The sequence below is a fragment of the Echeneis naucrates genome, chromosome 11 (assembly GCF_900963305.1).
Source record: "Echeneis naucrates chromosome 11, fEcheNa1.1, whole genome shotgun sequence".
In the NCBI taxonomy this organism is placed as follows: domain Eukaryota; kingdom Metazoa; phylum Chordata; class Actinopteri; order Carangiformes; family Echeneidae; genus Echeneis; species Echeneis naucrates.
In genome coordinates, this window is record NC_042521.1 from 16,983,804 (window position 1) to 17,055,892 (window position 72,089).

At 41.1% G+C, this 72,089-nt stretch overlaps 3 protein-coding genes across 5 annotated transcripts; all 3 read right to left on the reverse strand.

Annotated features, from left to right (window-relative positions):
- Nucleotides 1-260: 260 nt before the first annotated feature.
- Nucleotides 261-3,194, reverse strand: edn2 (endothelin 2). Its single transcript, XM_029514567.1, has 5 exons — nt 3,020-3,194; nt 2,624-2,777; nt 2,382-2,495; nt 1,674-1,751; nt 261-1,552 (listed from the first exon to the last, which is right to left on the reverse strand). The coding sequence occupies exons 1-5, from the start codon at nt 3,084-3,086 to the stop codon at nt 1,453-1,455; spliced, it is 513 nt and encodes a 170-aa protein (XP_029370427.1). The 5' UTR covers nt 3,087-3,194; the 3' UTR covers nt 261-1,452.
- Nucleotides 3,195-10,511: 7,317 nt separating this feature from the next.
- Nucleotides 10,512-50,514, reverse strand: hivep3a (HIVEP zinc finger 3a). Of its 3 annotated transcripts, none has more exons than XM_029514608.1 (7): nt 50,410-50,514; nt 20,826-25,065; nt 20,194-20,381; nt 17,001-17,170; nt 16,839-16,913; nt 14,543-15,156; nt 10,512-11,803 (listed from the first exon to the last, which is right to left on the reverse strand). In XM_029514608.1, the coding sequence occupies exons 2-7, from the start codon at nt 24,681-24,683 to the stop codon at nt 11,285-11,287; spliced, it is 5,424 nt and encodes a 1,807-aa protein (XP_029370468.1). In that variant the 5' UTR covers nt 24,684-25,065; nt 50,410-50,514; the 3' UTR covers nt 10,512-11,284. The 3 variants fall into 3 exon arrangements, with proteins under 3 accessions (XP_029370468.1, XP_029370469.1, XP_029370471.1); XM_029514609.1 differs by having other exon boundaries at nt 50,405-50,486; XM_029514611.1 differs by lacking the exon at nt 50,410-50,514 and adding an exon at nt 29,269-29,299.
- Nucleotides 50,515-52,913: 2,399 nt separating this feature from the next.
- On the reverse strand, nt 52,914-59,690 carry serinc2 (serine incorporator 2). Its single transcript, XM_029513791.1, has 10 exons — nt 59,570-59,690; nt 58,023-58,184; nt 57,580-57,767; nt 57,321-57,400; nt 56,421-56,558; nt 55,879-56,048; nt 55,084-55,174; nt 54,736-54,898; nt 53,712-53,924; nt 52,914-53,609 (listed from the first exon to the last, which is right to left on the reverse strand). The coding sequence occupies exons 1-10, from the start codon at nt 59,606-59,608 to the stop codon at nt 53,471-53,473; spliced, it is 1,383 nt and encodes a 460-aa protein (XP_029369651.1). The 5' UTR covers nt 59,609-59,690; the 3' UTR covers nt 52,914-53,470.
- Nucleotides 59,691-72,089: the final 12,399 nt, after the last annotated feature.

Genomic DNA, 72,089 nt, shown 5'->3' on the forward strand with positions numbered 1-72,089 from the left:
TTTTTATATTTCTGTCACACTCATAATTGAAAACTGTGGATATCACACTCAGTGGTTTGTATGTGTGTCAGTCTATTAATGTGCAATTGTGTCTTAAAGTGCCAACCTACAGTTCACTGCTAAGAAATGCAAATGCATTTGCTGTGCCCTTGGTATTGAAAAGTGTGCAAGGTATGTAGTGCTAAAATAATTGCCCGTCTGCGGTGCCTGCATAAGTACATACACGAGCAAGTTTTGAAATCACCATTTGAACAGACTGCTCTTTTTTTTTTGCACTTTTATTTTCCCACACAGTCCATTTTATTCGTAAAAAATATAAATACATCTCTGAATAAGTTAGAGAATAAATTAACTCAATCATTCAGCATTCGACAGTAAACAGGTACATTCTCCATCATATACAGCACTGAGGATGAGTGTTTTCTGTTGCTTCCTGGTGACTGGACTTAAGCAGGGCATTGAGGAAGATGGATCCATGGCACAATGTGGGCTACAGGTAAATAGTTTTTGAAGTGCATAAGACAAGCCAAGAGTGAAACCTGTAGCTGTAGCTAATGCAGAGAAATTAGGTAGACATTTGTCAGGGGAGAAAAGCAATTGTTGCCAGTTTTTGGCAAGCTGCTCATTATTGAAACCCCCTGGCTTATCTTTTATCAAAACATTAAACTGGAGCTATGCAGTAAACACTCGAGCCAACACAATAGGCCAACTATAGATGTTTTGCTGCAAAGTATACTGCATGTGTATGTGCAGAGCAGCAGCTGACAATAGACTTTGTATAAACCTAATTGTTTTTCAGATGAATCCTCAAGTGATGGCCTTCATTTCATCATGTGTTTAAACTGTTATTTTCAAGTAAGCTTCCTAATTAAAAAGCTATTTGCTAATTTGCCATAAACATTAGGCAGGACAGTAGATTCCAGCTCTGATACAGAGGAATATTAAACCAAACCAATGGTCAGCGGTGACAGGAAAGTCTCAAGGATATTAGAGAAAACGTGGGTAAATAAATCCAAACTAAATACAGAGTTTATATGACTTGATCACATAATCCTAAATGTGGAGGAGCTGCGTGTGTGAAACTCATTATAGATGAGTCAAGCCAGAGCTTTTTCCATGAAACCAAACAACTGGTTATTGTAAAATCTCTTGACCTGGTTACACACCAGTCTCAAAGCCCCCATATTCTTCCTTTGAATGATCCATCCTTTGCAATCAGGCTGTTTTTAAGTTCAAGGAGAGTTCAACAATCAACTCTTGACGTCTCTACCCAACGTTGCTACTGCCTCAGGGGTTCTAGCTTGGGTAGTTGCCAGTCTTCCAAAGCTCTGTGTTGTTATTCAGTTGCCTGATTCGTTGCTTCCACTGCCTGACTGGACGATGGTGGAGCCTCCTGCACATGGTGGCTGGACACATCGCTGATGAACCCACTTGTGCTTCTTGTTCAGTCTTCTACCTTCTTGTTCTGCTCCTGAGCCTTTTGACTCGAGCCACATTCTTGTTTCTTGATGGTACCTTCTTTGCAATGACCATGTTGGAGCTCACCACAGATCTGCAGAAAACAAAAATAAAGGAACACAAGTCAGAAATGCTCAAGGCGTCTTACAAAATGACCATCACACCACAGCACAATATGGATGTAAATACTGATATCCTCATTCTTTTAAATTTACCTGAAAGATGCAAGCATTTTGTTCACATTTTCTGATTTTCTCAATGGGTCCACGCTATCGCTCCTTGGATTCTGAAAGCTGTGAGGAAATGCAACAACAGCATTACAACAAGATACAATAACCCTGCCAGATCCTAATCAAGCCTGACAAATTTGTCTTCCATTATTATGCTACTTGACTTAGTTCGGGGTTGACAAAGCAATTTTCATAGAAATTAAGAGTATATTTTTAGACGCCTTATAGGCAGAATTGCAGGGCGTGCCTTATAAAATACCACCAAGGATAAGATCTAAAGATGATGACTAATCTTTTCTGGCAGCCTCAGGACTGTAATAACACGAAGACACAACAAACATTCCCTTGAGTAAAAGCAAAATTCTTAACTTTCCAAAAATAGCACCACTAATAACACTTTGTTATTTCTGTCAAGGTTTCCAAAGATATGCAGGCCATTTAGTCCATTACGATTACTGCCCTCATACTGTTTCACCATTATCTCAGGCTGAATCATATAGTCTTTTGACTGACTCGTCTTCCATAATTAACATACTGTTCAGGCTTGTCACACCTGATAAACTTTGAAAAGAGACAAAAACGCTGCTTTGATACAATCTAGCATCTTGACGAAGGTGCGTGATGGATTGGATTTTCTTTGCAGCAAGTTGTGGCTGATGTTAAAATGAAAAGTGGGGAGGGCAGAGTGCTCACCTTTTATGACAGAAGCTGTAACACATGTTATCAGCTGAGCTGAGGCATTTACAACGGTCGGCTGAACGACGGCGACGAGACAAGGGACTTCCCAGACCATACGGAAGGAGTTTACTGTAAGGAGGAAATGAAACCATTTAAAGCCACAGTAATTAAAGAATGCAGAGATCAACTGTCGGTCAGGGTTCGGCTGGGGATAAAGGTTAGGGGAGGGACTAGTGTCAAGTTTTCTGCAACCTCACCTTGGTGTGTTGACCCAGATAATATCCAGGTGACAGAAGTAGATGCATTCTTTATCATCCCAGCTGCTGCAGGAGCACCGTTTGGTCCTGACATGTAGTGACTGTGGAGCCTTAGCTGGCAGCTCTGCCCGCTCTGATAACGGGTGTCCGCAACCTAGAAAAACACAAAAGGTATCTGAGATTATGACTTTGCAGTTGACAAATCCAGTGAGCAGGCTAACACCCACTAGTGTTAGGAGTGATTACAGTGGAGCCCATTTTTCATGTAAGAAGTCAAGGAACTTAAACCAAGTCAAACAATTCTGCCAGCTGTTGTGTGCAAGTAAAAATTTCTCTGAGACGTTTTCACCAAAAGCATGCTTATAAACAGTTAGAAATAAAAGAAAAGTTGCTCACCTTCACGCAGAGCCATGCAGATGATGAGTAAAATCAGGGTCTTGCATGTGAAAGAAACCATCATCATCCTCAAGTGAGTTCTGTGAAGTTCTGATGTGCAAAAGCAGCTGCAGTCAGTTCACACACTCCAAGAGCGGTAGACAACCTTAAAGGGCTTGATTGTTCAGCCTAAAGTGCAGCAACAGGTGCTTTGTCTTCATGTTCCTGTGTGGACTTCTACTTATACCCCTCTCCGTGGGTGATATGACTATGGCCCCTCCCACCACTGTGTATTCATCCGTCTATGCAGAACAGCGTTGTTACACAACTCACATACTCCACCTGCCCTCCTCACATTCCAGCACTGACCTCAACACATGGCACAATGAGTGCCCCCCACCGGCCAAGAAAATTGGATAGAACTTGACAACCGCACCTCAAGTGGATTTTCCATGCCATGAAATTATTATTTACGCCATAGTTTTTTCCTAAAATAAAGAAAAAATAAATAAATAAACGAGAAAAATGGTGGGAGAGAAAACCTGAAGTGATGTGTCAGATTCACAATATTGGGCAAAAGGAATTCAGTTGGGTTTTGCGCATGCTGGGCGTGTGCATTTTCTGCTGGAGTCTGTGTGGACATGTCTGAGGGTGACTTTAGAAAACGAAAGAGAGGCAAAAAAAAAAAAACACAGAAAAAAGCTAGGAAGTCATTGAAAAAAAATGCTCACGGCCATTCCACCACATACAAATTACTTCTCTGCTGAAATAAAAAGATAAAAAAAGTAAAGTTTGTAGTTGTCTGGCAGCAAGAGGTGGAAACACCTTACTTTATGTATAAATCAGCAGACTATTTAATAAAAGTTTGATAACATATTATAATTGGATTGCACATTTAATTTCAACTGTTACTATAAATTAAATGCAGTAATTAGATATAATAATCTATGAAGAGACACCTGAAATATTCCAACAGCGAAAAAAGCATATTTATCAGTTAATGTACACGAACTTTCTACAACTTAAATTTGGGTTGTTCTTCTTGAAAAGTCCTTATTAGAGACAAATGCATTCCATTCATATGAGCTAGTTACATCATCCTGGTATCAGACAAGCTGACTCACTTTAATTCTGTATTGTAATGTAACAATAGTTTTAGTTTCACCTGAGCTGCTCCTTCCATGACAATTCAAAATATTAGGTGTCTGTTGCCAGGCGGGTTTAAAACTGGGTGGTTTAAATGCAAAACAACCCAAAATATTCAGCTGTCCTGCAAAAAAATGAGACTTCAAGATATCTTTATCAACCGCTCAAAAGTGATACAAAGTTATGTGAGGTCATGCCACCCCCACCCTCCCTTTTTCCAGAGGTACTGGACATGAATGTGGTTGGAGGCGGCGGAGGGAAGAGATCACAGAAACAGGCAGAAGGTTCACATGTGCCACACTGATAATATGAGGATGATGAAGTCAAGGAGAGCTGTCAGCACACAAGAAGGTGATATCATAGCACATCCCTCGAAAACATCCCTACACTAACACACAAACAACATGTGCGACATAATCTGACCTTCCAAAAAAGATATGCAGCTGCCTGCCACATCTCTGCTACACACACACACACACACACACTATCTCTTTCCAGTGACAAAACCAGCCACCATGGGTTCGACCACAGCCTGGCTGCCCACGCTGTCTGCACAGCCATGGCATGATGCACCCTCAGGTACTCCCTCCTCTCCATTTCTAAAGAATAGATCATGCAAATCCACAGGCATTTTAAAGCATCAGAAACTAAGATTATATGTATATCTGATAACAGTGAAGAATGTGGGGATGAGGGAAAGAGTTGGAATGACACTCAAAGTAAAGGACAAGACTGACGTGATTTCCATTGTCACATAATTCAGCAAGACGTGCTTTGTTTCCGCTGACCTTCAAGGCTTCTTTTCAAAGCTATTAGACTATTTTAACACAGAAAAGTGTCCTGTTTGCACATCATGCACCAAATTACAGATATTGTATTGTAAACTGTGTTCATTTCTTTTAAAGGAATTTTATAATTTCAACACATTTAACAAAAACAAAGACTACAATCGCGTAATATTTGATATGATCATTCCTGATGTGTTAGCTATTGCTGTGAGTACCGTATTTTTCGCACTATAAGGCGCACTTAAAATCTTAAAATTTTCTCAAAAATCGGCAATGCGTCTTATGTGTGAATACTTGTTGTGCTCGCTGACCTTGAACCAATGTTATGTGGTACACTGCGCTCAAAAATCTGTCAGAATGTTTTAGTGCGACTTTGGTAAGCGAGGAAGCCGCTCTGCTTGATGGAGCGTTCCCAGCTGATGCAGGGACGTTGTGTTAACATTGGTCCTTTGTTGGATATGGGCTGCAACATCAAACAACGTTAGATAACTAATTATGTATAATGCGGTGCGCCTTATGGTCTGCAAAATACGGTATATAAAATTCATCATAAATCTTTTTAATAGCATTTGTATCTAAACCTTCAGTTTATTTAATCCATTAATTCCTTCATGAATATATATAATTTTCTGAAAAAAAAAAAAAAAAAAAAAAAAATTGGTGATATTCAATAATATATCAGCAAATCAAATCATATTCATATTTAGTAGTTGACAAGTGTGACATAGCAAAGTTTAGTTTAATGAGTGAGCAATGGTTTCATGGTGAGCAAAAGGAGTTTGTGAAATTTCAGTCAGGAATTTTTCATGCGACAATGCAGATTATTTTCATTCAATCTTTACCATACATGGTTTTCTAATTTAAGGAGGACGCTGCAAAACGCTGCAGTGAATAAACAGGAAGAAATACAATCACTGAAGAGCGTCAATGAAGTATGGAAAGTCTTACAAATGCCGCGGCAACCCAGGAGATAAAAGGTGACAGTGACAGGAAGAAGAAAAAAACACAGCTGAAACATGCATCATGTGCGTGTTTGTAAGGTTGAAGGGGAAATGCCAAGGAGATGTCACAATGAGGAAAGACAGACATTCCACCAACTATTAACAGAGAAAAAAAAAAGAAAAGCAAAAACTCATCTAGAGCAAATATTTGTTAACTGGCGCAGTCTGGAGAAATGGATCCCAGCTATGGGTTATGTCCCCCCACCCACCCTCTAATTTCCCCGCCCCTCTTTCTTTTCTCCAGACAAGGCAGTGGCAGTGTAAAATATGTGGCCTTATCCATTTCCCACTTCTGGCGGCTGCTGCAGAGGAATGTGAGATTGCGCAATGACAATGAATAATAGAACCATGAAGAGGTATAAAAATTCCTCTCAAATGATGCTGAGCATATGGACTGTGACACAGTGACACACAAACAAGCAGCTACATTCAGGCCCAGGTGGAGAAGATAAATGGATCTATCAAGTCTTTACGCGCCTAGTAACTGCATCACATTTCTAGCTAACCATCATATTAACTTCAGCAGTAATCATAAAAAGGCTAATAATTAACTAACCCTAACCCATCGTGATGAGATCCCCTGTGTCCCTGTGTCTTTACCCAGACACTAATTCTTTGGCATCTGTCAAACAAATCAAATGTGTCCCCCAAGGACCAGTTTTATCTGAGAAGCACACAAATATGGCAGTAAAAGACACAAACAAAGTTTTTATATATACAAAAACTAAAGTATAAATAGAAGGTATCCTTGTAAGAATGCATAGAAACAGGGACATAGTAATCTTCATGGTAACACAGTTTTGTTTTTTCTAAAATGACTGTCTGACAGCTGTCGGTCATCATACGCAACTCATTTATAAAAAGTTCCCCGGGTTGAACATGTAAGTTGGCGGTAACAGGAAACGCTCTCTGTATTTACAAAACTGGAATTGAACTTTACAGTTAATTCAGTCCATTGAGAACCATTTGTTAATAGTCCACTGAAAATACATTGCAAAAGCGGCTGAGTTTCCAAGCTGTTTTTTTCGCGGGCTGGCCTTCTAATTACTGTTGCCCGTATTGTTCTTTACTTTATGCCCACATTTTATGATGGAAGCACAGGGCAGGACACGGTCTGCTAACATCAACACACTTTCAACATGTGAGATTAATATCACAGTCATTGAGAACAGCCATTACTCACACTCACACACCTTTTGCCCCGATGTGAGTAAAGTGAGGGTGGGCCTTTCAGAGTAGATGGGAGTTTTGATAGCAGCAGCACTGTAGACTGAATGAAAGGCAACAACTTAGTCCACCGAGACAGTTTCAGTAGGAGGAGATGAGAGTATCTGCTACCTCCATCTGTGGGCAAGTGTTATGCATTATGGAAACTCTAAGTCATAAGACACGATACAGCCATTAGGAAATATGTTGTGCAATATATATAATTATAATCCAACAGTAACAGGTGTGAGAAAATGATATCGGACAAACATTGGACAATAGTTGTTGCATCCGTATGAATCCTAAAGCTCTTAAATACTAGTCTCATGACATCCCATAATTCTCGTAAAATCTCGTCCTGCAAAACTCCATTTTGAGGAAGATGGATGAAAGCATTTTGCGACGCTAATTTCAATTGGCGCTGTTGCCATAGGGACCCTCTGTAAATGTGAAGAAAAAAAAACAGCTTTAACATTAAACATTAAACTTTTGTGATATGCATTTAATTTCATGAAAGTGAGAAAACTTTTTTCAATATTTGAGAGACTTTTCTAAATCTATGTGTTTGCGTTACCATTTCTTTTTTTCTTTTTTTTTTTTGCTATTTAGATTTTGCTCATTTAAATTGTTTGGAAACGCACTGTTGTTGAGGTCATGAACTAAGCGCTACATTTCCTGAAGGATGTAAGGTATGGCCAAAAGATTTGGAAAAATGACAAGCAATCAACCCTCATTAAAACAAAACATTTCAAATCAATTACAGAAAAACTTTAAGGATCTACTCATAGGTTTTGAAAATGCTGTACGGTCAACGTTCGCATTACCAGCTAAGTTAGGAGTTTAGAAGAATGGTTGTTGTTCTGTTCACTTTTTTTCTGCTGTCAGAGACCAAAAAAAATTCTTGGTTTAGACAACTTTTCTTATACAAAAGTTGGCATGCTAACCACTTAGCTCCTTCCTGGCTCTGGTTGCTAATGTTGGCTACATAGCTTCTTTTAGTGGTCAGCAAATGTGGACCTAAATAAAAAATGTAATTATTTTTAAATAGAATTTATTGCTTTTCTCTTGTCTGAAGGCAACCATTTATTTAAGCAAAAGTGTTTTATATCTAATTCACTTGTAATCTGTAGGCCTATGAATTACTTTTGTTTCTTTGCTTCTTTCTTTTTCAAACAAAGATGCTATCTGTAAAATTTGCTTTGTATAATGTCTAAAGGGAAACTGCTATAAATAAAAAAGTTGGCTGTGCATAAAACATACTTAAAGCTTCTTTAATTTGTTTGTAATGCCGTAGTGACGCTCAGTCAAGGCAGTGTTAACACACAAAGAGCATGGAGAAACAGTGAATCCTCTCCTGGAAGCTGGAATCTCAGAGTGGTCAGGGTTTTCAGTGGAAGCACCTGGTTTGACTGGTTTAAATTAAATAAAAATGATTAATTTCATGTCAGCAGACAAGAATGATTTTATCCCCTTTCAAATGAAACAATTCAATAAAGACATTTCTTTAAAAAAATCACAAGTGCTTGAATAAATTAAAAGTTCAATTATAAGTGTCCTCTATGACGACACTGTGTCTGCATTTAATGTTATTACAAGAGCGTAAATTCCCTGTGAACTTAAAATTATTTAATATAAAAAGGAACATGCTGGACAAAATGAAAATGATTTATCATTTAGTTTAACATTTTGGAAGAAAGCTCAGGTGAAATGTCAATCAAACCTTGGTTTAAAAAAAATCTTAAAACAGCCTGAATTCAGAGAGATATTGGCACATTTATGAGAAAGACAACACAAGCACAAGCAAAATGAAGAGGTTTGCACTTTAATGTAAAAGTGTTGCCAAAATGCTGTCAAGGATATTTGTTCATTGTTATCAGGTGCTGTGATGACAGTTGGGTCACTTTGTTCTCTTGCATTTACATTGCCCCTCTATGTTTCATCGGGCATCCTGGAAAGTCAAGAAATGTTTTAATGCCTTCTAAAGAACCTTATTCTTTGGAAATATATAAATGTCTGGTAAATGTCTCAGTTTTTGTGATTTTATCAATACGTATATTTTGACGGGAATTGGAAAGGAGCTTTGTAGTTAGAGTTTTGTTATATCTGACACTGTGGAATACAACCATCTGGCTAACTCAAACAGATGGTATAAACAGTCTTTCTTTCCAATTTTTATTAGATTGCCCTTTGAGTCTTGCAGATTTTATTATTTTAAAGCATGTCTGTGTGGAGTGAAAGTTGCTGTGCTGTTCCCAACAGTCACCTCAAGATTATGAGAAAGCAAGAAATACAGTGATGATCACCATATATGTGGGAGTAAACACAGTCTTTACTTTTTCCTCATCTGTCTGTGGCTTCTAGTAGCAGCCCTTCACAATAAAATGGTAAAAAAATGTCTTCGCCGCGTGTGATGTCATCATTTTCAATTGCCCTCTGTTCACACTTAAATAGTTTTCTCCTGCCACCCAGTGGTGATGTGAGTCCTCTTCAGCGTTGTGGAACAAAGCCTTGTTAGTTCAGAGGAGGAACAGGATGATCTCAGAAGACACTAATCATTTGCACGAAAACAGTCATATATATATATATATAAAAAGAAAAAGAAAAAGTGAAATGGGTTTCGAGTTCAAAAACACTGTTTAGGACTAAAAACAAGTGAATTAACCACAGCCACAGGGTGGTGCTACATTCATTAACACAGTTTCTGCAGCTTTTAGGAGATTACATGTTCTTCCTCTTAACTAACACTTGCTCCAAAGACATCTTGACAGAAAGCACAGCACGAGAAAGGCGATAGATAGAAATATAGCAAACTAGTTAAGTGAGCTAGCAGAAGTGACCCCATAATCCCCTGCTGGTGAGGTGGAATTACACTGAAAAGATTTTGGGTCAAACCTGCTGTGGTTGAACGGTGTGTCAAGGCAACGGCTTTGTTGTGACATCACAATGTTCCAGAGGTATTGACAGCTGGTTTTAGACGCTAGACCTGATTTATTCATTCAAGAAGACAATGAAGTCCTGATAATATGGGCTCTTTAAATGTGGCTGGTTACCCTCCTCTTTAGCTGTGTTGTGTGTTTCCATGTAATGAAATTTTGTCTGGCGATTTGAAGTACTGCTTTGCTCTGATGAGTTCTGAAATCTTTGTGTTGGGTTCCCTGTTTGGATTTGAACTCATCTTTCCTTTTTTTTGGCTCTATAAGCCTCATTCGACTCGTATCTTGGAGGAGTGCATTAGTAAATAAACTACTAAGTTACACCTTCAACACTCATCAGTTGGAGTAACTGACTCAAAAAGCAGACACTTACCACAGGTTTAATATAAATCTGTAAAAATGAGAAGTTTAATGGTAAACATGAAAATGACAGTGATTGTATCATTTATAAAAGCAAAAACACAAAAATACATGTATCTGTTTATGAAAGAAAACAACAAAACAAAAACAAAAAGAAACGTACTGTAGCTACCATGTACGTAAAACAGGTTTCCTCTAGTTATCAAATCATTTGTCAGTGCACTCTGAACGCCTTGATCCCAAACTTCTTTTCATAATGATCTTAGAAAAGGAAGTTGATGGTAACCCTGCTTCTTTGAAACACAAAGGCGACAATGACAACAAAACAAAAAAGAAAAAAACTGACAAACAATATTAAGAATAATCACAGCCTTTAAGAATGACAGGTCAACCACAATCTTGACGTAAAATTGCACTTTAAAATACTGGTCAGGGTGAATAAATATTTGTAGTACCTTTCTATATCCATTTTGGTAATACAGTACATTAACACAGCAATAGTATATTAGAGCTGTCAAAGAGTTAATAGGGAAACTGATTAAAACTTTGTCTATTTTCATTCCAGCTGTTTTTGCATATAGTACAGAATTTGCATAATAGCACATAAATAAATTAACACCAATGACATCAAACAAGAAGGTAAAAAAAGATTTACAAAACATACTGCATATCTAACGTAGTGTCTATATATATTATTCATATAATTACATAATAGCGTCATTCAAAAGCGGTGCTCAAGTGCTCTTGGCATTTGTCTTCAGAGTCTAAACCAGTGTGTTGCAGGATTTTCACACGCAGACTCTTCTTTTCAGTCTTTTGCACTGTCCCTTCAGACTCTCCCTCCTCTCAGAGTTATGTCTGGGAGGAAGGAGTCTCCTTTTGGCCTTGGGCGATGTCGTAATCACACCTCTCTGTAACATGTTCGGCTGTGCTCTTCTCTGGGTGCCTCGTCTCTGTCCTGGGACAGCATCCTTGACTCTTCTTGTGTGACAGAGCGTCTGAATGGCTGCTCCCAGGTGTTTCCCCTAAAGCCTCGGTGCTCACGGGGCTGGCTCTGGTGCTGGACGACATCTCTATGAGAGTATCTTGTCGCTGTTGTTTAGAAAACCTGCCTTTCAAAGTGTCTCTCAGTCTGCAGGACATCCCTGCACCTGTGGGGCTGACCGTGGCTGCTGCAGGGCTGGTTACCAGGCTGTAAAGAGGGAGGGGGGACCTGGGCTGAATCATGTGAATCCCGCCGATGGGTATCAGGAGACTTGGGGCCCTGCTCGGCTGCTGGGAGTGCAGGGGGAGGTGACTCAGGAGATTGTGAGGTCCTCGAAGCCGTGTGGAATGTGGGGTGGTGTGAGTCAGACTGGCCTCATCCCCAGACTACAACAAAACACGAGACAGTAAAAGTTCAATATTTCAATAGTTTTGGTCGCTACAGCAGTAAGAGTAGAGACAGACAGTTTAAATTCAAGTGTTGATGAAAATATTGATTTTTTTTATGTTGTGTATAATTGAGGCTTTTTTTAACCTCCACACAGGAAAAAGCTTTGTTTTGATGTTAACGTTTGATACATTTCATTTCTTCATTTTTTTACTTGATCTGTTTTTAAAGTAAAATGCTGTAACTTTCTGAATTTTCACAAAAATCTCGGTTTTTGCTGACTGGTATACTGGTGTGCTCCAAAACCCTGTCACATCATCATGAGTGGTTTCTCCGGGTGACTTGAATGAAACTTCATAATTGAGATGACTCATCATTTGTATAATCCCTATCTATTCACAAAATGAAAAGCAGCAGAGACACTCACTGCAATCGGAAGGGAAACAATCAGACAAACAGTTTTTTGCGTCACACACCCCTGGAAAGGGGATTTACAGGATCACACACCCCTTTTCCAGAGAGGTGTGTGACGCTGTAAATCCTTTTAAACTAGCTGGCCACGTTAGACATCTGTGCAGTGGCTATGTTATGTGCCTAGAACAGTGTTTCTCAAACCTCTTCAGACCAAGGACTCCAAACATCCCCAAGACCTACAGGGCTGGAAACGGAAACAATTGAATAGGTGGGTAATAAAACAGGAAATGTGAGATCAAAAAAAGCAAAGCAGCAAAGAATCCAGCTGCCTGGAAATTCATCCAGAGTCTCAAAAATAATGACACAAACAATAACCCTAACTCTTACCCTAATAGTAATTTACTCATTTACTGATTGACCATCTGGGTTTCTGCTGGGCCACCCCTGGAGAATGACTGCCCTAAAGTCTTGTGCATTTAAGTACTTAGTTTGTGTTCTACTCTTAAATATTAAACGCTTTTAATAATTCATCAGGATAGAGGAGAAATTTACAGCAATCAGCCCTCTAAGGACCTCATTCACATCAAAACAAGAAAGAAATGTCACCGGCATTCCCCTGAATCAATTGGGATCTTCTGAGTAGGAACTGAACACCCAACACTGCCGTGATGCCAACTGTGGTCAGTGCATTTCACTGTTGCTGTGTTACTCTTTAATATTATGAGGAAAACTGCCTCAGAGCGAGAAGAAAGTGACCGCGGACAGGAAATAACAAAACACGTCTCCTGGAGAGAAAATGTGGTTGAAAACAAATGTCTGCATTTTCCCACGCTCACAGATTCATTGAGGTAATGGGCAAATTCCCTGGAAGTCTGTGAGCGCAGAGGAGTGCCCAGATCCAAGATTCATCAAGTCCACATGGGGACTTCCAGGGAGTCCACAGGATTTTCCTTAAGGAGACCATAAAAAAAAAGGGGGACCACCCACAATTATTAATACCCAAATAAGTTTGATTAACAACCTTTATACGCTTTTCATGTATTGCATTGTATGTGAAGGACCAGCATCAAATGTGTTAAGGACCATTCAGCCATATCAGCCATAAAAACAGTTGAAGATGCCCTGTTAAATTACGTTTTTCCTCTTTGGTCCCAGTGTCTCAAGCAGACAAAAAACATTCTTTTATTATACATATGCTGTTAATGCATCCTTCTAATTTTTAATTGACAATTATTATTCATGAAGTGAAGTGAAGCTGAAGCTCTTGAATTAATCAAAAGTGCCTTTTAATGCCTGTGAGGTGACGTTAAAAATGTATTTTCCCACTTTTATTTAGTTTCACTCTAAAAGTAACAGATAAAAATACCATATCATTAATTATGGGGACGATGTGAAAATGATAACCTTATAGTGTTTGATAAGAAGTCCCTCATTCTTGGTTTCTACAGTTACAGCAGGAATATGTTTAAATTAGAAGAATTTAAATTACAGTATCATAATCATGTGAAAAATGTAAAATAAAATAAAAAAAAAAGTTTTTTTTTAGTTCATTGAGAAAAATTATGAAAAAACAAAGTCAAATTTTCATGAAGAGAGAAGGTTTGTTTCGTTTTTTTTGTTGCTGTTTTTTTCTGCCTACATGAGGAAACAGAATGTGAATAGGACTCAGCTCCTATGGGTTAGGGTTAGGGAGCTCTATCGGTGTGAAGGGAAAGTGGTGAGGTGACACCATAACAACCAATTTGGAGGATACATGTTTTTTTTTTTTTTTAAGGCTGAACTGAGATATCCGGCACTGTTGACATGTACATGTGGTTCCAATCTTTGGTATTTAACAATCGGCCCCTGGTCTCGTTTTATCAGTGGCTGCCCAGAGAAAACATGTTGTGTCTATTTGGGAGCTCTCCTGCATTATTTTAAGGCTGAGAGCTGCAGGCTTGGTCTGAGCGATATAAAACACGAGAGTTGGCTTTCCTTCCTCTTCCAATAAATGTGCACCTTTGAAATAACCTCATATGTACCAGCCTATCTATATTTGCTCTAAATGTTGACTTACTGGGATTTAACTGAGCCACACAAGATTATGTTTGTGAGCCAAAAGCTGATTTATTTTAAACTGTCGGCCAAACTAACAGAATTGGATCAAGTCACAGGTACGTGAAGATGGTGGTTGGAATAAAAGCCACATGTTGACCAGTGTTAATTATACACAAACAACAAAAACACTGCCTATAACAGTGGCAAACAAAACCAAAAATGTATTATTATATATCAAAACACTGTAAAGGGATGATATGTCACCAGGTGTAGCTGGAGGCACTCACCAGTCTTACTGTAGACACTCGCTCCCTCGGGTGAAGACACTGAGTGGCGGTGTCTGCAAGGGAGCCTGGAGGCCCAAAGGTCTCCAATCCATGGGGCTGGACTATTATTGGAGATAGGGCTCTAACTGGGGAGTCTGACCTGAGTGCTGAGGGAGAGACATGACAAAAAGACGGGGAGAGGGAAGGAGGTGGAGCAGGAGTCAGGTGAGGCCTGGACGACGGGCTGTGAGGTGGGGATGTCTCCCTGTGAGGATCCATGGCCTGAGTGCTGGGAAGATGGGAGCCTCTGGAGAACATCGAGGCTGAAGTGTCAAGGTGCTTGCGGGCAAACAGGGCCCTCCTGGTCCTGGCCGAGGCCCTTGTGGAGGAATCGTTGGGATTGAGCTCGAGCAGTTGGTTGGGTTCAGGCTCTGGTGGCTGGCCCCCTGAATGGGCTTTTTCACTATGAGACGATGCAGCGTAGTAGCAGCGTTCAGCCACGCTGGACCAGCTGTCTTCCCTTCCACCATCCTTGTCCTTTGCTTTGTCATCCCCAACATGTCTACACTGTCCTAGACCAGAGGACTGCTGATCTTGTAGTTTGTCTGGGTGAACTGATGGGTCCTTGGAGATGCCTAGGACAAAAAAAAACACATACTACCAAGGCTGTAAGCAATTAAATTCTGGGACAATCGCTTAAAATTTCAGGATGTGTTATGACACATCCTCACTGCACCAATGTGTATAAGCATCAAGTAAATAAAACCAAAAGGCTTGGGCATTATTGAGGTGTGTTATGGCTAGTTATAACCAGCCAAGTACATTCTTTCCCTGGGTGTAACACAAGAGAGCCTCTCCCATGTTTCCATGTATCTTCCCTCTCATAACTTGTACGCCCATGATGTTGATAACCTCTGTGGATATTTACTCTTCAAACAGACGCAAGATGTTCAAATTTAAACAAATTGGGTTATTTAGACAGAATTAGTCTCCAGACGAGAATCCATGTGGTCCAGGTTACAGCAGTGGGGTCAAATGTGAAGTCACCAAAAATTAACCAATGATCTTTTAACCGATCAATTAAATCAATTAAATGCCTCCATATAAATGTAACTCGTGTTTGAAAGACAGCTTGAAAACAAAATCACTCGAACAGTCCAAACATCTGAGCAGAATTTAAATTTTCATGCATTCATTCATCTTGCAGGGTGTGCTGGAACCAATCGCAGCTCACATTGGACGAGAGAACGCTAATTTGAAATTTACTATTTTTTATAGCAGACCAAAAGAAGAAGAAAAATAGTCTCCTTCAGCCTTGACTGGCTCTGCCAGCGTCTTTTTGATTGGCAGCTGCAACTTAAAGGGCCCTGAGGCACAATGCAAACCTCTGGCTGCATTAAGAGAGTTAGATTTGATGCAGCCATTCAGTGTTACAGGTGGGGAGGGCAGGATGGCTGCACCCCAGCTGTGTGACTGCTGCGTCACAGCCAGCTCTGTCTATGTAGAGTTTGTCTTGGATAATGTCCATTAGCAGGATACCTGATTGTTGGATTTATTTTCATTATAAATAAATTTCTGATTTGTTTTTGACCTAAAACATGACTAAAAAAAGTCTCTGTCTCCCTGTGTAGCTGCCAAAAAAGGATAAATTTAATTTAATATTTATATTTTTTCAGTGGTTAGTACTGTCACCTCAAGCTAGTCTAGCGATACACAGGTTAAGATTTATTGGTGACTCTAAATTGTCTGTGCGTGTGTGTGTGAGTGTGAGTGAGCATTTGTATATCTGTGTATGTCGACCCTGTGATGGAGTAGCGACCTGTGTTAGCTGGGATTAGCTGAAACAGATAAGCGCTATAGGTAATGGATAAATGGATGGATGGATTGGTATCTGCCATCTACAGGTTTGGCCTAGAAATAAAAAACGAAAGTGGTACTTTTATCGTAACGTTGGTGGTATTAAATGAACAGGTATTTTCTCATTCTTTTTTGGGAAGTTGAAAAATAGGTGAGATGCAGTCAGTTCACGCCAAAACTACACCGAGATGGATTTTGGTCTTTAAAAACAAAACTATATCTCCTTATAGCAATTAAACATTTCATTAAAGAAATTAATGAATGCTCTAAAATATAGAACCTTTAACATTCTTATTAACAACTAATCATGAACAACCTTAACTGCTATGTAAAAAAAAACGTCTGATCATTAAAACTGTGAAGTGAACAACCGCATCCACAGCTGGAAACAACATCCAGTTTTGGTGTAGACAGGATGTTGTGAATTCAATGGCAATGGTAGACATTCAACATAGTCTACCTCCATCTGTGTGGTCTGGGTAACAGCAGGGATGTTTTCCCCGGGGCTCAGGCCTCAGGTGGTCGCTGAGGCTCCCTGTAATTATCAACAAGAGAAACTGAGAAACTGACAGAAGAGAAGCGTCGTGATCCTGCCTCAGTATTTCTCATCATCTGTTCATACCTTCATCTTTCAGGGCAACCTTGCACTGACTGCAATCACACCGGGGGGATTCTGTAGGGTGGCCTGTGCACTTTCGTAGCAAACTAGTGGTCTTAAGGTGGAATCCACAGTCTGCACACTGGCACTTCCCTCCACTTCGACAGTGCAGAGCTCCGGACTTCCCATCAGATCTGAAGGTGCGAGGAGAATAGAGGTTTTCAGTGTGTCTGTCAGTTGTCCACCAATGCTGGTGCTCTCAGGATGATAGCGACAATCAATATGAGTGTAACAGGAGCTGACGGACGTGTTCGCACCTGCAAGCAGCTTTTTAATGCCTGTATTTATCCTGTGGAAGTCTCTATCTGTTTGGCCTCGACTACACAATGAGCTCACACTGTGGCGGCTGGGTCTGGGGTTTAGCCCTCCATGTACACTGAGGGTCTCTCAGCAAGGCACCCACTTCGGCTTCAACAGAGCTGCTTTCATAAGCCAAAACCCGAGCCCCCCCTCCCCTTCTCCCATCACCACCACCACCCTCCTTCCCTCCCACTGCCTTATAACCCCCATCAGAGCTCACACCACCACTGAGTCCAAACACGGGCGAGGGGCGCCTACGATGTGGCCCAAGGTCCAGGGATTTGTTGCGTCCAGCCAATAAAAACATCTGGGAGAGGGAGGGAAACCCTGGCCCAGACCAGCTGCTGCCCCAAATAAGCATGAAAAAACACTGAAAATGAAAACACGCTCCTCTGACAAACAATCGTTCTGATTATAATCAGCTGTTTTTTCTTCTATTTCAACTGCAGGCTTCACGGCTGGATAAACTCTGCAGGTATCGTAAACGGAGGGTTTTTACAGTCTCAAAAAACTTTCAGTTTAATGAAAGAGAAAACCTTTTCCGCCATGCCTGGACATTTTACTCCTACACTGTAAAGAGGCTATATTCATAGGCTTGGAGTGAACCGACCCCTGCCTTCTCCCCCCACCTCAGCAATAAAAACAAGCACCTTTCTGCCTCAGTTTTGTCTTTTTGGCTCAGACCAAGCAGACGCTGAAGAAGAAAGTGAGCAGGCAAGAGAATGACTCACTCTTTTAGGAAAGGCTGTGATGAGCGTCAACATGAGTCACAACAGGGATTTGTTCACAGACACACTCCCAACCCAAAAAAAGAGACACACAGATGGCACCTCTCTGCCCCCACCCCTGCATCACTGTGCTGCAGTGCTGTGTTTATTTCTGATGGATATCAGAAAAGCCTAAGTGTGTGTGCTTTAACCTCACTGAGGATGAATTTGAGAAGACTTAAGTGTTTGTGTGCATGTGTTTTAGTTAAGACAAAACAATTTCAAAACTTGCATGTTATGTGTGTGTATGTGTGATGTGTGTGAATCACATTGTTGTGACTTTAATGGATTCATGGCCCCTTTCTGATTACTGATGTTTACCTATTCATGATTAAATAAAATAGAAATGGAAAGAAATCAGTCCATTTGTCCATCCTTCTCCCTTTTGATCAGACCCACTCACCTGATCGATGTCCACCTTCATATGTTTAGTCCTGGTGGCCTGAGGTGCGCAGTGATGACAATGGTGCGATTCTCCATGAACACAAAAACACGTCTCGCACATTATTATTATTATTATATACTAAACTGATGCTGTCGTTCACAACGATTGTGCTTTGCAAATATGGCCGCACCTAGTCAAAGAGAGCTGCAGCTATGTAATCTGAACAGACTGAACCTGAAGTGTGGGAGGACAGAAACAGAGAGCAAAACTCTGCAGATTGGAAATGATTAAAAACAGCAGGACAGCAGGAAAGCAAAAGCCTCCTGGAGATCTCCGTGAAAGGTGCAGTGACACCTAGACATCGCTGCTTTGTTTACTTTCCGTCTCTAACTGAGCTTATGAATACTTACTGCAAAAGCAAGCATTACATCATGGGTTATCTAATCGGCCATTGTACAGTTCCTGTTCCCTTTAACTGCCACAAGTGAACAAATGGGTAAAACTAACATGAATTTCTGTTGTAACAATCTTAAAAATCCTCTTTGATGAAATATATCCACGTCAAAGGTAGATTAGGTTTTACCTCAAGTAGTTAACTTCAGGTTAACTGAAGTATAAGTGCTATATGAGGCAAACTGAATGAAATAATCGTAATTCATATAAATAAGGTGGAGAAAATATTAGGAACGCCTCTCAGTATGACCTGATGCAGTTACAAAACTCCAGAAATGACATTTGATCCACACGAAGAAGGATTTATTGCCTGCTGCTTGTTGTATTTTAGTGCATTAGTACTATATAGGTATACTTAATAAATTGGCATGTGTGCATACTATAAGTCACAGCAATCCTTTTGAATCTGTGAGTAAGTATTTTCTGATGAGGAATCTGATAAATAGGGTTGATTACAACCATCATAAGAAAACACTTTAAGTACTTTTGGCTTATGGGGATTTATATATTATGGTCAGAAAGTGTTATGTTACATTGGTAGTAATAATAATACTGGGAGTTTAAATTTACTACCTGGAACCAGCAACAGTTTTTCAATCAGCCTGGCCTGTCAAGGGAGTCAGGCTCAACTAAGGGTTAAAATCCAAATATCATACATTGTTCTGATTGAAATATTAACTTTGCAATACAGGTGCGACTGTTCGTTGATTTATGAATTTAACTTTTGACTATTATGAATAGCCGGTCTGTGAATTGACCCAGGACAATGTAGTTACTGTTTTTTGCTGTTTTAAAGACTGGACATCATCATGAGCTAATCCAATTGGATTTCTTTTTACAGTTTTTTGGTTTTCCTACTCCTTTCCATATGGCTCCGCTTTATGACTAATGCCACTTGTACATGCCCATATGTCGATGTTCGACTCATTCCACTGGCGTCAGAGAAAGAACGAAGAATGTTCCTCTATATGAATGGCCGTAATGGTTTATATAAATGAATCTCAGCAGGAGCAGAGGAAGCTGGATTGTTTCCTGGCTCAGCCCCTCAACAGACGGGCTCTGCTGGTGCAGACAGCCGACCCATGGCCTCTCCCAACATGGTGGACAGACAAACAGTTTCCAAAACACACCGCACTATGTGACGCAAGACTTCAATCCTGGCAGTGATTAGGCTTGTATAGAAATAGACAGCACGTCACCTGTAATACCAATTTGATCAAGTCATTTTGTCATATATCGCGCTCACACTTACCGCCCCTCAGAGATCCAAACTTCCGGAGGTTCTTCATTTCCAGTGCATGGCTGGACCTCCTCCTCCTCCTCCACTGTCTTCTTCGCTTCATTCTTCCCCTCTTCTCTGATCGATCCGTTGTCATCAGCTGACATCCATCCTTTCCTTGCTCCCTCGTGCTCACTAAAGTATGACTGGCTGTTGTAGACCTACACTCGAAAGAGACATGGGCAAATTCACCAATTCTGCTCCAGCATGCCCAGGGAGACAAAAATTGGGAATTCTCATTGAACATTGTGGTTTTGGACAATTTATTTATTTATCTATTTAAGCAGTTTTTTTCTCTTTGCGGGACTTGATCAATATTACTCATCTTGTCTCTGGGATATTGCAAAGATACGACCTTGCAATGCCCGCCCACCCTTTTGTTTAACTCTTAAAGCTTTAGTGCACAGCATGATACATCCTAACCTAAAAAGGCTGTAAAAAAAAAAAACACCCACAACACTAACTTCATTCAGGACGAATTCAGGGCTGCAGGATTATTTAACTTTATTCTAATAATGTCACTCTCTTTGTCCTCCATTTTTAGCAGTTAAATGACATATTATAATATATATTTAACTCTAATCCACACTTGGTGGTGTAATTACCTCAGCCGAGCATGGTCTTCTGTTGTCCTCTTGCTCCATTGACTCAGTTGCCTGGACTGATATGGAAGATATAGTGTAGATAGAGGGACTGAGCCTCTGCTTGCAGTGCAGCAGAGAGAGAGCCATCTTGCTGGAGAGGCCGGGTGGGTTGGGGTCATAGCCGCTGGTGGACCATGACGAATACACTGAGGGCTTCTGTTCATCCAGAGTAGAAGGGTTTGGTTTAATGTAGTTCAGATAGCACCAGCTGTTACAGGTGCTGGACAGGAGACTGGGGAAGGAAGGTCTAACATGGGCGATGGGGGAACAAACATCTGAGAGACACGACTGACTGTCCTGTTTGACGTCCCTGTCGCATGGGTCCAACGGTGCCTTACCACCACTTCCCACTTCCCTCTCTTCTTCTTCTTTTACTCGTTTCTGCTGCTGTTGTGACTCTGGGGGGAGTTCTATACTGTTGGAGGGGGAAAGCATGCGCTTGTTTCCCCCTGAGCCAGATAACCTCAGGCCATCGTCAGACCACACCTGAAAGTCCGGACTTGCATTCCGGCAGTTGCTCTGTTCAGCTGTTGGGACATTTACGTTGTGTAAAATTGCATCAACTGCCTCCTGGGGCCGTGGAGAGGTGGACTGAGACAGTGTGGTGTATATGGCACATGCTGGGGTGAGTGTGTCTGTTTGGAGACGCACCGCCACTGAAGGAGATGTGACTGGCCGAAGTAACTCCAGACTGGACGTAATGTGAGGAACCGAGTGTTGAATATGGGAGTGACTTCCTCGAATGTCTGAATAATCTTCGTGTTGTGAGGGAATCTCCAGTTTCAGCCCCCCTGACATGGGGAGGTAGCAAGCTCTGGCTGCCCCTGACGGTCCATGGGTAGGATAGGACTGAGGTGCTTGGGGAGCAGGGGGTTGTACTGTATGAATGGATGAGGCCTCTTCTTTTACTGAATCTACTGATGGACCGTGACCATGGGAAAGTTCTGTGCTGCCTGCTAATTGAATATTTTGACTAAGTTTCCACTGAGAGAAGATCTCTTTACATTGGGATCTAACTGGTTTACATAAGACGGCATCACTGGATAAAGGAGATGAAGGGGACCGACTGCAGCCCACAGAAGCTGGAACTGCTTGTGCAGAGGTGCTGGTTGTGGCATGTTCAGGGCTGTGGCACTGGTCCTCCTCCTCCTCATCTGGATCTCTGATAGCAGTGTGTCTCATAAGGAGACATTTTCTTCTTTCCCTCCAGCCAACTGCAGAGCGCTCTGGAGAAAGACAGCTGTAGTCAAACGACTTACTGCGTGTCTCCGCCATAAGGACTGTTGGTTGTGGGTCATGAGGTGCTTGTTCAGATGCTGAGCGTCGCATCTCTCTGTGCTGATGCACCCCAGGCACCGTTAGCATGTGAAGAGCTCTTGACCTCCTCAGTGGCGATGATGTCCCTATCTCCATGTCGGGTCTATTTGACTCCTCAAAAGATGTGGAACGGCTGGATGCATAGGATGCACTACTGTCTTGACTTGGGCTATGGGGCAGAGATATTGAGTCAAAACTGGATTCCCCTGAGGACTGGGCAGCCTCAGCAAGACGTAAGCGCTTCTTCTTTGGAGGCAGTTTTTCAATGGGGAGCTGCGCCAAAGAGGGACTTCTCTGAGGCCACTGAAATTCATCAGGTTTCTCTGACGGTTTTGCAATGGAGGTTGGATCTACTGAGATTTCTGTGCTCATGTTGGAATCTTCTGTCACCAGTATTTCTGGAACTTGCACATTGTGTTGGCGGACCAGCTTTCGGGTTGGTAGTTTGGCCGGCTGCTGTTTGAGTTGTTTTTGAGGCACTAGTTGATGTTCATCATGAGGTGGAGAGTTTTTCAACACCTCAACACCTTTATTCTCATTGCACAAAGATTCTTGTTTCTCAAATGAACTGGTATGCTGAATGACCGAGCAGGTTTGCAGTGTAAGCCTTCTGGAGCCCTCATATGGTACATTGCTTTCATCTTTACACTGCCCTGACAAGAGGGCAGGAGACGGTAGTGAAGGAGAGGAGGGATCATCAAATTCAAAACTCTCCTCTTTCCTTCTTTTGCGCACTGCTGAAGCTCCTGCCTTGACTGCATGGTTAATTAGCTGTGAGAACTCCATTTGACTCATTACAGCCTCATTTCGGGGATGCTGTGCTAAGCACAGGCTTTGCTTATGTTTCTTATACCCTTCCCAATCTTTGCATCCAGTGCCGCAGGCCTCACACTCGTATGGCTGGGGTTGACTTTGCTCGTGGTCAGGCACAGTGTTTATGCTATCAGGGTAAAAAGAATGGGAACCATCTTGATCCTCTTTTGTAAGTTCGGCACTAAGTGGGATTTCAATAGCTGGCTGCCGTTTAAGCATCCCATAACGACGGGACACCTGTGTCTCTGAAGGTTGACGCTCATCAAAGGACTGGCTTAGGCGGAATTTGCTGCGGCCCCCAGAGGAGGTCTCAGATGAGCTAGGAGCTGATGGCATAGACTGACTCCTCACCAATGGCGCCATGGATGTCCGGCCAGCTGGCTGCTCCACATTTAGAGACTGATGATGAAATTTTTCACATGGAACTCCCATGGTGATGGAGCCACTGTTTTTATAGCCTGGATCTCCAGCTTTAGGGCTATGAATCAGTGGTTCCTTCAAAGAGGAAGTCTTTTGAGACTCTGAACTATTTTTTCTGGAGAGTGAAAATCTTCTTGGTTTTACACTGTCAATTTTACTTGTGTCCACCACTGCCTCATTGATGGTAATGAGTTTGGTAATGTGGTCTATGACCTGCTTCTTGGGCACTGTGAATGGGATAGTTTTGTCCTTTTGACCAGAGGGCTGCTGGTTATGATGACGAGACATCCTCTGTAGGTGTCCAAGGCGACCATATTTGCCAAGGATGATCTCTGCATAGCTTTTGGCACTTGTGTTTGGAGGACTGTCCTGCGATTGCTCAGTACTTTCGGAGCGAGAGAAATAGCCAGATTCGGTACTGCCTTTACTCCCTAAAATTAGCGATGAAGTCTTATCATCAGATGAATCCTGAGGACCGTATTTCCCTCTGCTTAGACGCAAGGCCAACCTTTTTTTCACTGCATAAGAGTCATCATTTCCTGTGGTGCTATCTTTTGCCCCATCTGTTTCATGACTCTTGATTGAGGCTGCACTGCTTTGTCTTTCTACAGATGAAGAGGCTGATGACAGCTGTCTGGTTTCATCTTCTGACTCAGTGACTTGTTCCTCTAAAGATCTTGGCTCCCCAAGTGCTAGGCCTGCCTTCACCCTGTGGGTATGCGATTTGCGGTGTTTGTACAGGTTACTTTTGGTCTTAAAAGAGAAGCCACATGGGGCACATGGATAGGGTCTTTCACCTGTGTGGGAGCGAATGTGTTTCTGTAGGACACTAGGTTTTGCACATGCACGACCACAGTAAGTGCAGACATATTTTCCTGGCCTCTGAGGCTTACGCTCTCGTTTCTGTTTTGGGGTGCCCTCTTGGGTTTCTGGCTTAGCTTGGGTTGGGCTACCTGCTGAAGAAGGTGGGGCTCCTGGCGACACACTAGAAATGGTAGTTGCTTTTGTCGCCTCATTTTTGTCTTCCGGTACTGTGTCTGAGTCAGTGCTCTGCCGCTGGTGCCTGAGACGCTTTCGTTCAGGATGCTGTCTTCTGGACTGTTTAGGCTGTTGTAATGTGCCATGGGGCTTCAGAGAGCCTGGCTGTTGCTTCTGACGGGGCTGGGAGGGAGACTGATGCTGCAGGTCTCGCTGAGGAGACTCTGGTTGACAATGTTCTTGATCTCCGGACTGCTCCCCAGTCGTCAGGCGACTATGCAAGGTCTCCATATAATGGAAAGACAGCCTCAGGTAGACACGTGCGATGCGTCTGCCTGTGCCAGGCTATCAAGTTCAAGCCAAATCATTAACTGGATAATCTGTTTAATGTGGATTAAATTCTACAAAAATTATATTCTCTTCAGTTGATGGGGAGGCCTCATGACTTCCACTTGTGTGACTAAAACTTTATTGCTTGACAGCAAAACAATACCATCAAATGAAGAAAAGCAGCAACAAACAACGCAGTTGTGATATGTCCTGCGCTGTGGAGGAGTTCCTCTGCGGGGCTGACCTGAGGAGTTCCATCCTGAAGAGGTCAGCCAGTCACACACTCTGATTTTTGGTTGAGTCAGGCGGATAGATGATCCTTCCTTCTTCTCAACATAAAGATCTGTGAAGAGAAATAACTAATTATAAAGAACGATGCAGATATAATTTAGTCTGGAGACACAGATAAGCCAGTGGCCCATTCTTGCTAAATATATACATTTATTTTTCATGCCTTATGTAATCACTGTATGTGTCATAACATTCAGTTTTCACTTCTTCCAACTGCTGAATATGTTTAAATTCAAATGTTTTATGTAATGCTTTTTTCTGCTAAAATACATGCAGCAAGTAAAAACACAGATTCCTCTAAATTATCTCCCTGAGGGAGGAAATGTCCAGTGACTGTTGCAGGAACATTTCAACAACAGCTTCAGCTTCAAACTGTTTCAACCTTCAGTGATTTCTAATCAACCTTGCGTTACCTTGCGATATTTCTAAACCACAGTAGACAATATCTTTACGAAGGATGAAGACACCCCCCCCCATTGCAAAAAAAAAAAAAATAGCAAAATAGATAGTAATACAAGATCCTCCCATTTGAGGAGCAAGTTACATCATTCCAGCAGTAAATTGAAAATGAATTCAGTTAGTCGGTGACCCAAATTAAAATTAGTTGTCAGAAAAGCACCTTTTTCCTCTTAGCTCATCGTGAAATGTCTTTGCATAATAAATTGCATGCAACTACAAGACTGCGGCGTGTGAAACCAGTAGTGTAACACTCACTAATTAATGCTGCATATTTGACGTGTTGTGTAATCCAATATCAGACTTTGCTTCCTTCCAAATTAAGATCGTTAAACAGTGCTGCAGGACAGTGCTCACAGCACATGTGAATGCCATTACTTTCTTTTTTCTTGTACAGCATATGGATCATTTTTCACTGATTAACTGCGATTTTAGATACTTCAAAAAGGAAAAGGCAAAGAGATGGTTGTTAGCTGGGAGTACATATACAAGGTGATTCAGTGGAGATACTGAAGAAAGCTCCCGTGTTTCTTTGTGCCAGCATACTGAAACAGTAAACAAGACATCCCACGCACTGACCAGCTGGTTTCTACACCCACGTTTTGGTGGAAGACGGCAAAGACGCTGGATTGCATCCAAACTGCTGATAACAGGTTGACAAGCATCTTTGGTTTAACTTGTGGGCACATCATATATGCCGGTATGGGATAAACGTTATACCTGTGTTTTTGTTCACAATTTAATAGCAGGCATAATAAAATCGAATAGTTTTAGTAGCCTGTATGATTTCCTTATTTTGCATGGGACCGTTCGGATGTCACAGCCCTGAATCTCTTGCAGTGAGACTAGTAGTGGTAGATGTAGGTCAGACAGATACTGCACTGGAGAAACTGAAATGAAGAGCTCAGACAGTGAGACGTTCAGAGCGGCTGCATATGCTTTATTATTTGTGTTTCTGCTTTCAAGCAGATGCCACATTCACTGGACAATGTTAATTTGACGATAGCACATAGAATAAAAAGAAATTTAGTTGTGATGCAAATCAGCGGCAGCTAGTAATAATGACCAGTCCTATGAGAAACCAGGTTCCTATGTATGTATTGAATATGCACTAAAAGCCATTGTGGGAGTATACACGCTATCTCGGCTGCATCCTGAATGGAAGCAGTTGGTTGGTTGGTTTATTAAATGCATTTCAAGACAAAATTACATGTAAGTATTTTTTTGCAGGCCGATGCATCAAACAGAATCCACATCATATGACACATGTAACTTGTGATTTCTATGAGACTGGTTTACATAAAGGTTTGAGTTTGAGGTGCATTTGCGGTTTGAGGCGAATTTGCCGCCAATAGGTGTTAAGGGGTTAAAGTCCTCTGCTCATTTACACGTGTCTAACTCGCCCCAGATTGAACTATAGACTCTTGATTTACGCCTCTCATGGTGCAAACGAAGCTAGCACGCAGTTTTTTGCCTTTTTCTCTGCATGGATCCTGCCCCTCGCCCCCCTTCCCCTCTGTCCTTGGCTCTCAGCCCTAGATTTTCCGTGGATGAGCCATTGCAAAGCTTCACTAGAAAACACACGTCTAGGTGTAATGTTCCCAGTGTTGTTGTCAGCCAGCAGTTTGTTTTTGAAAATTACGATGCATTTATCAAAAACACCATCTTTCTTTAGCAACAATTCTTCAGAACTCAATACTTTTTCTTTTAAAGTAGAACTCCACATCAAAGTGTGTTTGGAGGCTGTAGCTTGTCTCATCTGTGCTTGAGTCTGGCACTTTGGTGCCGCATTAGCTGCCACTAGCATAACTGTTGGCATTTGCCTTCTGGGTAAATCAGATTTGATATTTGATGATGAAAAGCATGCAAGGAATAAGAGTAATGAAAAAATGACATCCTCATACTGTCACATCAATTTTGAACGGATGTTACAGTCTGCTTATGTGTTTCTATTGCAACAGGGTGCAAACTGGGTGAGGGCAGGGTCACCCTGGACAGGTCGCCAGTCCATCACAGGGCAACACACAGACAGACAGACAGACAGAGACCAACAGCCACTCACACTCACACTCAGACCTACAGACAATGTATAGTCACCAATTAACCCAAACATGATGTCTTTGGACGGTGGGAGGAAACCCACACAGACACGGGGAGAACATGCAAACTCCACACAGAAAGGCCCCAGGCCAGGAACCAAACCCACGTCCTTCTTATTGTGGGGCAACTGGGGTAGCCACTATGTCTTCGTGCTGCCCCCTCCTAAGTAATCCACAGTGTGTAGATATTTTCATACACATACACACACATATGGCTATTTATTTATTTCATTATATAAAAATAAGACCAATTTTACCAAATTGAATGTATGGATAATATCTGAAAATATCTTTGTTGCAGGCATACAGTAAGTTAAAAATCTATCTATAAGACAATTGCAACTTTTCTATAAATTTGTGAAATGCTGTATCCGTTCACATACTGTGCAGAAAGGGACTATTGTATAAATGGCTTTTTAAAAATCTTGTCAATTTCCTCTCCTCAGACTAATGGGCACCCAGCAGTGGTTCCTATGGCAACAGCCCTAAACCATGTGGTAGCAGATGGAAGAAGAGCTGGAGGGCTAAATTTATCTTCCAGCATCCTCACCGACTACACAGGGAGAGAGAGGAAGAGACCGAGGCAGGCAAAGGTGCCTCCTTCGAAGAAGCTACAGTATTTGCAGAGAGAGAGAGAAAACGGTATGCACCTCAAAAGAAAATCAATACTTTGGGAGTCTTGAATTTGTACTACACAGTTACTCCTCCGTTCTTTCCGGGGGGCTACCGGGAAGGAAAATGCACAGGAATGACAAAGGGCGGGTTATTCTCCACCGTTCTGCCAAAAGCACGATTTTAGCCCATCTTTTGTTTTCCAAAAATACCGTAGTAACCCAAACCACAAATACAGCAAACCGGTGTGTAAAATACGCACAATACACAAAGTGATTTCTGCAACAACAAAACAACGGAAAACAAAGCATCCCAAAGTGTGGCATTTCCATGATAAAACACAATGAAAACATGTTAATCTTGAGTTCTTTGGCCATCATCACCAAGCAGATTTATCTAAACAAACACAGTGAATATGTTGCTCGGTTGTCATGTGTTGTGTGTCCACCACTTTGACAGCTGGGCATTAGCAATGGTGTCAAGTTAGAAAGCACAGCTTCATCAGCAGCCCGACATAAGCGCACTCTGGGGATGGAGGAGGAGACCCCTCTGGAAATTAGTGCATTCACAGCCATCCCTCCGTGTTTCTGAGTGTGAGTCTGTGTGTGTCTGTGTGTGTGCGTGCATGCCTTGGGAGTCCAGTCCAAGGGAAGACAAGTCAAGCATAGGAGGTTAGGATGCAAAACACAGGGAGCTCATTCACTCCTAGTCCGCGCTGTGAGATTTAAAACATACACAGCCCACGAACCACTCACCGTATACACTCTCCATTCACACACAGACACACAAGCACAAACAGCCTCACTGCAGGAGCTGCACTGTCTGGATGTGTTTAAAATGTCAAAAATATTCTGCTGATTTCAAACGTTTCGGTGCATGATCCAACAAACGATTCCTGCTTTCTCCATCGCTCCCTGGTTCATTGATGAGGCAGCCTTTTACAACAACAAACACCTGAATGGAGAGGACCCCCCCCCCCACACACACACACACACACCACCACCCCTCACATCACGTCACTAGCATCACCTCACACATATCAAAATCGAAGCGGATGACAGAATATCATTGGCTTTCCTTTTTTTTACCTGGTAGCAGGTGCTTGTCCTCTTGTTGTGAATGACTGGACGAAGGGGAAGAAGAAACAGCCAGAGAGAGGTGAAGGGAAGGAGAGAGAGAGAGAGAGCGAAAGGATGAATGAGAGTGACAGCGAGGCGAGAGGGGTAATCGAGTCTCCGCTCTACGTGCACTGGGCTGCAAACAGGTAGCAGTGTATATTATGCGTATGAATGAGGAGGAGGGGACACTCTCTCTCTGTCTCTCTCCACCTCTTTCACACACCCCTCCCCCCCCACCTCTCCCTCTGTGTCTCTCGCTCAGGTCAAAGTGAAGTAGCACCTCCTTATTTGGAAGTTGACGTAAGCTTGTGTTTCTTTTGGCAGCAGTCTCAGGCTGCACAGCTGGCAAAGCAGCAAGAAGTAGAGGGGCAGGGCGAGTGGTCGGCGTTTTAATTTGGCTGAGAGATGGGATGGAGGGAGTTACTTCATAAATTTAAAGCACAGTTTCCCATTCAGGTCTCATTTTCCATCATAGGCGGAGAGCTATTGCTGCTGCTTTTTGAGAAAACCTCGGAAAATCTGAAAACATATAAGGGACGGCATGGAAAAAAACAAGAGAGAGTGGAGGCACAAGCGTTCGGTTTCTTAAGAGCAGTTCTGGAGTATGTCCACACACTACAGTGCAAGTGTTCATGCTCCTGCCAGGGGTCCAACCGAAACGAGTCCAGGCAACTCTGACATCACCCTCCTCTCTTTCATGCCATGGGTCCCCCCCTCCCACCCCCACCCTCTGCCAACTGACTCTTTTTTTTTTTTCTCTCTCTTTTTCAGCAGGCTAAAGGCTTGCAGACATGTGGAGCATTGAGGGAATACCAGGCGGTAGGATGAAGGCAGGCGGTCAGCCACTCATCTGGCTGAGCGTGAAAAGGGGAAGCTGAGAGAGGAGTGGAAGAGAGCCCAGGGTATCCATCCTGCACCAGGCAACAGAGAGAGTCATTGTGTCTAGGAGTCTGAAATTTGAAAAATGGTACATGGAAGCCAGGTCCAATGCTAACATTTTTGGATTAGGGTTGCTGATGTACTATTTTATTTTATTTATTTATTTTTTTTTAGCATTGTCAATAAACAGCATCTAGACATTCATCCTGCCCCCACAGTCGGCTATAAAACAATAGCTGGGACAAACTGTTCTGTCAGTCTGAAGGACTACCTGCCATTTACCAAACACACCAAATTCACCAAATCTTCCCTTCCTTCAGGTGCATTTTCTGTTGGCACACAAAACCCTGGGCAGAAAACTGATGTATTAAATAGAGCAAAATAGAGGATTTTGACACCTGGACTTCACCATCAATGGATCCACAGTACAGAGCCAATACTGTTGCATTAAAATATGAACAACCTCATACTGATATTAAGATCCTTTGCAAAATGTGAAGAAAAATATGACTTGACAGGTATAAAGATAATTAAACGCAGAAAAAACAATACACTCGGCATATAGTTGTATTCCACTTGTCTTAAAATCCATATTTTTCCGTTGTCTACAAGATGAACTCCAGCTAAATGCCAATAACGACCACAGAGTTGTCCGCACAATCGCACCTGTCACAGACGCTGTGCTGAGGCTTGCCTGTCTACACGCCCGTCGCAGAAGCACTCACATCCAAATAAGCAGAGCATTTCTGACAGTTACACAGTTGCCCTGTGTCGATGTTTATAAGTGGAGATCATTGAATGGGTGTCAGGGTGTCGTGGTGGACCTGTGCTCAACGCTGTCGCCGTTCTGGTTTCAAAACCTGAGGCATTATATCATATTCAAAAGAGATGAGTAAGTGTTATTGTGTTAGTAATCATTATAATAACTTAATAACTTATATAAATGCATAAAGTATTGATTGTTAATAGCCTAATAGTTTCTGGCTTTTAATAAGTCAATATATAGTGAATCAGCTAATGCCCTGTGAATGGCAGCAGTTAACTAGTTATGTGCCAGATTAGCTTCATCACAAACAATACATGTATTTATGCTTTTGGCAACATTATGATATTATGGTGTTGTAATAAGTGGTTACGACAAGACAATTTAATGCATGTTAGGGTTAACAATAGGTTTAAGAATGCTCTGAGTCTTTCAGAGAAACTATTTGGTGATATTTAACATCAAGGTTTAGAAGTTTTGTTTGTTTTTTTTTAAATCTCAAATCCCTTCCCATTATTGACGAATTACTGTTCACCCAAAGCTAAATCTGCTGAAAATAAAGGTGGTTATTGGGTTCAACATATTTTGGGTTGCTGTCGTCCCGCCCAGTGCGACATAAGGACTAATACTGGCTCAGTAAATCGGTCTTCCTACCCTTGTCAGCCTTTCTGTAGGGTGTCAGATCTGCCAGTGTTGAGCTGTCTCACAGGGGAGTGCTGCCTCTGTGCAGCTGGGGCTTGTCTGGATGGCCTTGTCACTTTGTGAACATCAAGCCACCAAACACGTTTCAGGAACAGGAACATTTCTTTTTGTTAGGAATGCAGAATGAGAATGGGGACGAAAACAAAAAGATAATACTGACCTCCTTTTTTCGCTCCAAACCATTCCCTGCATATTCATTCGCTGCCTCCAGCTAAACGATACATTAACATTTAGCAATTGCTAAATAAAAATGATGGGCTATTTTAAAATGACAGATGCTTTTCAGCAACAATTAAATTTCAACATTTTTTTTATGGCATTTCCTCCACTTTGAAAGCCAACATAAACCTGAGGCAGAAAAGAAAATCTTCTTAGATTTAACGTGCGTCTATATTGGTCTCTTTTCATATTTTGGACAATAATCACCATCAGAGAATCCCAAATAAAATCTTTTTCCGCCACCAAATTACATGAACTGCTGTAAAATTGCAACATGACAAAATACATTGTGTATGTAAAAGTCACCAATTATAGAAGGTCAAACTGTTAACAGGGCATGTGCTCTCAGACAGTGATTCCCAGAAGAAGCCTTGTGTTGTCCATCTCATCGATCAGCTAATCTGCAATCAATCTGGGTTTTCCCTCACTACCACCCATCATGTTATATGTTATACTAAGTGGTAATTCCGTCATTCGCTGAGCTGCTGCAAGACACAAAAACAGACAGAAAAAAATTCCTTCAATGCTGAACAGTGAAGATATATTAAACGCATTCATTGTCAGCAGGCCATCATATCATTTCATAGCCTTCACACAATTAGAATATTACAAACCAGTGGCAGATGTTTTTTTTTTCTTTCTTTTTTGATTTAAACACCACATAATATTTGTCCAAAAGTGACCATCCGTTAGTGTAATTTTGTTATGTTAGTGCTGACTGATTATACAGCTATTTCATTTACCAATGACATTTACCAAGCTAAAGTACACTGGCCAGGTCTTATTGTGGTTATCAAACCTTAAACTAAAAACACTCGGTAAGTGTAAATATAGGGGACCTTTAAATGTAAATAATTTATCTTAATTTTTCATAATCTGTCACACATATTGGATTTTGAGGTGGTATAATTGTATTCACAAAAACTTTGTGTTTTCCTCCGATTTGTTGGTGGGCAGAGCTTGTGGAACATAAAATCTTCCATACTAAATAAAAAAAAATAAATAAATTCTTCCAAGAGGCATTTATAGTTTTTCCCTTCCACACTTTAGTTTGCCTGTTGCTGTAAATAAAATGTATTCACCTTATCATCACCTTATTAATTTGAAATATATTTTTTGGTCTCCATGTCTGCTCACAGCAATGCCTGGCTCCTCTCGTGCTATTTTAGCAATCTCGAGGGGATGAATAAATCGCAATGCTTGCCAGGAGAGCCACGTTTCGTTAATTGCTTGGTTTATGCTTCTTTGCCTCGAGACGAGACTGAGCGAAACGGCAGTTGGGTGGTGACTCCTGGTTGAAATGAGCAGTGTCTAATTCAATCTAAAGCATTTTATATCCATTGCTAATATAAAAATATTGATCCTAGGAGCTTTGAGGAAAGTTATGAGATATTTTACATTTATATTATAGAACTTTCAGTCCACATTGAAATACTTTCTCTGCCAAGAGTTTTGACTGATTTGCTGTAATCAGGGACGCACCTTCATCAAACTGGAGGCTAACAACATATATATTTGATTTCACCTCAAAGACCAATAATGGCAAATACATTGGCCTGACCCTCATTGGTTTGGGTTAGAGCGTCAGCAGCAGCGTCCATGCTTAGGACATTGCTGGTTCCATCCTGCAGAGCAACAGAGCAAGGTTCTGGGCAAAGTGCCGCCAGAGGAGAGAAAGCACAGTGTCCTTCAAAGCATCCTAGCAGTCCAGGGATTCACACCTCCCCGAAACACTATAGAGACCACAGAATCTGTCCGTGCTGCTGCCTGCCACTGCACAGGTTGGTGGCATTATATGGGCTCTGAAATGGATAAGAACTTTGAGAAATGTGGGGCTGCATATTTCCCTTTTAAACAGATCTAGAATGTCTGTACGGGACTGCAGGTTCCAACAGAGTAGTAGTTGATTAGTTGTAATTAAGATGACACAATCAGAGTATCAAAAACATAGGAGAGAAAAGAAAAGAGGTTTGATGTCAAATTGGTACATTTCTTCTTGAATAGCAAGTTACAACTTGGTAATATTTAGTTCCTTTAAAATAGACCAATTCTGAAGTCATTAATTTATGCATGAACTATTTAATAAATGGCTCTGACATGAAGGGTTTCAAATGCTCCACCTTGTTGTGGGGAATAAAAGAGCCGCATTGAGTCAAGATGGAAGGTAGAGCAGCAAAACAGCCTTCCATACGTCAAATACATGCAACACACCGCTGCCTGGTATTTCATGCAGATAGTTTGAACCAAAAATAAAATTGCTGTCATCAGAAAAGACCTCAAATGTTAATCTGAAGAAGTTCTCAAAGGTAAATCTCTCAGTCAGCTGGCTAACATGGCAAAATAGTTTTTTCTGAGGTAAAATGGTTGATAATAGAATTGCAGAATGCTAAATATTAAAAATGCATTTTATTCACTTTGAAAATATTTTAAGATGATTCAGTAGAAAAGGGAAATTGTAAATGCATGTCATTGAAATTTTTTTTTCAATGACATGCAATTTTTTTTATGATTGATTTAATTCATTTGCGTTATTAAATTCAAAACAAAGCCAAAAACTATTCAAATTAGAGTTTATTTGTAATCTGTGGGATTATGTCATTCATTACAAAAACGATCATGTAGTCATGCTACCAGGAAGACCTGACTTCCCAAACTAAGAACATGTTGACAGATGTTGTACAGAGCTCAGCTGTGGTGGGTGTTGCTGGTACAAACCCTCCTACCAAATGTTCCAATAACATACTAATTCCATGTATGTACAATATTTGCTTTATGGAACAAGGAGGCCTGTGTATGCACTTTTTTTATTTTCATGTTTGTTTGGTTTTTTTTTTAGCAGAATCAACGACGGACGGCACGACCAGTTCCTTTGTTTTTGTTGTTCGCTGAAGACGTTTGGGTTTAAAATCAAAAGATAAATATAAGATATATGAGTTCAGAATTTCAGGTTCTATCGCCTGGTATTTATATCTAGATTTGTTAAACATTTTAGGACATACCACCTTTTGTTTGAACACACACATTTTTCAAGTGAGCAAAACTATTGGAGTATGTGACTGACTGGTGATACATGTTGTCTTTCAGAGTGATTGTTTACACATGAAGTAGCTCTGAATGACTACCCTTGGATTTAGCCTTGGGTTTCACCTATACCACTGCATTTCTTGATCTAAAGAATAAACCAACATGACGACCAGAGAGCTTTCAATGGGAGAAAAGCAAGCCAATTTGAAGTTGAGAAAAGAAGGAAAATTGATCAGAGCCATTGGACAAACATTGGGCGCAGCCAACACAACGATATGGGATATTCTGAAAAAGAGAGAAACTACAGGTGTATTGAGCAACAGACATGAAACAGGTCGGCCAAAGAAAGCAACAGCAGGTGATGACAGAAACATTATGAGAGCTGTGAAGGAAAAACCCAAAAACAACGGTCAGTGACATCACCAACAACCTCCACAGTGCAGACATGAAGGTATTATAACGCACTCTTTGAAGAAGACTTCGGGAGCAGAAATATAAAGGCCATACCACAAGATGCAAACCACTCATCAGCAGTAAGAATCGGAAGGCTAGATTCGAATTTGCAAAGCAGTACAGAGCAAAAGTTCTGCAACAAGCAAGTCTTATGGACTGATGAGACCAATATTAATCTACTAAAGTGATGGAAAAGATCTGCTTATGATTGTAAGTATGCAGGCTCATCTGTGAAGCATGGGCTTGCACAGCTGCTTCTGGAACAGGCTCCCTGATATTTATTCATGATGTAACTCATGATGCTAGCAGCAGAATGAATTCAGAAGTCTTCAGAAATATTTTGTCTGCCAAGTTACAGAGGAATGCATCCAGACTAATGAGAGGGGGAGTTCATCATGCAGCAGGACAATGACCCCAAACACACTGCCAACATAACAAAGTACTTTATTGGGGGGGGCAAGACTGGCCAAGTATAACTGGATCTTAACCTAACAGGGCATGCATTGCACCTCCTGAAGAGCAGACTGAAGGAAGAAACCCCCTGAAATTTGAATAGAGAGGCGAAAGCCTGAAAAGGTATCACAGATGAAGAACAGTTTCGTAATGTCAGTGGGGCGCAGGCTTGATGCAGTTATTTCAAGCAAGCGTTATGCAACCAAATATTAAATGTTATTTACTTTACTAAAAATGGGGTGGTCTGATATAAAAGGTCATATGTCCTTAGTTTGTTTAACACATGTAAATGTAAATACCAGGAAATAAAAGCTGAAATTCTGAACTCTTGTGTCATATTAATCTTTTGATCTTAAATTCACAAGTCTTCAGTCAACAACAAAAAAAAAATTGAGTATGTTTAAATTTAGCATTTACATTCGCTCACTGGACCCACTTTTATCCAAAGCAACTTACGATTGAGGAACATCAATGCAGTAGAAGCTCTTAGTGGAAGTATTAAGAACGTGATCTAATAATAAGTGCAGGAGCTCAACTAAGAAAAAGCAACAAATCACAGCATCGAGTACTAGCCCTGAAAAGAGCAGAAGACAGTTTTCAGGAACCTCTTGAAGACAGTGAGGAGCATCCCTGCTCTGATAGACTTTTAGCTGGCCCCACCGTCAGTAAACCACAGACCAGAGTGGTCTGGAATGAGATTGTCTTGTTTGATGCCAGACACCACTCCTAGAGGAACGTAGTCGGCAAGAAGCGCAGGACTAAATGAATTCAAGTGGATGGTGCATACCCATAAGTCCCTGTGAAAGCATCGTTGCTGACTTGAACTTGAGTCAGGTGACTACGCGTCGGCGTTGTAGGCCAGTGAGATATAGAGCGACGTGCTCTTTTGGGTTGCAGGCTGATACATTGTGGACCGTCTGCGAGTGTTTCAATCTGCCCATGGAAAAAAACTGCCAGAGGCGGAGACCTGAAGGTGAGAGCTGAGCAAGGCCTGGACCAGGAGCTGGGTGGGGTAGTGAATCAGCTAAGGCCCGGTTATCCTGACGTTGTGTGGAGCTGACGTGGTCACAGAAGGGTAAATGGTCACCAACAACACACTGGGTTCTTCCAAGCTTTGTAGAGTAAGAGATGATGAGATTGTTTAATATCATGCTGAATCGCTGGGATGACGAGTTCTCCACTGTTCCGGAGATTAAGCTGAAGGTGCCCTTCATCCAGTGCGGTCCTCGGGTAGGAACGACATATAAAGTGTATTTAAAAAAACTTCTCCACAACGACCAAGGCAGCGCTGATAAACAGTCCTGGTGGACGCAGTTAATCGCTGTAAATTAGATTTTCATTCAGAGCTGAGCAACTTGTTCCTGTCAGTCTGTGAAATACTGACATCTATGGAATTCTATTTCATTTTTGAGTGGCTGTTTGCACTAAATTAAAAAAACATCAAATTTAGTATTTATGGATCCATTATTGTTCTGGTGTGTGCACTCAATACTTTAACATTGAGGAATTTTGAGTTCTGTCAATTTTGCTATGCAGTTTATTTTTACTGCTACTTTTAGAACTATTATATATTCAGTAGAGAATACACTGTCATACTACAGCCACATGCCTTAGTATTTTAAATAAATACAGAAAAATACGGTCTTATCCTTTTCAAAATGTGCAGGAAACTGACGTGCACTGACAGATGTGCGGCACGGACCACCAAAGCGAAAATGGTTAACCAATACCTTAACAGTTTCAGTCAATTTTTCTCTGCATACTGATCATCAGGGGTGGTCCACCACTGAAGGCCTATTTTGAGCCAGGAAAAACCCCCTGCTTACAGGCCGCTGGAAGCTGTGCCAGACACTGGCTGATGATGCGGCAGTTCCTTGGTCAGCAGTGCAGGCTGATAAAAGTCGATAGTTCAAGCCTTAAATGATAGAAACAGCGAAGGAGAAGATTCAGGTATGTGGACACGCTGTACATGGGAAGGCCTGATAGCAACAACAGTAACATGTTCTGGTCAGTACCCGGACCTGCAGATCCCACAGAGTTTCTATTTGACAACATTCATGCACCAACCTCAGATTTCTTTTCCGCTGTTCAAACCTTCCCCCGATGTATATCCCACATAAACAGAGGGTGATCACTCTATAAATAAAAACACGCTATACTGATATTTACATTCTGAGACTCACAGACAACACGTCCATTTACAAAAAAAGTGGGGAAATCATATATTTGGAGCGGCAGCAAACCAAATTGGGAACAAGCAGAGGGGGACAAAGAAGCATAGAATGGGAGGCATTGTACATGGGAAGAGAAAACAAGTTGAAAACGTTTGGAGGAACTGCTAAATAGAGGAGAAAACGACCAGCCTCCTGCTATATCCGTCCCCACATCTAAGTTAGGCTGCTTCAGCGAGTGTTTGTGGTTTCAGGGTGTGAGTGTGGGTTTCGGCGGGCCCGCCAGCTGAAACTGTGACACTGTTTGCACTCACACCAAAACTATGATGACAAAGTCGCACTGTTAAAGGCTGCACCTGCAGTCAAATGAAAAGGCTGCATCTCTAAAGTCGCCGTGGATCAATGTTTCTGGACTCGGAACAATTCATTAGAGACAGAGAACAAATGAGAAGCAGCATAGAAGCAGACAAAGAGAACTAAGCTAACTGAGCCTGTGTTTGAGGTGTCTGCTCTGACAGCTCAACATCAGTCCTGTGACGGGAAATCCCCACCAACGCTCTCTCCATAGCTTTGAGACAAACAGCAGCTCCAGACTTCATACTTTTGCTTTTCTAGTTTCAGATCCTGTTAAAACAAACGGAAACTACTTGGATTCTTCTGGACCAAAGTTAATCTTTTACAATGGATGAAAAACCTGCTAACATCTGGCTTTTGTTATAAACATTAAATCAATCACTATCAGGATTAACTTGCAGGTCAAAAGACTTTGCGGTAATCGTTCCAGCGATGATCAGCGATGATATAAATGACTGAACATGCTAATTTATGGTGCTGTTATGAAGCCAATAGTGTTGAAAAGCCAAAGGGAGGCTGGAACAAGCTGAGGATGTGATACCTTTAGCTGGAAAACCATTTGAAATGTTTTTGTAACAATGCTAACACAATATCTTGGTTTTTGTTTCAGATGCCTCTTTGGATTCCTTACATGCATCTCTACAAAAGTCTGCTTCATTTAAAACCACCAAAAAAAATTTTATGAAACAATCCCAACTTCAGTCATCAGTTTTGATTGCATCATATGGCTTTCATCAGTGGTCTACACAGGGTTGTGTTTCTGACCTGGCTGCCACTTGCGTTGAAGCTGGTAAGTGATTTGTGGTTGAATCTTCATGTAAGAGTAATAAAGTCAGAAAGTAGCCTTACATTCGCTGGTAATTTTTTCATCTACAGAGCACAACGCGAAATCTCAGTGCCTTCGTTTCACTCTGGAAAAAACCGTGCTGCCTCTCGCATGTACATGGTGTGGGGCCCTGTGAGTGTGTGTGATTGTCTGTACATGTCTATTTCAGAGTGTAAACTGAGCAAAAAATGTTCATTGTGTGTGCATTGATTCTCTCAGTGTGTTTAACAATGACAATAAAAGTGTTCTTTCTCTTCTTTCTTTCTTTGTCTTCTTCTTCTTCTTCATGGTCTCATGGTTATCTGGCCATGACGGCTTTGCTCAATATCACATTTACCCAGGGCTTTGAACCGGTTCATGGAACGAAAACGAAAACCAGAAACTTGTTGAGGCATATCACCAGCAGTCAAGGAAAAGGCAGTCTCCCAATCTCGATTATATTCATAAGAGGTAAACATTGTAGTCTATCAATCTTAAAAAAAAAAGTTTAATTTAGACATTAATTTAATCTGTTTATTCACTTTGATGGGCTATGACGAATAAGCCAATGTTGGAAAAGCTAGCATTAACTAGGTCTTAGTTTCTTTGCTAAAATTCTGGTTAATTCTAATTTTGGGCATTTTCACGTTGTATGTAGATGGGAAGACATTGCGAGAATCCTATGCAATGGCATTTTTCATATGACACAGCTACCAACAAATCCAAGTGTAACATAGAGGGATGTGGCGCTGAAATTACGGGAAATCATGGCGGCAGTTTACAGAGACACATTCAACGAAAGCATCCAGACGTGCAACCTGCAAAAATCACCACTAAATGCATTCAGTCAGAACAGCTTACTGCAGCATCATACTTCATACATACTTCAGCAGTCATCGTTCGAAAATTATGCATTCGTGGCTGCTTTATTTGTCGATCGGAGGTATAAGCTATTTCTGACAGAGAACAGGCTGAAATGGCTTGGGAAGCCATCCAAAACTTAACTGTGAGAGCAGAAAACGGAGCTGAGCGCACGCCATCATCCTCGTCTGAAGACGACGATGAAATAGAGCAGCTACTGATGGCCAAAGAAAGAGAAACCACTGTCGTACAAAGGGGCAAAGCGCAGCGAGAACATCCTGCGTTACTGGGCATCCATGGCTGCAACAAATCCAGACTTGCAGAAACTCGCAATGAGTGTTATAGCGCTCCGTGTCACCCAGGTCAGCTTGGAACGCGCATTTTCATGTTGGAAGTTTATTTTTTCTCCGCTGAGGCCGTCATTGAATGCCAGCGTCCTAGAAGATATTCTTTTCACTCGATTGAATAATCGGTTTGGATTGTAATGCACAATACAGTAGGCTTTTGAGTGGTAGTCACTGAGCCTGTTAAACCTGCTCACTTTCAACTTGTTTCACATGTTTAAGTTAAATAGGCTTAAACGAAAATAGCGAATATTGCCTGTTTTTGTAACTGCACAGGTAGATTTATTTTTTATTATTACAATGTACTGAATGGGCCTTGACAATTTTGGACATTTCCTTTGGAAGAAATCTATTTCATTTTCAAAATGTCAGCTTTAGCCTGACATTTGTTATTTAAACTGACAATGTACCATTTGTTATTGTTGTTAATGGCAGCTGTAGCCCTCTTTCTGTGCCATGTGATTTTTTTTTTTTTTTTTTTGTCAATAAATGTAGCCATTTGTTAGGCTATGTGTTCAAATGGTAGCTGTAGCTCTGTTTCTGCTATTTCCTCATATTGCGCTATGGGAGAAGCACAATGAATATCTAGTGTTTGGCAATAAATGACATTGCAGAAATTATTTGGTCTTATTTCATGTAGTCTCCAAGCAGTAGGCATAGGCCTTAACTACAGTGATTAGCTCCAGCAGCCCCCGTGACCCAGAAACAGATAAGGGGTAGAAGATGGAAGAGTGAATGAATGAATGAATAACTAGTCAACGTGATATCCAATGAGTGGCATGAGTACCCTCTGCTGGACATTCATATACACTATACGTATAGACTCCATCTGATGATGACAGACCAGAACAATCTGGACTGAGATGGTTATGAAGGAACATAGCGCTGAATGATTGAGTTCAAGTGGTTGTCGCAGACCCAGGGGTCCCCTCTAAAGGCAACATTAGTGTCTGGACCTTGATTTAGATAATCACGGGTAAACCAAAGAGCTGGGGAGCTTTGGTTGAGACTATGTTAAGTCAAACACATTTTCAATATTCAATCTTTTTGTTACATAATTTGGTTTGAACCAAAACCTTTGAGTTTGATTCAAAACAGGCCTCCAATAAGAGCTCTTTGGCTCAGTGAGGAGAGACAGTGGCTGAAGTTAAGACGCCATGAAGATTCAAACCAAATCACTACCAATATCCGAGCAGCGAATCCAGTGAGAGAACGGGGGGCATCAGTGTATGAAAAGAGCCGGGGAGAGAAGTTTGATCGGGAAGCTAATGGAAACCAGTGAATAGCTGATAACAACCACATGCAAAGTCCTCACAGCAGCTTTAATGTGTGCAGCCGGCAGCATCTCCACATGATGTGATATAACTCAGATGGATCAATACTAACACTGTCGAGCCTGATGCATCTGGTTGAGCTGTGCGCTGGGTTAAGCAGGATACAGAAAACAGAAAAACATCCCAGCCTGCCTTTATTTCAAGCACACACACTAAAAAAGGTGCTGACCTTTTGTACATCTACCTCATTGAGACACAGTTCTGTGACCACCATGCCAATTTTTGTGGAAAACACTGTTCAGATAAGAAAACCCATCCAATTTCTTTCCCCCCTGAATTGGACTGTAAATGCAAACCAATCTGCTTGGATCTCATGGTGATGTAATGCAGGGAGAGGGCCGCCATATGTTCTCTTATTTCACCACCAGTGAATCAACAGACAAGGATGAGGCAGTCTGCCAAGGAGCCTTCCCCTCCATGAATCTATATCCTGCACACACAGGGACATGGAGAAGCTAGTGTTACTTTAGGCAGCTGGAATATTTTGACATACACTCAGGATGTAAAGCAACAGCTGAGACTTCGCTGCCAACAATACCGAGGTCTACCTGTAGGTACCAGCTGAGTCAGCAGTAGCTCTGTATGAATTCAGCGCGGCAATCTTTGTCGCTGGTGGACATGGACAAAATATGGACAAAAGACCTGCTTTGGAACACATCCAGGGAAACAAACTGTTGTTACATAATTCAGAAGCCTGCGGTGTAGCACCACATATACAGCCATCCTTTCTGTCTTCAGAAAAAGCAGAGCTTGACAGGCAGTGACAATGTCAACAGGAGTAAACAGAGGAGAGGAGTCGATGTGGCTTACGGTGGACATCAATCTGGCCAGTTTCCTCATTTGCTAAGACAATTTCTACCGAACAGCGTGAATGTGCCCGAACTCCACTGTCATCAATAGGACCAAATGCATGTGTATCGTCAATGTAACTCTTGTCCACAGAAATCCATCAACTGTGCCACTCCTCTCAGCGTTTTAAAGTCTGTCAGCTCACTGTTTTGGACGCTCTCTTGTTTTCTTTCACAACCACCATTCTCATTGTCCCAGCAGCAGGAAAGGATAAAACACAATGCCATAAAAGTGGCAACTATGATGTACCTGAACTCAAAACCAGCAACAAGTGGATGAGCATTTCTCAAAGAAACAGATACCTGACCCGAGAGTAAGTGGATACCGAGCAAACTGAAAATTAAAAGTCCCAGAGTATTCAAGTAGATACTCAGGACTTCAGGAACTTTATGATGTCACAACACAACAGTCACGACCACAAATTGGCCACAACAAGCCCCGCCCATCTGGATCCAGCACTCAGCATAGCAGGATTTCTTGCACTTATTTGGCACTTGCTATAAACTTATTCAGTCACTCAGAAAGCAGTTGACAAACCTGAAGAGAGACTCCACGAGTCTGACTGCGCAAAACTAAGTGGACACAAACAAAGCTCTCAATAAACACTGATGTTTGATGCTTGATGTCTGCAGGGTGTGTAACTTTGTAGGCTCATGCGTCAATGTTGTGCCTACAGCTCAGGAACATGAATATTTGCAAGTGAAAAACACACCAGATAAGAAGGTGTTATTTTTTCCTTGTCATAGAGCACAGGTGTTACTAATAACATTAATGGCTCCGCTCCACTAAATGTCCCAGTGCATTAGCACGCACTCTTATTTTTAGGTACTGCAGCGTGTTTCCTCAATCAACATGAAGCTGGAAAAGAATAGAGGATATTAACCTCTGAGAAACCTATGAAATCATACTATTAAGTCATGTGAAACCAGCTGTAAAACACCGGTGGCTCCTCTGTGTTGAATCTGACGACATCATGAAGGATTTGCAATAACTACAGTTTCAACACTGCTTCAAAAAAGCCGGAGCAGGGTTGGACAAGAGCGCGGGTACATTCTGGTGGTCATCTGTGTCTGTGTGCATTCACTAGGTGATTTGTGAATGAGAACTGCAGCTGACAGGCCTTCTGCCTGACAGGCTGCTCCCTCCGCAGGGGTCAAAGAAACCAGAGGCCCTTCCACCTCATGGAGCAAACCAAGCTGGGCCCATACGCTCGCCTCCAGGGTCACTGACGGCATCCAACCCCTTCCAGCAGAGGGCTGCAGCCCAGCCAAGGGCCTAACAACTCACAGTGTGCACCCACATGCTCTGGTTCCCATGCACCTCTACACACACACACACACACACGTAAAAAGGAGACTTAACACCCAAGGATACGGTGTGCACAAAACACACGTGCAAGCTTTCCTGCCAACACGTTTTCCTGTGTACGAGCACATGGGCAGGCAAATGTGGATGCAAGGAAGTGAGCGCGCACACGCACACACATAGAAGAGAGTGTATCCTTTCATTAACAAGAATGAAAGTCAATTTCCGCTCCTGCCGTCTCAGGCCAGCTGCTGGTGGGGAGGAAACCTGTTCGCTTAGGGCAGTTCTGACATTTAAGCCTGAGCCTGTGAGGCTGGGGGAAGTCCTCCTGATTGATGACCAGGGTCCCCTGCTGCACGACAGGCTGGAATTTTCTTCCCCTTACCTCAGTGCGGACAAACATGTGCATGCGCTGCACATCCTAACTCCCACATGAGTGCTGGTTACACGACACATCTTAAATCACTAACACATGATTTTGCAGAAGGAATCAGTGATTTATTGCCACTGTAGTCGCTTAGTGTTTAAAAAAAAAATGGTGTTTTCCATGTTTGAGGCAAGGACGTGGAGTTGGATGATATATTGCACTGGGAAGAGATCTGTTCGAATGAGAGTAATGCATGTTCAGCATTATGGGCTGTAACTGCTGTGAGGGATAGTGAAGGGTTGTTTCTTACTTCCTATTTACACTTGAGCTGGACCATCAGGATTAATAATGTGATATAGTGAACTGGCTCCGATGACCACGAGGATTCATGGGACTCATTCCCATTGGCTTGTTATAGACAGTATAGGAATTGAACATCAGAAAATTAGTTTAACAGATTTTTCCACAAAATTGGTAAGAAGTCTGATGATCAATTAAGCATTTAAGTCCTTTTATTAAGTCAGAGTTCACAGGCTTCACTTATACATCTTTTCCACTGTGAACATTGCGAGATTTTCTTCTTCCTCTGTGATATGAGAACTGCCTGTACTGAATAGATTGGAGCTTGAGCTGCTGTCAGTTTGGCTCCTGAGTAATTGTGATGACACCAAACCATCAGCTGGGACTGGGTGATATGACTCCGCATCAATATCACCATTATTTCAAACATCTGGTATTTTTAGCAGTGTAATTGTACTGATTATGTCATGTTACCACACACTAGAGGTCAATCTTTTTTTTTTTTTTTTTTTTTTAAGAATCAAGTTTTGAGTTTTTAAAGTTTGAGTCTCACACTATGGGATTTTGTTAGGATCTTGTTTACAGTTACATTTACAGAAAGAACAATTGTTTTTTCAGACTTTGTGGCTCATTGAAATGATCCATTATTATTATTATTACTTCATAAAATCCTGACCAATCATTGCTCGAAGTGGTTGATCAATTAATAATTAGGGCCAATACAAATATCAACAAAGATCCAGATAAAAAGAATATTATCCATCCATACACAATGAAAGAATCTCAACTGTTTCTGCACTAAAACCTCAATGGCAGGAAATGTGAGAAAACGCTGTATTCACGCTCAACCTTCAGCTCATCAGATTGAGTCTGCACACATAAGCCATGTATTCACAGCATTTGGCCCATCAGGAGAATCTACCTAGCTGCCAGCGACGCTCCAACAGGGTGGTCAAAATATGGTGGATCCTTAGGTTCAATCCCAATTTGACTAATTTTGCAGCCTTAATGTATAAACTTCACATTCGTTTATTAATCACAACTCTTCATCACAGTACTGAACAATGTTATTTGACATGACAGGTTGTCCTAATATGATATGGTGTACAGTTGATTCACAGTCTTCCATGTGTTTCACTTAGTTTTTGAAGCAAAGCGAGGAAGGACAATTCCACATTTTGTTTTGCGTGAACACATTTCCTCTCCAGCCAGACGACTGTTCATTCTCTGCTTCGCAGAAACTACGTCTGCTCTGCGTCTTCTCCCTCCTCTTAGAGCTTGGAGGAGTGATATGCAATAGATCAGTGAAGCTCTAGAGATACGAGCGCCCTCACATTTCACCTGCTACCAAGGACACTGCAATGACTGACACATGAGGGATGAGGCACCCACTGGTGACTCTGTAAGAACAAGCTGTGTGAATATCAATGTTGTCCATTTGGGCTATTCCGCCCTTGACTGATCAAAACAACAACAACAACAAAAAAGAAAACATAAACAAAAATGAGCATGCGCAATTTCATAATGCAACAGTGCACTATGGGATTACAGGACACACAATGAGCCTTTGCACACCACACAAATGTTTAGCATACCACCACTGTCCGTGTTATGAGCCTGACAGGGTTAACTCCCTAACTGGACGCCTTCTGAGTCATGATGCTCATCCACTGTTGGGAAACCTCACACAGCCGTCCGGCTCCAGTGCAAACACACTTGGGCTTTGGCTCTATCAGTGCCACAATAAGGCCATTATGCTCCCGCTTTAGCACCCATGATACATTTAGCTCATTAGGGGCAACTCTGTCCTCCGGGGTACAATAACAAACTGGGCATTACAGTGCTGATTGATGATGATGATGGCTTTGTTTTTATATGCTTGTTACACACAGAGCATAGTGAGTTATTACGGATTATAGCAAAACAATATCTAAATGAAGATCATCTCAGAAATGCAAGGAAAATATATAAACTGATATTTAGGTTGACGAGATATTAACATTTCATCAGTTAGTTGGAAACTCAAAGGTATTTAGTGTATAACCAGGTTTCACTGCATATGGCTGAAGGACTGACATGTGTTATGTTATGATAGGACATTTCAAATTCTGTTCAGTTTTAACTTTTCTGAGTTTTACTTCCTGGTAGACTTGATCCTACAGTTCCCACAATGCAAATGAATATTATCAAAAGCAAAACAGCTTCCTTTATTTATTTAATGCCTGTGTCAACTGACATCAGGACTGATGCAAAATTTTATATTGTGATATAAATTCTGATTTAAGTCAGAATTATCAAATTTAAATTTCAAAGTCATTAAAAAAACTGAGAAATGGTGATTATGTGATTTTGATTGGGTCTTCTACCAAGTAATCACGCTCTTCTCTGTCTAGAGATTATATTCTGTAGGAGCTCAGCATGTTGTTTAATATTTGTTGTGACAAAGTTTACCTTAAAACTAGATTTAGCACCCAGTGGTTGCTAAGCCAAGTTAGAGGGAATACAGTCACAAGAGAAATGCTTTAACATTGTAAAGTCATAGAAAAGTTAACCTTTATAATCTAAAATATCATCTCTACATTTTATCCAGAGTTAAACTTTGTCATCATTAATGTGTGAATTTGTAGATGACCACCAAAATCTAATTATTTCATCTTTAGGTCCAAGTGAATGTTTGTGCCACATTTTGCTTTATACTTCAAATATCGCATTTGCAAAGCCAAAACTGTGTTTCATGACATTGTCCTTTGACCTCGACCACCAAAATGTAATCAACTCTTATTTCATCCAAGTGGACATTTGTTTTGAAGTTGAAAAAAATTCCCTGAAGGCGTTACTGAGCTATCATGTTCATGAGAGTGAAACGGACAGATGGACAGCCAACCCTGAAAACATAATATGTCTGGCTCTGACTGCCACCCCACAGAGGAAAAAATAAATAAATAAATACCGGATGCTGTGCTTGGCCATATTGTAGTTTTCACACTACTTCAATTAATTATTCAGTCCTACTTTTTATCATATCTTTGGTGCAAAATATGCCCAAGATAAGAAGACATATAGCGGAAGAATTGTAAATGTTTATCATTATTATCATTAAAGCTATTATTATTCTAATTATTGTCAAATTCTTACATTGCATTTGCAGTTGTATCCAAGTTACAGCATTTTTTTTTCATTGAGATTTTGTAGCCACCTGAATGTCTACTCATTACGTTCTATGTCCCACCTTCCTCGTGATGCGTTTACTGATGGTGTTAGATCTGCCGTTTCTTTTCATGGCGCAACAAAAAATGCGTGTTGTACTATCAAAAGGTACACAAGGTCAGTGTCATCCTGGCCAGCAAACCCAAGCCAACACACAACTCCACCTCCTGTGAGTGATTGATGCAGGTACCAGCATCACACCTGACTGCTGGAACATACAGTGGTGCACCGCTACGTCCTCGGTCTGTCTTCACACCCCTCTGAGGGTGAAGGACAAAGCTGGGGGAAGAAAACAATGAAATCAACAACCACAAGCACAGCCACTGACTTTTCCGAGGGGCCTCTGAGGAAAGAAATTCCCTGTCGAGTCTGCAGAGTGACAAAGGAATGACAAAAATCTGACCCCCTCACTACGGAGCTGCAGGAGCCTCCAGTTCTGGCTGACAGAGCTCCATACACTGTAACTGGAGGACCGGAGTGATAGAGAAATCATTTAGCCATTATCAAATGCATCTGTTTGTTAGCAGATAGCATTAGCACTTCCCTTCACTTTGACTCACTTTACATACACATTGTACATACATACATACATATTGTATTTCACAAGTTCATTCGTCTATATATGTATATATATGCGTGTATGTGCGTTTGTAATTTCGGGATATTCTGCCTTTCCCGCCTTTCTTTTCATTGTAAATAGAAAATATTTGCTTAAATTGTTGGAAAGTGGGAAATCGTCACAGTGTTTTTCAGACTTAAATCTAAAAGCCCAAATGAAAATAGACATGAGCCCAGTACTATCCAGAACCCAGTCTCCTTCCCTCTCAGGAGACATTTTATCATAGAGATCAAATACCCGGTCAGCAATCCTGCACCACTTTGTGCTAAAATAATGATGTGTGCCACTGGAGAAATATTCTTATTCTTATAATCTGATGATAAACCCGTCACATTCCCGTGGAGGGGGGGGGGCGGAGGGGGCTTGTTGTATTAAGTGTTTTGCAGCAGATCAGAGCAGCCTCGGATGTCCTCAGATGCCCTCTAATCCAGCGGGCACCGATGCAATGAAGAGCGTTTCAGGGCTGCTGAATTGATCTGCACACTCGGGGTCATTTTCCTGCTCCGTCTACACACATCCTCACACACATTATATTGGGTTAGAGCTAAGAAAAACAAACAAACAACCTCAGTAACATGGGATGCTCGGGCTTATCCACTTGGCACCGACATCCAAATCAGACCGACCATTTGAGCTCCAACTCAGCTGGGATTATATAATAATTTGCACCGATTTGATCCTGCGGTGCAAACCGGAATAAAGAAGACGAAGAAAAAACCCGCCCTGATCGGGAATCTCTCTCTCTCTCTATCTCTCTCTCTCGAACGCATGATGTCATGTTGGATTCCTTACAGGCACAAATGTCCGGGCAGAATGAAGGCGTTCATCGGGCAGAACGGGTTTCTCTTTCTGTGGCATGTGGGCCGACCGGCACCGCCAAACTCCCTTCAGTAAACGACACATTTTACTCTCAATGCGATCTAACTTAAACATCGGCAATCATCAATAATGATTTGTCTTCTATCCGCACTGAGAGATCGCCCGGCATTCGTTAAATGACTAAATACTGGCGCTTAAGCGTCGATTTTAATAATGTCCCACATATTAATAAACGCACAGGAGTTCGTGTGAAAATGGGACAATAGAAAGGACGATGAGAATCATTTAGAAAGCGTCTTAAGCTTCTCAACTAGCATACGCGCTTCCAGGCGAATTAATAAATATTAAAGTGTCGGGGTTTTTTTTGAATGGAGGGTTTTTTTCTGCTACAAACGGGTGGCACAAAAACGTATGCGACATGAAATAAGCCCGATCCGTGAGCAGAGATGATACACACATGGGCTTTTTGAAATGGAAAGAGTGGACAACAGGCGTTATATCTGCTATTTCACTCCACATGTGTGTTTTCAGCAGGACGGGACCCATTCACATCACTGGGGTAAAGTAAGAGCTGACTACTACAGTTCTCCTACATGATGCCACACTGAAGCACGCAGTTGTGTTACTACCGTCATAGTCAAGCTAAACTGAATCACAAAGCCCTCAGATACGCTGTTTTCAAAATAAAGCCGATCCGCAAAAAAAATAAAAAAAATAAAAAAGAAGACAAGGACCAAACCTTCTCTGGTCAGAGTGTCGCCCGCGTTCCCGATTTGTGTTTTAAGTTGGGTATTTTAAAAATCAGCTCAACCGTCCCTGTGGCCCAACCGCTTTGTTATTTTCAGCACCAAAAAGGTATATTTGGAGTGTCTCATCTTTAAAGCTTCTGTGGATACACTTCCTGTGTCGTTATGTCCAAATCTGGCTCGCTTGCCGCAGCACACCTCCGCCTCCTCCCTCTCCTAGACAATGAATGGAGCCAGTTTTTGGGGAAACGGACAAGCCCAAGACCAGATCAGGTGGATCAACATCCGTGTAAAATGATGACAAAAACCACAAAGAAAAGCATGACAGAAATACAACATCAACCCCCCCACCCCGGCTCAGTCCCTAGTCTCAGCTCCCGTTCACCTCCACGTTAGCGGCATTTTATCTTCCCATTCTGGCCAAATCCCGGAGAGGAAAGCGCGCTAAATAACAAGTGGCGCGCGTAAAATGTCACAGTCGCACGCGCCAGCCCGCCCTGGAAGGCGCCACTGACACCGCGATTGAGCTCACCTTACCTGCAGGATGCTCCACTCCACTTCCCTGCGCTGCGGCCGCGGCTCCACCAGCTTCGTCAAGTCTGCCGGGCTTCCCCGGGCCCCCACCGGAAATGCTCAAACGCGGCCTGCAAAAATAAAAGCCGAGGTAATTCAGGCACTGGCACCTTTTAAGGGCAGTCCGAAGTATTTCGTGGATCATAATGACGGACCGAGTCGTCAATTTCATTCAAGTGTTTTGGTTCCAACTTTATTCACGTTACTTTTTTTGAGGGTGGGGGCGGAAAGTTCACATTAGAGGTGGTTTATCACTCCACCTCTTCCTCGCCTGTCTACACCGTGGCTGCAGCTTCCTGACTGAATCAGTCGTTCCCAGTTTAAAATCATCAGCGGTCCGATCCAGATTTTAGAATGCTAGAAGAATTAAAATGCTTTTATTGTCACCATACACAATTTAAAACGAAATTTAGAACGCTGTAGGATAAGAAGTCCTCCTGGTAGTGGATGCTGCAATTTGCTATCGAGCTTTCATCACAAAAAAAAAAAAACAACTTGAATAAACGTATTTGAGACTTCAACAAAAAGACATTGTTCCATTACTTAATCAGTTATCACTAATGACAATGTTTAAGAAATGTCAGGAATATTTTATTTATTTATTTGGAAGGAATCCATTATTACATTCCTGCAAAATCATCCTAATTTCTGGGGTTCCGTGTTTTTTATTCAGATCAGTTTGACCACAGACCCGCCACAGCTGGGACGCCAAACAAACACCCTGGTGCTTAAAAAAACCACGTGCACTACCGCGAGACCCCTTACAGTAAAATTAGAACGAAAGAAAAAATGATACGAAGCGAAAATCTGTCATTGGTCATTCTTTATTATTTATTTTATTCATATAACAACAACAACAATACTCCGAGATTGTCTATTGTCTTTGGCATAGTCTCAAGGGTGTCAGTGTGGGGGATTGGATTTATTATGAGTTTTAAAAGACTAAACGTGCTGATGAAACAGCCATATATGTAGAGAATGCAGCAGGAGTAGAAGATGAATCCGAAGACCAATTAGCCTTCCTTTTAAATCAGCTATCTGAATATCAGAATCGGGAATTATACTTAACAATTATTAAACAAACGTGTATAATTTATCTTAATGATTTGAATATTGATGTTTAAAAAGTGAAATATTCCATCTACCGTTTCATCAGAGTATAAGATGGCTTATTTTGTCCTCACACACTTAAACCTGTGAAAAATAGCAGTCTAATGAAGACTACTGGGGCTACCCATTAAAAAGTTTCACACAGCAGGGCTGCATCTCGCTTGTTTCGCCACCTGAGTTGCCAGGTGTTTCCACCCTCCGGGGAGGAGGTGTGTCATAACTGATGATAAAGATAGTGATGAGGATGATGAAGGTGAAACTCCCTCAAGGCAGGACCCAGAACACAAAACCACATTAAGAGGGCCCCCGGTAGCATGCTTATTCAACTGATCAGAGACTCACTGAAGATTATATGACAGCATTAGGTCAGCCTCTGTCGCTGTCACCCCCAACAATGAAAGACAAATTGTAACTTCAGCAAGAATACACTATAATGGTCTCAACCCATACATATAGTGTGATGCTGAATGTGCTGCTCTTGGTCTGTCTTTCCTGTGTATGATAAAATTGTAATTAATCAAATTTGAATTATTTTATTTAGTGTGCCATACAATTAATTTCTTACATCACATCTTGTATATCTTTTTAAACTCTTGTTTTACTCTAGTTTGATTCTCACAATAGAGAGACACTCAAACTATAATCATCTGCATTTAATGTGAGAATGTCTCCAAATTGCATAGAACAACTTCCAGAGAACCCTATCAATTCTAATAGGCTTTTTATGTAATGCAAATGCATCTGAATCACCAGGCCATGATGTAATTAGCTACAGCCAGGCATCTGATGTATATATTGAGATTTGTGCGATTCAAGGAATGTTTGGGTAAAGGACTGCACAATAATGCTACAGTTACAATGTCTAGGATTCGTCACCAAATCTCTGAACATGTCTTTAGACAGTGGCCATTTATCGTTCTTCCAACACGGGCCTCTAATGAATTTTGTTAAGTATAATGAAGTGTTGTCTTCAGCCCCCCTCCCCTGGTCATGCTGATCTTGTGATAGGAGTAGAGCACATTCCCTCTACATTATTTGCCAAGTGTTTGTGAGTGCATATGTGAGGGAGAGTGTGTCTGCTGCACAAGGGAATCCAGCAAAGGGGGAATACAACGAATAACATTCTAGTGCGATCATGTGATTAATGGAGGGAGTGTAGGGAGGCACTTGGAAGTACATGCACCCCAGCCTTGGTGACATATTATTTACTGTTTGTGAACTATACAAACTGTCTCACAAGTCCAGAAGGTTTCAGAATCAACTGGACCCAATGACATTTGAGCCAACACTTTCAGTCAAAGTCTAATATAATGGACAACAGGCCCACCTCCTGGACAGAGCCAATGTTTGCACTCTGATTGATGACAAAAAACAAAATGTCAACTTTATTAATAAGAAAAGCTATTATATTTTCAAAGGAAGTAACTTTACACTGAAAACTGATCCTCATAACAACATTCATAGATATATGGTCCCTGTTAAGTGTATATAATACAATAAAGCAAAATTTAACAAAATTGTATAACTAAAAAAGGTAGATCTCAGTAATTCAGACAGAACATTTCCATAAAATTAAACTCGAGTAAAAGCCAACGATTAAAAAAAGAAAAAGTCTCAACAGCGTAAATGTGTGTCGTCAAAACATTTCCCAAGGAGATACTTAATGATTCATTTGGTCTTGTCATGTAAAGAGTAGTGTTTTTATTTGCCAATTTTGTAACAGTAGAAGAAAACAAGTAGAGTATGATGAAAGCTCAACTTGGCCTCTGAAAAAAGAAACTCAACTCAAGAATCAACATTGCAGTAACATGGGGTGGTTGAGGATTGCTATAATTTCTGTTTCTCATGCTAAATGTGGATTTGTGAGTAAAAATCAATCATTCAAGCCAACCATTGTTGACAGTTTCTGCCATTTCTAGCTGAAATCTCTGTCTGGGAGCACCAGTGGGGCCACCAGAGTCCAGAGGTAGATGGCCAAGCCAAGCCAGCTGGAGCCGATTTTCACCCATACAGCTGGCATGGTGGTCTGCATTTCCTGTTCAGAGCTATCAGGCCTGGTCAGTGAGGAATTCAGAGGGAATTCAGTGTTAGATGCGAGTCAGCTTTTGTGAAGAACTTGGCCAAGAATAACAGAATACAAAAAAACTGACACTTACTTATACCAGTTGGTGAGTGTCATCATGATGTAGAGAGAGGCCAGAAAGAGGCTGAAGTGGAAGAAAGAGTAGCTGTAGGTGACCCCATCCTCTTCATTGTCCACAGCGCGTCGGACCCCATCCTCCCCAGGGCTGGCATCATCGGCGGTCAGACCGTGCCCCTCTTCAGTCTGCATTAGCTTGTTCACCTGGGCATTGTTGGAGGAGCGAATACTGTGGCAATTGAGACCACAGACAGTCAATAACTATATGAATATATCTGCACATGACAACATCATTTCAATTCAATTTGAAATATTTGTTTTGAGACAGTGCATAATGTACTTGAGAATAAAGCTCACTGTGATGTTCAAAAAACATATCTTTATGACATGGAGCAAGAAGTAGCTCCACAGTAGACACAAGCAGATGCACATACTAGGTAACAGTACCCAGACTGTGGCATTCAAATGATCACTGCTTGAAATTGAAGCCCAGCATTATGACAAGAAAGGATGCTTGTCATAATGCCATCACAACCCCACCAACACTGTGGACTGTGTTGACATGATTGGTTCATGACTTCATCTTATTATCTATTGCTGACCCTCCCTTCTGCTCACTCAGGGGGAAAAAAATAGATTACAGACCTTACAGACCTCTAGTTCTGTTCACTCTGCAGCCTCAAATTTCTGTCTTGGCTGGCAGGTGTGGAACCTGACAGTGTTCTACTGTTGTAATTCAGCTCAACCTTTAACCTGTCACATATTTTGAGATGATTTTTCTGCTATTCATGGATATAAAGAGTGGTAGCCAGAGTTACTTAGCCAGATTAGTGCTTCTGTGCTCTTAAATCAACAGGCACCTTAGCAATAAAAAAAAAAACCTCTACAGACTGTCATAAGTGAAAACCGCAAGTTTGCTGCTCAGCCTGATTTGGATGAAGTGCCTGTATCTGCACAATTTGATTAAGTACACACACAATTGGTGTGATGGTGGTGATATGAGCTCTCTGGCAGAAAAAAAAGATACAACTTCAATTTACCTGGCATAAAGAGTACAGAACAGGAAAATCATCAATCCCACGATGCTTTGTGCATCCCACCACTGGATAGTTGTTGAGGTACCCAGAGCAGGCCCTGGCGGTGGAGTTGGAGTTGGACCACCGCCCTGGACCAAACTCAACAGACTTGGGTTACACTTCCGGTCTGAAGTTTAAGACAGAAAATAGTGTGGACTGTTGACAACGTGACAAGTTAATATTATGAGGCACTGAAGCCACTGGGTCTTGTAGTTTAAATAAACCTTTAACCCATAGTTCTTTTGCAGTCCTTTTTAAAGTCAGTTTGTCTGGTTCATGTTGTGAATAAAATGCAGCTGTGTTGTGACTTACTGGGGTTGTTGGTCATGGCTGACCAGGTGACGTACATGGTGTAGAGGGAAATGAGGGAAGCTTGGAGGAGGCCTGAGCTGGGCTGAGTCTCCTGTAGAAACATGGCATAGGAAGAGTTGGATATCATTCATGGATATCGTCATTTATAGCTCACTTGTAAATAGTAAGCCACAGTGTAAAAAAAAAAACAAAAAAAAAAAACAACAAACAAACAAAAAAACAAAAACAAATCATTGTTATTGTGATACACCTCTGTGTACAGAATGTAGATTTATTTATTCATTCATTTACTTATTTTATACTCATACTGATACTTATACTTATTAAATACTTATATGTATTTGAGATCAGACGAAGAGAAAAATATTTTAAAACTGAACACAGAGCAAGAGAAATGCACCAACAAAGAGCAACTGAAAAGCATCAACTATGTAAAAGACTGGGACTATCCAGACACAGGAGGAGGTAATCTGACATCACAGAATATGCAATAAAATTAATCTCAGTGTGGAATTTTCATCATCATTGAGTTAAGTTTTAAAATGACTTTGCTTCACTTTACTTGAATTTGGCTAAGGCAAATTAAATGAGGATTGTAATAACTAAACGCAATAATGACACTGGCCAGCATCAGAGTGTGGACTCTCTTTTGTTTTATATAATACAATCATCACTGTTAGAACGCTACTCTTACAAGCAACTGCTGGACCATTACAAATTAAGGATAGGAGATCACAAGATCAAAGATTAGTCATTTCAGTCCACAAATACCTCAACACAATAAGTCCACATTACCTGAACTTTGGGAAGAATGGCCACAATGGACACAATGATGCAGAAGATGAGGTTGAGACTGATGAAGACCTTATGCTCAGTGCAATCATCAGGCTGGGTGTAAAACACGTAGAACAGCACAATGGCAGAGAAAGCCAAGGCATAATGGAGGATGGTGAAAGACAGCAGAGCTGTGACAACAACAGAGCTAAATCAGTGCACAATGAAACCTGAGCCTAAATATGTTGGATTTCAGTTAGTCACTTCACGTCCATACACAATTGACTTGACACATTAAAACTAGTGACTTTCATCTTGTTTGATTCATTACATATCTGTTATGTAATTTGTCAATCTCTATTAATAACTCAATAGTCAATGTTCATTTAGTTGCGTATTATGCAAAAGTATCAATTCATGTTTGCAGGATGAACAGTTCTCATAATATGAACAAAATGCCAAGAAACATTATTTGAAGTAGAAACTAGGAGAAAAATACAAGTACTGTGCCTCAAAAACACACAGCTACAGACCTATTATTTGAATCCATTTAATCTTTCTACCTGCAAACCAGCACTTGGTGTTTCCATCCTCTGCCTTTTCCACCCAGGACTGGTTCCACGAATGGGCAAAGTCCACAAGCAGAATGAGCTGGATGATGATGAAGATGAAAGAGCAGACCATGCCAAAGTAATACCAAACTGAGAAGCAGAAAGAGAAATAATTTAAGGTTACTCACTAGGCAGAATCAGAAGATTGAACACTAATCTTAATGCATAACATTTTGTAGCATCATAAATCAATTGTAGCCATTGTGGTTTTTGTATAAACAGATAGTAAAAAAGATTATTTAAGATGACCACAACATTATCACATGACAGACAACCTCATCAACCTTCCTCCTGAAAATCATATAAACACTGAAACTGATTAACATCTAATTGTGACAACGGCTGGGTATTGTTTGATGTGTTTTTACTGCTTTTAGGTCTTCATTGCATGAAGGTACAACACTGCGTTTTGAGGAGTAGAAAGTAGTACCAAACTTTTAATTTTTGAATATTTAAATCCCAGGTTTTCTGAACAAAGAATAGAGAAGGATTTGTTGCTGATTTCATTTTTGTTATGCCTTCATTGCTTTTCTCTTAAACTCACACACTGATCATACATTGCAGGAATTGGAGGTTCAGTATGTTTCCCAAATGTTTGACATGCAGACTGAAGGCTGTAGGATCAAACCATCATCCTTCTGCTTAACCTGTGGCCAGCAGAAAAGCTGTGTCTTAACACTTAGTACAACAAGATCTTATGTCCCATTTTAAGCTCTTATGTTGACTTAAGTTTTAGAGAATTTAAACTTGAGGCAAGCAGTGACATGTTTAATTTTTCTGAGGAGTGTGGGAGTTGCTGGGTTTTGAGTAAAATCAAGTCTGGCAACAAAGCATAAAATGCAACATTAATACCTGTGTTAAATGTGCCATCTGGAATGAAGAAAGCTCCCACAGTTATGCCAACCAGCACAAGGAACTTGAAGAACCAGAAACTGAGAAAGAGAAGTCGTGTTATGAATCAAAGAGTCAGAGGTACTGCTCTTGCAACATTAGCAGTATTTATATGTGTTGTGCACACGTTTGACCACTAGAGCGCATCATTCTATCATCATAGCTGGATCACGTCATCATTTAACCTGTACTAAAACAGTGCAAAAGACACAGCACAAACCCATTTTGGATGGCAGCTCGGGGGTCCTTGCTGCTCCGCACTCGAATCATGATGATGGTGAAAATGAAGAAGAAGCAGGCCATAGCAAAACACATGCGGTACACTGACTTGTAGCCCACAATGATGTCACAATTTACATGGTTTTCTATGCCCGGTATGCTTGTGCCACCAAGGCAGAAACCTGGAATCTGACAAAGCACACAAAGAAAATAATATTTCAGCCCAGTATTACAAAGGGCCATATAGAAATATTTGTAGTTTGGGAAACACTAAAAAGATTTCTGTGAGAGGCACAGACACAAAATGCATTTCCTCACCTACTATTTTTACTTGATCTTGAAATGACATATGGGTTCATATTGAACTTATGAGTACCTGATACAACAGTCCCCATCCAAATGTGGATAACTGAATTTGATCTAATCTAGTCTTATTAAATATACCTTTTTCAGATGTTCTTCCATGCCTGGCAGAATCATTATGACAGAAACCATAGTCCCGAGTAGCAGGAGGAAGGAGAAGGCCAGGCGCGTCATGGTGGAGTTGTACGTCGAGGGACAGCATGACGACAGGAGGCATGGGGCAGAGCCACACAAACAAGACGCCTGGAGAAGAGGGCAAGAATTATTGATTCATGTTTTATGAAGTTTGGGGGACAGGGCTATGTGTTGAGGGATAATCAGCGTAATGCATGTATGGCTTGCAATGACTGTGGATGAGAGGAAAAAAAAAAAAAAAAAACAAACAACACTGTCTCTGCTGTTGGGGGCAACCCCCCTTCTGCACCCTTCAAGAAAAGCAGGCATAAATGATGATTCACAATGCGAGTAATCAGGCCTGTGATTAGACCTGCCATGATAACAAATCTCTCCCTCTCCACATTTCGTATCCAGCGCTGCAAACAGGATTACTGCATGATTCAGAGGCAGACTGCTGCCAGGTGTGTGCAGCAATGAGAAAGGTCTATAGCTAAGATCAGACAATCTTCATTAAACAGGGGGATGTAACTACACAGCCCTTGAGTGTAAACAATAAAGCTCTGACTTGAAGAATACAGTTTCAGTCCTTCAGACCGGTCTCTGCCTTAGCAGCAGGATGCTATAACCTGTGACCTTTAGTGTTAACAGTCAGGAAGAAAACCACAGAAGCTGCCTTAAGTTTACTTAGATGTTTTATTTATTTTTAAGAAATAGATGGTTATCAGACATTTGGAATCGCCAAACTTCTCCTTGTCAGAGTAAGTAATCACTAAGACTGTGACTCCATTTCTGCAGCTGAATGTACAAAATGGACAGCGTCAAGTGGCGCATGTATTAAAAAACAGAGACGGGCTATCTTGGAAAGATGGCGTTAGACCTCTGGTAAAACACGGAAATGACCCCATCTTGGGAATATCTCATAAATAAACAAAACATGGCATTCAAATCCCTTGTTGCCAATATGTTCAACATGTTACCTGTGCGAACTTCCGTAACTTTAGGGGCCTAATTTCACTTTTCAGGGAACGGCAAAGAAAGTCTTTAGCTACCACACTATCCCGCATAGAGAAATCACCGCCGCTTTGTTTATCACCGCACTCATTGAACGACACTTTATCATGACAAATGAACATTTAACCCGGGTTATTTCATACCGTATGCGATTGAACAATTTCAACCGCTAACCCTTGAACGACGGGAGGAAATTAAACTGTCAAATCTCACGCCGAGGAGTGTGTCGCCTGGTTTAAAATTTAAACCTGAGATAACAAGTCAGATGTGTCAAAGTTGTAAGAAAAAAAAAAACAAACAAAAAAACTGATATCAGTCGAGACGCGACCAAACGTTCACCGACAAAATGCAGTTTTTGAAGCGTTTCTCGTGACGTCATGCCGATTCCAAAACAAGCTAACGTCTCGGTTAATGGATTCATAAAACTTCCCTTAAACGTAGCTAGAAACGTTGAAAAGACAACCCTTGGTAGTGTAGCAACAGTGGAGAGACATACTCACACAACTGGCAAGAGAACTCAGTGCTAAACAAGCACCCATGTCGAAAATTCAACACTTCGACAAAAGCCAACACTTAGAAGTTCAGGAAGTTACCAAGTTAGAGTAGTGACGTCATTAAGTGGGGAAAAATGAGGAACTCACGTGCATCCTTCAAAATAAAAGATATAACACACATCCATACACATACTAGCAGGATCTATTTTTTTTTTTTTTTTGTGTATTATGGGATATGTAAATGCACATATAAAGAACCTACGAAAGTATTGCGATAATCAGCTCAGATAATATATATTTAGTGACTTAACTTTACTTACAAAAGGGGGCAACGATCAGGGGGGTATTCTAGGTAGGAGGTTCAACAAACTCTTGAGATGGGGAAACTCTTGAGTATCCGGTTCCAGAACAGCTGATCTGAGTTGGTTCAGTCAACTCTGAGTGTGTTCACTTTGAGTTGCGCGCGTGCAAAATCTCTATAAAAAGCCATCATCGATGGAGCCCCAATACCATGAGTCACCATGACAACCGAGAGAAAAAAAAAAGATCCAGTTATTTCACCCCAGTGGAGTTGGAGGTCTTAATGCAGGCCGTTGGAGAGTATGAACACATGTTTCACCGTAAATGTAACACCGCTGCAGCAGCGAAGGAGAAACAGCAGGAGAAAAAAATTACTGCCTGAGTCAACGCGTAAGTTTGGATGTACTCTTCCATTGATTTTGCATTTAACCGAAAGAGATCGTAGCTTACAGGTATAAATATAAATAGGAATCAAATCTGATTTTCATTTAGTTGTGGATGGTGTCACCTGCCTCGTTCAGCCGGCAGCTGTAAGTATTCCAGACTCAGATCTTGCCTCAGGTGGCAGTTCAAAGTATTCTGAAACAGAATCTTTTCCTGCATCACAGGGACGATGTTGATGATGGTGGTGGTGGTGATGATGATGAAGAAGAAACGCTGTCTGCAGCCACAGGGAGAGCAGCAGAATGTATATCATTTAAAATAATTGAATATGTGATTTCTAAATCAGTCACCTGCAATCCTGTTGAATTCCTCTTTGATGTTTCTTACAGGTTTGTGTCCCGTGACACTGCGAAAAAAAAAACCAAAAAAAAAAAAACGCCACGCATAAAATTTGCTGTGAAGTGAGCGCACGTCCACATTGTGTGAGGATGATGTATGGCTGAAGAACGTTATTGAAATAAATGACAGATACTCCTCTGGAAACGCCAGGACATCTAATCTCTCACCACGTAAAGCATTTCGAATTACTTGATTTTAATTGTCGAATTACTTATATCACTCAGACTGGGAATGAATGGGCAATCCAAGTCCAACAGCTGTCTTTGTGTGGGAGGAGACAGGTAGAAACTCAGGGTTTCTTAAAGAAAACCTGCCAGCAAGCAGGTTATGTTCAGAGAATCTGTTACCATGGTGATTGACTCAGAGTTTAAGATACCCCTCTTTCTGGAACCGATAACTCAGAATTTCCGTCATCTCCGTGTTAACGTACTCAGAGTTTTCACATAACCCGCTTTCTGGAATACCCCTCAGGACTATTTATTTTGCCTGTTCTAAACTAAATCAGACTGTGCCTGGCTCAGTGAGATCAGCCCAAACGTTTGGCCAACTGAGTGTTAACGCTCAATTTAAAAACTCATCCCATCAAATATCCATCAGCACAAACATGTAAACTGGATTTCAATTGAGTAAATTCACTTCATGTAATCCAGGTCGATCAAACGTTTGTAGAAGTTTATATCGTTTTACCAGGGTTGGTGCCAATCTCAGCTCACAATGGGCGAGGGCAGGACACAACAACAGGTCGCCAGTCTTTCACAGGGCTAACACACAGAAACAGACAAAGACCAACAACCACTCACACCTACAGGCAATTTAGAGTCACCAATAAACATAGATCAATGTGGGAGAGAAACTGGAGTACCTGGGGGAAACCCAAACAGAGAGGCCCAGGCCCGGGAATCAAACCCACAACCTTCTTTCTGTGACGCTACATTGCTAACCACTATGCTGCCATTATGACGCCAAAGCAGTACACTTAATGGGTCATTTCCTCTGTTGTCAGTCCACCAGTCAGGTAGATAACCATAAGAAACACTTAATAGTCTAGTTGAAGTTATATTCAGATTTTTTGCACAGGTAAATTTCACAACTAAACACAACCCCACTTTCAACTTGACTGTTTATTATAAATCCCCCTTCATGTTTCACCAGTTGCATGCATTAAATATTTGCAACCTAACCTTTTCATATAGTCCGCATATAACAATGAATGTTTTTACGCTAACTTGCTATCGCTGAAAACATAAAAATAAAAATGTGATTTGACCAAGCTATTTAGTGGAATAAATTAATGTATACCGTTCAATGGATTAAAATATATATATAAATATTTTTCCACCAAAGAGGAGTTTTAGGGAAACACACCAATTGGCAATATCTGTAATAAGACCACATTGTATTCAAAGTTTATGACGATGTGAGAGCATAAAAGGAGCCAAATCAATAATTTGGTTTTACCAGAGGTAGCACACAGTGAGAAAACAGGAATGACGATGAAGGTCAGGCAATGTTTTTAAAGCCATAGGGGGCAAACCACCATCTGTTTGTGTCTAACCTTCAGAAACACAGTGAAAGTGTTCCACCTGTGAGAAAATAAATGGTTTCAGTATCAAGATAAAGCTCCCTCTTCTTAACATGTTTATTTGCCCACACTGTAAATAACAGCAGTTATAATATCATAAAAAGAAATAATAATCATGGTTGGAATTAATGCATGGGTTAAGGAGTAGTATTCATCCATTTGATAACTGCCTCATAATAAGTTATTGCAGATATTCGGTGCCACCAGAACTAGCTGTGTGCAATAATATAATAATATTTCTGTTTTTATACATTTTTATTATCCGTATCTGTTGAAAGATATTTGTGTGAGTAACTGGATACCTACATTTCCCTCATAGTGATGAATAAAGTAACTATATGTATGATAATCACTTTTTGTTTGTGTCCATTTCAGTAGTGAGTCTTATTTTCAGTCCAGTATGTTTCCTGTTGTTGTCCTGTGCCTTTCGCTTTTGGGAGCAGTGAGTGCATGCCCATGCATTTCGAACATTTATCAGTGCCTTGATGATACCTTGATGATAGCTGTGGTGTGCTTGCCATCATTGGACAACTCCACATTGGATAAAGAACTCCCAACACTGAAGATGTATAAGGGCCTGTCGATTAGAACAAACACAGTTGAGTTTGCTTAGCTCTGTTAATCTGTTTCTATTTTAGGGTGGTAGTGGCCTACCCGCAAGACATGGTCCTTAGTTTAAAACACAGCCACCAGCAATAGCATAGGAATGGGTACAATGTTTTGTCAATGTAGCTCAGGAATGAGGGAAAACTACATAATGTCTGAATATGATCTATTGACACAAGAAAAGACGGTGCCATCTCTAAATATCCCAATACGGTGACAAGGTGCACACCTTTACTAAAAAGACAATGGTACAAACCTTTGAACAGCAGTGTCAAAACAAAACGGGAACGTTTGGCAGGAAATACGCGGAAACTGCGCTATTGTGATTTCAAAATAAAACAAACAAACGAAAAAACTTTAATTATTGTACTCACCACAATTGCTGCTTATAATAATAGTAGAACTAATCATGGTTACTGAATTACAGAGTGGGCTCCCTAAAAATACCAGGTAATTTGGTGACTAAATAAGTAGAATTACATTTATGCAGGGAATTTTCCAGCTGAAAACTAGATGTTCTGCTTGGCTGGGAGTAGTGACTGGGCTAGTATTATGAATATAACATGCAGAGCGTCCGACAGTCTGAAAGAAAATCCACCTATCAAAACAGGGACATGCATTATATCAGTAAAGGTCTGGGAAGTTATGTTAGATTACTTTCTTTTACTTCTTTTGGTTATCATTTGTGATGAAATATGAAAAAAAAAATATGTTCCACATTCATACAGTAGTAGTCGTGGCATAACATTGTTTCTAATAAATAAAACAGACCATTTGGTTCATCTCTTGGCTTTCTCGGCAATCGTTTTACTTTTACTTCGAAGGCCGCATCCCCTCTTTTCCGGTATCCACCGGGCTGAGCGGGGCAACTTGACGCTCCTCCCTGTTGCTGCTGCGCGGTAGAGCGCTTTTGTACGTATACTTGTGTGTGTGTGTGTGAGAGAGAGAGAGAGAGAGAGAGAGAGAGAGAGTGTGTGTGTGTGTGTGTGATTCCGTGTCATATCACCGCCGTTTAGTCCGCTATGCCGCCGGTCCAGCTTGTCAGCAGCGATGAGGCCGTGTAACGCATCGCACCGCACGGACTCCCTGACGCTCCGCACTTTCTTCTCTTCGGCGACTCAGATCATGGTGTCGGTCGGCTAGTTCCAACTTCGGACGCCTTGGTGTGTTTTTTTTTTTTTAATTGTTTTTTTTTTTTTTTTAATTATTCAACCCCCCCCCCCCTCCTCTTCTTTCGGCGAAGCGCACTGAAAGCAGTTGGTGAGTGTCCGTTGCGCACATACACTGTCACCTGTTCTGCTCCACAGGTAGGACATCAGGCTGTCCGCCGCCGTCCTCGGCGAGCAGGCTTTCAACAGGCAGGGGAATGAAGAAGCCGCTGGTGGCAAAAGAGCATGCAGGGAAGAATCAATGAGGCGTGTTGGAGCCATTATCTACACATAAACTGAGAAAGCAGACAAACCACAACAACAACAAGAGATTAAACAACAAATCCTCAACACCAACCAAAGCCAGCAGCTATCATATTTGGCATCAGCCGCAGGCTTGTTAATATTTGACAGCATTCTGTGGCAAATGTCAATTGACACAGCAGACAGAAGGCTGCAGCCAACTACACTAGCCTGTCATCTCCATATGGGCTCACAGCTTGTGTCTGTGTGGTCAATGGCAGCTGGATTATTTTCCTCTCATTTATTAAAAAGGTGCATCTGGCTGACCTTCAGATGCTGCTCATGATATGGATGACTGTAAAAGCGGGCAGGATAAAAGCAGCACCTGAAATATGAAATGTTAAACCCGTCAGGCAGAATCAGTGAAAGTGTTTTTTGTTTTTTTTTTGTTCACCTTCAAAGACCTACGGGACTTTAAAGAATGTAGTTAACAAGTAGTTGTGTTGTTTCAGTCAACAAGGACGCAGGCTGAGGACCATTTTGTGCCATCGTACAGCATTTTAATTGGGACCACTTAGCATTTCTTCAAATAGACGCCATAATGAGCTCCTTAAAAAAGTAAAAAATGAAAGAAATGTTTTTTTTTAAACACAAAGTAAAATTTAATGTTGAATAAACCCAGCTAAAAAATATCTGTGATACGTCTTAGTAGCTTTATGTCCTCATTCTGGGCAAAACTTCTATTTACGTTCATACTAGTGCCAGCTCCACATGTGTGCAAAGGCTTGTGTGCAGTACTTGGGTGCCAAAAAAAGCACAGAATTTAAATCAGTGTTTGTGTGTGTGTGTGTGTGTGTAATGCTGTCTTCTTGAACATGCTCTAATCGTTAAGTGAGGAAGATGAAACATTGATACCAGAGGCTCCTGACCGAATGACACAGTCATTTGGTGTCAGTTAGTTTAAATACAATTATATATATTTATTTATCTCCAATGCTCTTCCTTTAATTTTAAGATGCCCCCCATGTCAATTACACATGCATGAGGTCGTGTTTGAAAATAAGGCTTTTTTCTAATGGATTGCTGCTGCAGATGTTATTCTGAGATTGAGATTGTGATCACCTGTCAATCTGACAGTGTGTTCAACACTATGAGTTTTGATATTGGATGTTGTTAAAACGATTGTGTCAGGGTTCAGTGTCCTTAAAACACACACACACACACACACACACACACACACACATTACTAGTAATACTTTTGTAAATTGAGGCTTTTATCGAAATAGGTTTAACCTTTGGTATTTTTAATGACAACAACTGTTTTATGACCATACACAGTCATTCGGTGTCAGTTAGTTTAAGTTGCTTAGTCTTGCATCTGGGATACACATAACAGAATCACCATGCACATGAAGTTTTTTCTGATCACAGGAAGGATTTCAGCCTAATTTTCAGTTCTAGTTCTCTCCTGTTTTGGCTTCCACCCACTTCAGGGTGGAAATATGAGGCTTAGTTGTCTGTCTGTCATTTGGTGGCTTGAAGTAGCCACTACTAAGAGCGCTGAGGATCAATTTAGAGGTAAATTCACTCGGTAGGCAAACCAAAATAATATCACAGTTGTGCAGAGCTGAAAGTAAGTGGTTTAGGTGGTGTCACTTTTCACATTAAAAATGATAACATTCTATGTTGCTGACAATATGAAGCGCTAATAGCTGTTTCATTTTAGTTTAATATAACTTTATTGTAAGAATGTTTCATAAACAAGGACCCAAAGAGCACTGAGGTTAGTAATAAAAAAACAATATGACGGTAGTAAATCTTTCAAATGTGCCTGTGCAACTGCTTTTATAGTGCAGTTGGGGAACAGCAGCATTATATTCTTGGCATTGCCGTCATTCTTATCATATTTAAACTGCCTTCATTAATATTTAGAAACGCAAGTGAAGGTACCTCACTGACACCGCTGCCACAGCCAGTCTGCTCTGTCCTGTCATCCCTGGGTGAATCATCTGACATCCTATCATCTGTTCTCCTTCTGCATCCTGCTCTTTCTTGGAAAATCAGCCGTTGTGTCACTGTGTGTTAACACAGATGATGGCAGACAGACGATGACATCGCAGCACGTGCCCTCCACCCACCCATTCTGACTCCCGAGTCCCAGAGGTGCCAGACATGGCTGGCTGCTCTGTCCTCTATCAGTAAAGTCTGAACTGCCAAAGTCAGCCTCATCTTCAGATTTAACAGGGAACAAAGGCTGCTACTGTAAACGGTAAACAGGTGACTGTTTCACCCATGAAATCTGTAGCCTCAACAAAACTGAGCAACTTAGCTTCATCCTCTATCCAAGACTTCCCCTCATTAGAGAGCCATGAACGATAAAAAGGGTGCAGGCCTGTTAAAGTACAGTTTGACCAGGGTGTGATGTTTTTGTCTCATTCATTGTGTTGATATTTCAATACAACACCCACTTGCTATAATATCATATTACAAAGCACTCAACAAGTGCTAAAAATGCAGTTGAATAATTTTTTACAGGCCTTTGGAAAATGAAGCAACAGAAGGAGTTCAAATATCTTTAGGGTTGCGAATAATGTAAAGTGTTTATTTATTTATTATTGTTATTATTATTATTATTACTTTTTTTTTTTTTTTGCTTGACATTACAGGAAATAGTTTATGAATGGTGATATCTAATACTCTGATGGTGCACAGATACACACCCACCATGTTTTTGTCAGCAAATAAACACATGCTGTCTAAAGTTTTTCCCCAAGTAAATATGCTCCAACTTGCACATCTGCATCTGTGCAGAGGTTTAGGCTCATGAATTACATTTTTGCATCAGTTGCACTTGCCAGTTTTTTACATTGACTTTCATCTCTCAAATTTTTCCCACGCTCACTTTAAAGACACTTTAAAAGAAATTTGAAGACACCACCACAAACGTAATTGGGTATCTGTGCTGGACAAATTTTTCTGACATGTTACGAATTAAAATGGAATGTAATTAATGTTTCCTTTGTTGGCTTGATTCCAGAGTTGCCCAAGTATCTGACTTTCTACGATTTTCCAGTAGGTCTGGTGTTGTGCTGCTTAACAGTTAGACAGCTGAGAACTACATATTGCTTTTAAATAGACAAAACATCATTGTCAAAAATCTAAAATAATTAAATTAAACTAAACCATTAAATTTAATTAAATTAAACTGTTAAAAACATGGCAGCATGGTGCATAGTGGTTAGCGCTGTTCCAAAAAGAAGCTTGTGGGTTTGCTCCAGGTACTCTGGTTTCCCATCGTCCAAAGACATCATGTTTGGGTTAATCTGTAGAGTGTGAGTGTGAGTGGTTGTTGGTCTCTGTGTCTCTGTGTGTAGGCCCTGAAAGAAGTAGAAGATGAATGAATGAATTTCAAAAGCATAAGATACAACAGACTTAATCAACCCAACCAAAGAAAATAGTAAGAGAGGAATTGACAAAAAGACAGCAGCAACATGTCCAGATGAGATGCTCTACTCGCTCAAAGAAAACAAATTCTTTGATTATTGTTTGATACCAATTAACCACTGCTACTTCATTCATAACGTAAGTGATTGAATGAGCCCTAAGCAAATTGTCTGGGAAAATTGTAAATTCATACGTATTTTTTAATTGAGCCCATTTGAAATGTTTTCATGTGTATGAGAGCTTGTTTTCAATTAGCATTTTGAGAAGTTGGACTTCTTTGTTAAATGAAAATCATGGTTTGGTGAAAAAACTCAAAGTAAGGTATTGGTAATGTTTGAATAAGGCCTGCCTGCCTGCCTGCCTGCCTACTGTGAAAGTGGTTATGAAGGAAAAAAAGCAGTCCTCATGAAATGCGTCTTTGCAGTGAGAATATTGACAGCCAAGGGTCACCTCTCACAGCTTTACCAACCCCCATTTACCTTTGACTGGGGACCTTGCCACTTAGGGGATAGAAACAGTAATTTGCTAGATCAAATGCTTGCCCTTCATTATTCCTTTGTATTGACCAGTGACCTATAAAAGTTTATTCTGAGCTGGTGGCTCTGTAAAACCCATTGCCCTTTACTGTCACCAAGGCTGGCTGCCATTTTGTTAGGGCTACTTTTATCTTTATGCCATTAAAACATGCCAGTCATTCCTTTCCCATCCATGGTATGGAGGACATATAAGACAGCAAATGTGTATTAATGTGTATTGCAGTGATATAGAGGACGGAGGATGATAGTAGGAGCAAAGCTGTTAGGCTGTTTCGACCTCAGCCCCTCCATGCCCATTTTCCCAGCAGCCCAGCCTGATGGGAGCCAAGAGAGTAGCAGCGTTAGTCAATAGACACCACCCAGCATTCCTACACTAAGCTGTATGGGGAAAGGACTGTGGTACTTCAGTGTCATCTCTCCTCCTGCCAGTCTGTCCTGATTAGATGGGAAGGGGACAGTAGGTGAGATGGGAGGGTTCCTCCGTGGAGACAAAAGGCTTATTGTAATTTCGGAGGCATCTATTCAGTCTGCCGATCACTGACCTTTTTCACTGTATCAGACAGCACAATAGAATCAGCAGCTGATAATTAACGCATGGAATTCCGTCTGACCTGGAAACTGGCACGGCATCTCAAAATGGGAAGGGCTCATGCTGATTGGCCAATCTAGTGGCTGTAAGAAGGCGAGATGTTCAAATGTTGTTTGAATTGCATTTCAATGGTCTGCCAACTTTTGTGTTGTCAAATGGTTTGGCTTTTATTGGACTTGAATCAATCAGTTTGACAGAAACACAGCTTTAAATGTTAACTAGTACCATGGCAACCAGTTGGTAAGAAGTAAAATTCTGTGTTTGTTTAATTGTCCAAAGACCATAAAAGTCCACTAATGCATCTTTAAAGGCACATGGTTCTAGAATTATGGTGGAAATAATAATAACTAGTAAGTAATGAATAGATAGATAATTTATCTAATGGCAGCTCAAAATAAACTGTAATTTCAGATTTATCCATTTTGAAAGCATTGCTAATTGTTCTGGTTCAAACTTCCTTTTTGTGATAAATTATATACACATATGTCTAGTTTTGTGTTGGTCAGACAAAACAAACAACGTTATATAATTTTCTTAAATGTCAGGAAATATAATATCCCACATCTTTTAGACCAAATGTGCTGACTAATAAAAACTAGTATGATGATCATGCATTGGTGAGTTCAATTGTCTTTCTATGTGTCAGTTTCTAACTTAAGATTTGATTAAACAGAAAAGAAACAGTATGCAATAGTAGAACATGCATGGGCATGACATCATTGTCCCATGAAGGGAGCTGAGATGGATCTGTTCCTGGATGCCTTCCTCTCGATGTTTTCCTAGTAGGGCCATCATGAAACAAGTAGGATTTGGCACCGAGAGCTGAAGGAAATATCAGAGAAAATGGATGTAACCGCTGGTCTGCTGGATTTGGACTCTGAAAATATTGGGGTGATTGGAGTGGAAATCCCAGCATTTCTATCAGCGGAGATGAAGTCCTCATCTGTGGCAGCTCTTCTTTTAATCCCCATTGCTGAGTGCAGCTTTTATCACAATCACAGACACAAACACAAGAGCTTGACACGTCTGTTGATGCAGAATGGCAGTGTGTGTGTTGGCTTTGCTTTCTTTTTCTTTTTGCTTTGTTTGTGTGTATATTTCAGCCGATGCCTCATTTGCCAGGGTTGTTGTCAGAGCGTGCCAGAAGCCCATGGGTGGTAGCCAACGTGCAGGAGCAGCACGTAGCGCTGAAACCACCCTGGCTGCATCGCTGTTAACATGATGGTGTAGCTCATGGAGCGCCTGGGATGGAGGCTGGCCTAGGATGCACTCTTCAAAACAACAGGCTTTGTGCTGAAATATTGATGTGACGGCAGCACACACTGTCCTCATGGTGTCACACAAGTATTGAACATGTGTGACGCATAAAGTGGATTTATTTGTCTGACCTTACTGCTGCTGCTAGAGTGCAACTGATATATGGCCTCTGATGGTTGATTGAAGCTTTTCAACAACTTTACGGGTTGCTGCATGGGACACTTTGAAAATGTCGTTTCAGGCTTAGGTGAAAGCTGATGTGTGTTTTTTAGACTAAATGATCGTCAGAGGAATTGATAGTGAAAATAAGTGTTAGCTGCAGCCCAATGGACTGCTGGTAAAGCCAAATACTTGAGAGGTGCCTTTTAAGCTAAATATTCCAAACCGTGACATACCCAAAAGCTCTCAATGAATGTCCGCTCATTTGGTTAATTTTGTTCTTTGACAACATCGTTCTAAATAGAAATGACCTTAAATTCACATTAATATTTCAGAGTAATGGATTATTCCAGGAGACTTGAAGGAGCTGTAGTGAGTTTTCTACAGAGCTGACATTAGCCTTAGCAGCTGTTTGATAAGCAGTGTAAGAGAAGCCATGTAAGCGCAACATCACTGTCTTTTCTTGTTACCTTTTTTTACCTTCTACTGAATTTAGCACACTAACCAGCCAGCTCCTGTCCAGTCTGGTCACCTCACCACTTTTCAAAATGATTTTCTAAACCATGCAGACGGTCCTCAACTGAAGTTAGCCTGCTCACCACCTAACTTCATATCTTGCTATGGGTCAGTGCAACATCCACCTCTTCAGAGGACGTATTATAAACTCTTGTCTTGCACAAAGATGGCATTAGCTATTGGCCAAACTGGTAATTAAGAAGCAGTTGATGCTAACATTAGCTTTGTAGCTATAGCAAAACTTAGAAATACCATCTTGAATAATGTGATTATTCTCATGCAAGATTTTGAGCATCTTCTTTCCATGATTTATTAGGAGATTTATCAAACCTTTCTGATTATGGACATCAGAGATGATCAGCCACACGGAGTCTCAAAATATGTCTTTCACGTCTGTGCGTTCATGTTTGAGGTTTGACTTTGAGAAAGACTCTTTTTGACTAAATTCTCCTCACGTAGTGCCTTACAGTACTCCAACTCTCCTGCAGTCCTCTGGGGAAGTCAGCCACACAGTTTGAAAACATCTGAACTAATATATAAAAAAAAAAAAAAACAAACAAACTGCTGCTGAACATCTGTGTCATACACTCTTAAACTGAGGACCAAAAGTTTTGTTAGCTGAGCTTTAATATCCTTTTGAGACCCTGCGATTCATTTGTCCTTTGTAGTGGACATTACTTTTTGCTTGATTCCTCTAATACTCTTGGATGCACCTGACGCAGAGATTAAACATTTTTAACGTGAATAGTATTGATTATCATCCAGAAATGAAACTTCCTGATATGGGGTGAAGTATCAGTGGTAAATCCTACCATTCCAACAATGCTCAGTAAACACCACACTGCCGTTTATAAGGAAGGCTTAGCGTTTTCCCCAGTCCTGAGGCATGACAAAGCTCAAGGAAGACATTACACAACTACATAGGTTGAATAGTGCTTCTACTGACAAGTAATCTGCTATTCACACCAAGCAGACAAAGATGAGGAATCTAATTAATCACTAAATCTTATCAACTGAAGCACGAGTGTCATATGTGCAGCTACCACCAGGTTAAAATAGGGCATTAGTTATGAGACAATGTGATTTTGCCCATTGTAACTGAGCAAATTGGTGGAGTGCTTGTGTATTGTCAGGATTAGTTAATCAGTGCTGCTGTGGAACACTAAGTGTGAAAGCTGTACATGCCCTGAAATCATCTGTTCTTACCTGACATGTTCTATGCCTAAAACCATCGCTGAGGCCTCGTCCAATGCTGCCTGCCAGCCACCTCTACGGCGCTCTGTCAAATGTGCTAATGGTTGTAAATAGCTGGGTGCTCTGTTGTTGTGATTGACCCTTATGAAAAGCTGCTCAATCTGTCTCA

Bases quoted from the DNA above. Each gene is read 5' to 3' on its own strand.
- edn2 (XM_029514567.1), bottom strand. From the start codon at position 3,086: ATGATGATGGTTTCTTTCACATGCAAGACCCTGATTTTACTCATCATC. The intron at 2,496-2,623 runs GTGAGGTTGCAG...TCCTCCTTACAG, and splicing joins ATCTGGGTCAACACACCAAG to TAAACTCCTTCCGTATGGTC. The intron at 1,553-1,673 runs GTAAATTTAAAA...TGTTTTCTGCAG, and splicing joins AAAATGCTTGCATCTTTCAG to ATCTGTGGTGAGCTCCAACA.
- hivep3a (XM_029514608.1), bottom strand. From the start codon at position 24,683: ATGGAGACCTTGCATAGTCGCCTGACGACTGGGGAGCAGTCCGGAGAT. The intron at 17,171-20,193 runs GTAAGTGTGAGC...TCGCACCTTCAG, and splicing joins GTTTGGATCTCTGAGGGGCG to ATCTGATGGGAAGTCCGGAG. The intron at 16,914-17,000 runs GTATGAACAGAT...TGATAATTACAG, and splicing joins GGTTGCCCTGAAAGATGAAG to GGAGCCTCAGCGACCACCTG.
- serinc2 (XM_029513791.1), bottom strand. From the start codon at position 59,608: ATGGGTGCTTGTTTAGCACTGAGTTCTCTTGCCAGTTGT. The intron at 58,185-59,569 runs GTGAGTATGTCT...CCTCTTCTCCAG, and splicing joins TGAGTTCTCTTGCCAGTTGT to GCGTCTTGTTTGTGTGGCTC. The intron at 53,925-54,735 runs GTAAATTGAAGT...CAATTGCCACAG, and splicing joins TTCTGTACTCTTTATGCCAG to TATTCGCTCCTCCAACAATG.